Source organism: Triticum aestivum, chromosome 7B, assembly GCF_018294505.1.
Source record: "Triticum aestivum cultivar Chinese Spring chromosome 7B, IWGSC CS RefSeq v2.1, whole genome shotgun sequence".
Lineage (NCBI taxonomy): Eukaryota > Viridiplantae > Streptophyta > Magnoliopsida > Poales > Poaceae > Triticum > Triticum aestivum.
Genome location: NC_057813.1, coordinates 155,166,224 through 155,238,312, shown reverse-complemented (window position 1 = coordinate 155,238,312; position 72,089 = coordinate 155,166,224).

Below are 72,089 nucleotides of genomic sequence, written 5' to 3'. Positions count from 1 at the left end.
TCTAAACGAACCCCAAAAAATCCCAAAAATTGACACAACACTCCTGTTGTTCTATGTTGATATGAGAAATTTTCGGAAAGCAATAAGAGGCAATGGATATCGTTTCGTCCCCAAAGGTGGGACGTTCCCTACCGAAACCATCAGGCTTCTTGTGAGAAGCTCTGGTTTGTGAGAAGCATATCCCCAAACCTGCCCCAAATGGGATAAAATTTTTACCATGGCATATTGATGCCACTCCATGATAGCATGCCAAGTTTCATGAATTTCACACGAGCTTTGGATTTACTAGAATTTAAAAACCAGGTATCTCAATGTTTGCGGCCGAGTAACCGTGGCAGTGTGTTTGACATTCATTCCCATTTCTTGCATGGGACCTAAGCATGCAACCAAGGACACAGATTTGAATTTTCAACCAATTTATATGCATTAGATCATCTGCATGTAGTTCAAATTTGAATTATGCACATAAATGCATTGAAAACTCAGTTAATGCATAAAAATGTCCAAAAGAACCCCCAAAAATCCCAAAAATTGACACAACACTGCCGTTGTTCTATGTTGACACGAGAATTTTTTTGAAGCAATAAGAGGCAATGGATATCGTTTCGTCCCCAAAGGTGGGACGTTCCCTACCGAAACCATCGGGCTTCTTGTGAGAAGCTCTGGTTTGTGCGAAGCATATCCCCAAACCTGCCCCAAATGGGACAAAAAATTTACCACGGCATGTTGATGCCGCTCCATGATAGCATGCCAAGTTTCCTGAGTTTCAGATGAGCTTTGGATTGACTAGAATTTAAAAACCAGGTATCTCAATGTTTGCGGCCGAGTAATCATGGCAGGGTGTTTGACATTCATTCCCATTTCTTGCATGGGAGCTAAGCATGCAACCAAGGACACAGATTTGACTTTTCAACCAATTTATATGCATTAGAGCATGTGCATGTAGTTCAAATTTTAATTATGCACATAAATGCATTGGAAACTCAGTTAATGCATAAAATGTCCAAAAGAACACTGAAAAAACCCAATAATTTACACAACACTCCTGGTGTTCTATGTTGACACGAGAATTTTTTTGAAAGCAATAAGAGGTAATGGATATCGTTTCGTCCGCAAAGGTGGGACGTTTCCTACCGAAACCATCAGGCTTGTTGTGAGGAGCTCTGGTTTGTGAGAAGCATATCCCCAAAGCTGCCCCAAATGGGACAAAAAAATTACCACGGCATGTTGATGCCACTCCATGTTAGCATGCCAGGTTTCATGAATTTTCGACGAGCTTTGGATTTACTAGAAAAACCAGGTATCTCAATGTTTGCGGCCGAGTAACCGTGGCAGGGTGTTTGACATTCATTCCCATTTCTTGCATGGACCTAAGCATGCAACCAATGACACAAATTTGAATTTTCAACCAATTTATATGCATTAGAGAATGTGCATGTAGTTCAAATTTGAATTATGCACATAAATGCATTAAAAACTCAGCTAATGCATAAAAATGTCCAAACGAACCCCAAAAAATCCCCAAAATTAACACAACACTCCTGTTGTTCTATGTTGACACGAGAATTTTTTTGAAATCGATAAGAGGTAAAGGATATCGTTTCGTCCCCAAAGGTAGGACGTTCCCTACCGAAACCATCAGGCTTGTTGTGAGAAGCTCTGGTTTGTGAGAAGCATATCCCCAAATCTGCCCTAAATGGGACAAAAAATTTACCACTACATGTTGATGCCACTCCATGATAGCATGCCAGGTTTCATGAATTTCAGACGAGCTTTGGATTTACTAGATTTTGAAAACCATGTATCTTGATGTTTGGGGCCGAGTAACCATGGCAGGGTGTTTGACATTCATTCCCATTTCTTGCATGGGACTGAAGCATGCAATCAAGGACATGGATTTGAATTTTCAACAAATTTATATGCACTAGAGCATGTGCATGTAGTTCAAATTTGAATTATGCACATGAATGCATAGAAAACTCAGTTAATTCCAATTCTTTTATGACACACATATAGTTGCATGTTCATTGCAGATAAACACCATCCTTTGCCACTGTGACCCCATTATGTAATTCAAATCAAGATGAAAAATCAAGTAGATCGCACACAGTTTATTATCACCAACCGTGTGAGATGCAACACAAAATATCCTGGAGCACCGTCGGTGTATAGTATGCCTATGGCTTACACAAGAAGGTGCGTCGGCTACAGTCCACAGCCGGCGTCTCAAGCACACTAGCTCGCTCCCCTAATATCATTTCACTGTTCGATCGTCGCCGATAAAAGATGGGCACGTGGACCCGCGTCATGAGGGCAACTTCGGTGGCCCACTTCGGCGAGAGCACGGCCGCAGCCACCATGCGCGTGATAACAAGATGCATGAGTGCGGCCGCAATCTGCGACCGGGCGGCCATGGCAGCCCAAACGGCCGCTGTTGCTTCTCAGGTGGTGACATCAACATCTGGCTCGGGGATAAAAACTAGCGAGAGCGGCACAACAGCTGTCCGTTCCGCAGTAGCGGCCTTTGCCCTGACGGAGGCTGCCCATGACCATGTCGAGGCTGCCCACGCCCAGCTCCTGGCGGTCACCGCACAAATCGAACGAAGCTTCTCCGACAATAGTCGGCAACCCATGGCCGAAGAGTTGGCAATCGCCGAGAGCGTTCGAGCAGCCGTCCGTTCCTCCGCCGCATACCTTGCAACGACGGAGCCCGTCCAAGCCCAGATTGCGGCCGCCCACGCCCAGCTCGTGGCGGCCTTTTCCAAAGAGATGGCGGATGCGGATGGCGAGATGCTTGCCGAGTATGGTGCGATGGATGCCATGGAGCCCGTCGGTGTCAAAACCGGTGGATCTCGGGTAGGGGGTCCCGAACTATGCGTCTAGGCGGATGGTAACAGGAGACAAGGGACACGATGTTTTCACCCAGGTTCGGGCCCTCTCGATGGAGGTAAAACCCTACTCCTGGTTGATTGATATTGATGATATGGGTAGTACAAGAGTGGATCTACCACGAGATCATGGAGGCTAAACCCTAGAAGCTAGCCTATGGTATGATTGTTGTTATGTCCTATGGACTAAAACCCTCCAGTTTATATAGACATCGGAGAGGGCTAGGGTTACACAGAGTCGGTTACAATGGTAGGAGATCTACATATCCGTATCACCAAGCTTGCCTTCCACGCCAAGGAAAGTCCCCTCCGGACACGGGACGAAGTCTTCAATCTTGTATCTTCATAGTCTTGGAGTCCGGCCGATGATGATAATTCGGCTATCCAGACACCCCCTAGTCCAGGACTCCCTCAGTAGCCCCTGAACCAAGCTTCAATGACGACGAGTCCGGTGCGCATATTGTCTTCGGCATTGCAAGGCGGGTTCCTCCTCCGAATAATTTATAGAAGATTGTGAACACCAGGATAGTGTCTGGCTCTGCAAAATAAATTCCACATACCACCGTAGAGAGAATAATATTTACACAAGTTCAATCTGCTGACGTATTTTGTGGCGTGATGTCACACCACGACCAAGCTTTTACTCGAATCGTTTTTATTATACCACCTCAACGCGTTTAGCGAAGCGGTTTCCTTGGCACGTCTTATCGAAGCAGAGATCGTGTTCCCCTTATTCCGGGATTCTCATCAATACGGACATGGGTAACCCAACCGCGCCCGTTGCCATGCCCCCTCCATCGAAGGCGAGTTCCAAACGGTCACGGGGACGGCTCTTGGTATTCTCCCTCTTTATAATGAGACCAAGGCCCGTTCCTTTTCTTCAATCCTCAATCAAATCCGCCCCTCGCCCCGAGTTCCAACACCCAGGGCTCCAGATTCGGGCACTTCGGACCTTCGACAATGTCCGGCTCCGACCTACAGGGCCGGTGGATGACCTCCTCCGTCACGAAAGAGGACCTGCGAAAGCTGAGAGACGCCAGGTACTTAACCTACGAGATTTCGCATAGGTTGCCTGCCCAAGGGCAAGTCATTCCTACTCCTGAGCCTGGCGAGAGTGTCGTGTTCATGTCTCACCTCCGTCGGGGTTTAGGCTTCACGATGGATCCCTTCATGAGGGGGCTCATGTTTTACTATGGGCTGGAATTCCATGACTTGGCTCCGGAGTCCATCCTCCACATCTCGTCATTTATTATCGTCTGCGAAGCCTTCCTCCGCACTACCCCTCACTTCGGTTTGTGGCTCAAAACCTTCAACGTGGAGCCGAAGATGATTGAGGGGCGTCAGGCAGAGTGCGGCGGGGCGGTTATAAGCAAGAGGGCCGATGCTCCATGGCCCGAGGGTTCTTTTCAGGAGGAGCTCGGCTTGTGGCAACAGGAGTGGTTCTATATCACCGCTCCCAGGGGCAGCAGGCAGACGCCGCCGCTTGCCTTTCGCTCGGGCCCTCCACAACGGCTGACGTCATGGGTCAACAAAGGGCTTGGCTGGGGGCCGTCACAGGACGTACCCCTATTGTAGGGCCGGATTCGAGACCTCCAAGAGAGGGAGATCAATCTGGTCGTAGTGATGCAGGTTATGCTGATTCAGCATCTTCTGCCCTGCAAACGTCGCCCCCTCCGCCTGTGGGAATTCAATCCAGAGGGACCACGAGCTCTCCAACACTTCATGGGTGCGACACCCGTGGAGATGTACAAACTGTTCTTCGGATGACAAGAGATGTGTCCGGACTTGACCGAGGGCGCTGGCTTAAGCTGCAATCGCCCGGATACTCAAGTAAGTAGCCCTGTGTCCAGACATATCGTCCATTTATTTATCATGGATTTGACTTTTAACCAGCTATCCCTTGGATAGGAGTGGATAGCGCAAGCAAAACTGATACGGTGTCCGGCCCCCCTCCCCGAGACCACGCTGGATCCCGTGTTAATCAAAATGTTGGAGGTAGCGCCTTCGGAGGAGGGCGAAAGGGGGAACAGGGAAACTACCACCTCTACTAAGGAGGCTCTCATCAAGGGGGGAATCAAGAATCCCTCCCTCCAGGGGGAGAAGAGGACCGCTTCCGAAGACCCGAAGGCCAAGGCCTCAAAGCGGGGAAAGAAATCTGCACCGGAAGGTCCTGTGCCGGGAGGAGTCCCGGCCGCATAGTCTCCCCAAAGGAATCAGCCCTCCAGCGAGCCGTAAGTAGAAAAAGGGGAGTTTTGTAATAAGGGACATCCTATTTTATTTCTAAGGATAACCGAAGTTTTTACCTTATAGTTCGGATTTCAGCCCTTCTCAGCAGAGCTCATCCTCGGGGGACCTTCGTCCGGAGATGATGAAGAGCGAAACGCCTCCATCTGCCGCCCCGTCAGGCGGGGCGGACGACCCTGAGGTGTCGTCACGGAGGGTCTCCTCGAGTCCGGCGGGGCCGGGGGGTTCGGCACCAACCGGAGTACGGCCGGTGGAGCTGCAGGATCTGCTTGAGAGGGCGTCTATCTTAGAAGATCACCGCACATTAATGAGTATGGTGATTGAAAGGATCTCATCCGCCAAGAGAGGGTTGCATGAGGCCGTCGGAAGTTTACTGACGGGGTTTGAGGTATGCAAAAAATGACATACCTTTTGACAGTTTTGCACATAGAGTGCACCCTGTATAGATAGTAGCCCCTGAGACTCGGTATGTAGTCGAAAGCGACAGCGTGCCGAGGATCATAATCTCAGTTATAAAATGCCGCCTTTCCTATGCAGGTGGCGGAATGTTCGGTAGCCAGCCGGACTGATAGAGTTTCCGAGCTGAAGCGGCAACTCGACGTTGCGGATGCGGACATCGCGCTGGTCAATAAACGACTTGATGAGTCACAAGGTAGGTGGCTTCTCCGTGGTCACCTGGTAAGGGAGCTGATGCCCACTCCTTACAACATGTATGCTTGATGCAGATGGTGCCGCTGCTGTGGAAGACCTTCGGGCAGAGCTTGCTCGAGCGAAGGAGCAAGCCAGAAAAAGTGATGCGGCTGCCTCAAAGCCAGCGGAGGAGCTAAAAGCCGAAAAGGTTGCTCACTGCTGAAGCAGGGAGGAGATGGCCGGAATGGCCATGAAACTAAAAGATGCTACCGACCGCTATGAGGTTCTTGAAAGAGAACGCCAAGTGGAGCAAGAGGACCTGAAGAAGGCCACCGCCGAAGCCAAGGATGCCCGTTCTGCAATGCGGGCTATGAGGGAGGAACTGTGTCAGGCCGGAGACATTGCGGCTGGAAAGCCCTTTCTGCTGCGGAGGAAGTTCACGGATCCGAAGTATGCTCAGTTGGGCCAGTTGTGGGGTGCCGAGGATACTTATCTGGATTTGGCGGCGAGTGCGGCGGACGCAGTCGTGCACTTCTGAAGCCAGAAGGATCACGAAATGGAAGAGCTTTTTTGGTCTCAATTCCATAGTCCGGGGCGTCCACTTCCATTGACCGATCAGTTGGCTGAGTGGGCTGAGCTGAATAGATTGTCCGGACTTGCCATGACAGATGTGGTGGCTCATCTGTGGCCGGAAAGGCCCAAGCCGAAGAGTTATTTTGGCTTATTGCAACAATTCCTTGGGGCGGTGCCGCATATCAAGGCGATGAAGCGGTCGGCGTGCATAGAGGGTGCACGGATGGCTCTCGCTCGTGTTAAGACATGCTGGGCGGAGATGGATGCCACCGATGTTGCATCCAGGGGTTCGGACAAAAGCCTATTACCCGCCGAGCACTATTTTGAGGAAGTCCTGCAGGGCACTCATTTAATAGAGTCGCAGTGCTCGAAAAATGTTATGTTCAAATGACATGTATGATTTTGTGAAACCATATTTATAATGTAACGGTTTTTATACTTGTGCGTTCAAGTATTGAAATATCTCCTGTGCGGCTGTTAATGTATATGTATGTATAACCTGAAAGATGGCAGTCTTTGGCTTCAGCCCCCACGCACATGGTGCGGGGGTGTTTGCAAAAAGGCGCATTTTCACACTTAATCTAACGTCTTGGTCCTTTGAAGGAGGTGATAGCATAGCAAACTAGGCAACCAGACTATAATGCTTTATCACTTTCACTTAGCCATAGGAGCTCGATGGTGGGGCTACTATATAGCCCCTAGAGGCACCACGCTCTCCGAACTCGGGGCACGTGTGTGCCTGACCAGGAAGCGGTCCTTCGTAAAAGAGGAGGAATTCTAAACATTCCGGTAGTCAATCGAGTGGTTGACCAGTCTCTCGCTATATCATGACAGTCAGTTTTCGGCTTTCTCTACTGAGGTGCTCGCCCAGCTGAACCGGGGCACAATCGCAGTAGTTCTCCTGGTGCCGCGTTAGCCGATGGAGCGGAATGTAAGACAGAAAAACACAGGAGCCGGGCAAACCCAACATTTGACCAAAGACATGATTCGGAGCTGATGCATATAAGTCCTAACTCGAGACGCCGAACACTCCCTGAGGTATTCGGTCTTTATGATAACGGGCAGAACAATGCCCTAAGCCCCTAGTGTCCAGGTACGGGCAAGAACTTCTGACGCGGCCGATGCCAAAACGCCAGCCTCCTCCTCGGTTGTGGTAGGAAACCGGGGGATGTGTATCAACAAGAGACAGTAAGAAAGGTTTACGCAGGGTCTTAATCTGAAAAGAATCCTTGCAACGGGTCCCTGCTGCACGTCTACACCTGTGTCTCCGTTGTGCTGTATCCTGGACAGGTGTAGCATGTGGTTCATCTGTAAAAGAGAAGAACTTAGTTTGGAAAAAATATCATGCAAAAAATGTATTTAAAACAGAGTATGATTTGGAAGATGAATAAAGTTGAGCTTTATTGGCTCTCATTGTTCATACGTGCAGCCCCTTGTAAAGAGGTATGCGGCTGGGAAGCCCCTTGTTTATTTATACCGGACTAGCCTAACCGTGTCCGAGGTCTAAATGACCTGTTTTTAGGGGCTTTGATCAGCAAGGCCGGATTAGTGTGTGGCTGTCAAGGCAGTCTCACGTTTTTCGTGGTCGAGGAACACTCGGAGTTACCCTTTAATGAGATTATGTTGCGTGGACCGGGCATTTTAAGTGTAAGAGACGCGTAATGCGGTATTGCGTTAAAGCGGGCGAAAGCTTCCCGTCCCAGTAGTGCTTGATGGCTACTTTTGAATGGGGCGATATGGAAAATTAGTTTTTCGCGACGGAAGTTGTCGGATGAACCGAACACAACCTCTAGTAGTACAGAGCCTGTACAATTGGCATAAAGGCCTGGCGTCACTCCTTTGAAGGAAGTGCTGCTATGGCGAATTTTGGTAGGGTCTATCCCCATTCTGCGGATGGTGTCCTGGTATAGCAGGTTTATATCACTGCCGCCATCCATTAGGACTTGTGTGAATTGTAGTCCGTCGATTATGGGATCCAATATCAAAGCAGTCCCTCCTGCGTTTCAAATACTTCTGGAGTAATCCTGATGGTCGAAAGTAATTGGTTTTGACATCCAATTTCGGGACTCCGCTGGGGTGGACCATGCGGCGCGTGCTTTAGCAGGTGCCGCACTATTTTTCCTTGTTATCACATGAAGTGAGTTCACTGTTTTGACTTCTAGTGGGAAAGTCTTCTGTTTTCCGGCGTGCTGCTTGTGTGGTTCATCATCGTCTTCGCTTGGTGTGTCGAGCCCCTTGTGTTCGGCGTTAAGTCGGTCGGACTGCTTGAAGACCCAACAATCTCTGTGGGTATGGTTTGCAGGTTCCCGGGGGTACTGTGGATTTGGCATATCCTATCCAAGATTTTGTTTAGGTTGGATAGCTCGTCACTGTTGTCCTTAAGAGGCAGTGTTTTGTTATTCGGCCGAGAGCTTTTGAACTCGACGTTGACCGCCATGCTATTTGGGCCATTTTCCTTATTCCGGCGCTGATCTTTTCTGTGTCGTGATTTCCCATTTCCATCCCTAACCTCGGATGTACTCGGGTCACTGGTGCTGCATCTTGCCAGCCAGCTATCTTCCCCCGCGCAAAAGCGGGTCATGAGGCTTGTTAGCGCGGCCATTGTTCTTGGTTTTTCCTGGCTGAGGTGTCTGGCGAGCCATTCATCTCAGACATTATGTATAAAGGCTGCTAAGGCTTCAGCATCCGGACAGTCAACTATTTGGTTCTTTTTGGTGAGGAACCTATTCCAGAATTTGCGTGCTGACTCTCCGGGCTGTTGAGTTATGTGACTTAAATCGTCTGCATCCGGAGGGCGGACATAAGTCCCCTGAAAATTTGCTCAAAACACATCCTCGAGCTCTTCCCAACTTCCAATGGTATTTTCTGGGAGGCTTTTGAGCCAATGCCGAGCTGGCCCTTTGAGCTTGAGGGGTAGGTATTTTATGGCATGGAGATCGTCTCCTCTAGCCATATGTATGTGTAGGATATAATCCTCAATCCAGACTCCGGGGTCTGTTGTTCCGTCATATGCCTCTATGTTTACGGGTTTGAATCCCGCTGGAAATTCATGACCCAGTACTTCATCGGTGAAACATAGTGGGTGTGCGGCGCCCCTGTATTTAGGTGTGTCGTTATCTTCGAACACTCGGCGGGTTGTGTTGCTTCCTGGAGTCTTCTTTTTTGGCCCATAGATGGACCTGACCGAGCCATCCTTTTTGCGAGGATCCTTATGTGGATCGTGTGCCGGCTTGTGTGCGGCGCCGCTTGCCGCTCTTAGCCTGTCATCTGGTCATCTATCCGGCCAGGCGGCCTCTTTATTTTTTGACAGTGGGGTCTCTATGGCCTCCTCGTCAAATTCGGGCAACAGCTTGCGTTTCGGATAGCTCTTTGCTTGGTGACTATCGCCGTATTTGTCTGCGGTCTTGAGTACTTTGCTCCATCTCATTCTGAGTACGTCTTCCGCTGTTTTGAGCTTCCGCTTCTGCTTCTTCAAACTTCTTGCAGTGGCAACGAGCCTTTTGTGAAGGTTCTTATGCTCCGGTGATGTGTCCGGCGTAAGATCGTCTGGACTGTTGCTTTCGCCGGGGATGGGTTGCTCGTCCAATTCATCCTGTTCGGATGGTTGCTTGGTGGCATGTTCGTCGTCCACTGGTTCGCCCTGCTCTATGGCTGGTTCAGTATGGGTGCTGTTGTTATCGAGGCGGGACTTCGGGCGGCGCTTGCATCGCCGTTTTGGTTGTTTTTCGGGGGAATTATCCTTCGCCGCGTCCCGTTGTCCCTCGTTATCGCTTCCTTTTGCTGTATCCACCATGTATATGTCATATGACGAGGTGGCTTTCCAGTGCCCAGTAGGCGCTGGTTCTTGGTCGTCTCCAGCATCATCGTCCATACCGTCGATGTCTTCAGAGTCGAAGTCTAGCGTGTCGGTTAGATCGTCGACCGTGGCTACTAAGTGGGTGGTGGGTGGGCTTTGAATTTCTTCATCGTCCGCATCCCAACCGTCCTGACCGCAGTCCGGCTAGGGCTCTCCTGATAACGAGAGATACTTTAGCGAATTCAAGATGTCGTTGAAAGGTGAGTGTTGAAAGATGTCCGCAGTGGCGAACTCCATGATCGGCGCCCAATCGGATTCGATTGGTCGGGGCGCGGGAGGTTCGGAGTCCGGCGAGGAGTCCGGCACCTCGGAGTCACGAGCTTCACAAGGGACGAGGTCAGTATTCGGCTCCATCACCGTAGAGGTTGCAGCCCCCGAGGCGGTGTCTAGCCACCCGTCCTAGATCTGCGCAGCCGTCTCCGAATTGAGGGTCGGAGCGGACTCATGTGCGGCCTCCAGGGCACTGTCCGGCAGCAGAGCTAGATCATGCCCATCGTGACAGTGCGGCGCGCTCGGCTGTGGCTCAAATCCATCGAAGATCAAGTCTCCGCGGATGTCAGCCGTGAAGTTTAGACTTCCAAATCTGACCTGACGGCCAGGGGCGTAGCTTTCGATCTGCTCTAGATGGCCAAGCGAATTGGCACGCAGTGCAAAGCCGCCGAATACGAAGATCTGTCCGGGGAGAAAAGTCTCACCCTGGACTGCGTCGTTGTTGTTGATGATCGAAGGAGCCATCGAGCCTATCGGTGACGACACAAAGGAACTCTCAATGAAAGCACCAATGTCGGTGTCAAAACCGGCGGATCTCGGGTAGGGGGTCCCGAACTGTGCGTCTAGGCGCATGGTAACAGGAGACAAGGGACACAATGTTTTTACCCAGGTTCGGGCCCTCTCGATGGAGCTAAAACCCTACTCCTGCTTGATTGATATTGATGATATGGGTAGTACAAGAGTGGATCTACCACGAGATCAAGGAGGCTAAACCCTAGAAGCTAGCCTATGGTATGATTGTTGTTATGTCCTATGGACTAAAACCCTCCGGTTTATATAGACACCGGAGAGGGCTAGGGTTACACAGAGTTGGTTACAATGGTAGGAGATCTACATATCCGTATCGCCAAGCTTGCCTTCCACGCCAAGGAAAGTCCCCTCCGGACACGGGACGAAGTCTTCAATCTTGTATCTTCATAGTCTTGGAGTCCGGCCGATGATGATAGTTCGGCTATCCGGACACCCCCTAGTCCAGGACTCCCTCAGAGCCCCTTCCCCAGGAGATCGTCGGGTGCAAGCCGGACATGGAGGCGGCGGCGGAGATCGACGAGCACCAGCCGTAGTAGTACTCTTTGTTTTGTTTAATTAAGAGCGCCGGTCTTTAATTTGTTAGAGTAATGTTTAGGTCACCTAGCTCTGTTTAATTGCTGAACTTCCTCGATTAAGAAGTGTGGTGTGCTGTAGTCTCCTTTGTGTACCCAAATTATGCAATGATGTGGATGACCACTGTTCCCATGGAAATTCGAACCAAAATTTTTGACGTTCAAACTCATCACACACGGGTTAAGCTATCTGAATCGTTTGTGATGTTCACATATCGTGTTTGTAATCCACACCCGACCCCATCCTCCTCCTCCTTCCACATCCCACATGCCCCGACCGCCAACGCGAGCACGACACCTTCCACCCAAATCAATGACCCCTCCACCAAATAAGCGCCGCCTGATGTCTATACACAGCCTTCTTCTTGTAGACATTGTTGGTCCTCCAAGTGCAGAGGTTTGTAGGACAGTAGCAAATTTCCCTCAAGTGAATGACCTAAGGTTTATCAATCCGTGGGAGGCGTAGGATGAAGATGGTCTCTCTCAAACAACCCTGCAACCAAATAACAAAGAGTCTCTTGTGTCCCCAACACACCCAATACAATGGTAAATTGTATAGGTGCACTAGTTCGGCGAAGAGATGGTGATACAAGTGCAATATGGATGATAGATATAGGTTTTTGTAATCTGAGAATATAAAAACAGCAAGGTAACAAACAATAAAAGTGAGCGTAAATGGTATTGCAATGGTAGGAAACAAGGCATAAGGTTCATACTCTCACTAGTGCAAGTTCTCTCAACAATAATAACATAATTGGATCATATAACTATCCCTCAACATGCAACAAAGAGTCACTCCAAATCCACTAATAGCGGAGAACAAACAAAGAGATTATGGTAGGGTACGAAACCACCTCAAAGTTATCCTTCCTGTTCTATCTATTCAAGAGTCCGTAGTAAAATAACATGAAGCTATTCTTTCCGTTCAATCTATCATAGAGTTCATACTAGAATAACACCTTAAGACACAAATCAACCAAAACCCTAATGTCACCTAGATACTCCATTGTCACCTCAAGTATCAGTGGGCATGATTATACAATATGCATCACACAATCTCAGATTCATCTATTCAACCAACACAAAGTACTTCAAAGAGTGCCCCAAAGTTTCTACCGGAGAGTCAAGACGAAAACGTGTGCCAACCCCTATGCATAGGTTCATGGGCAGAACCCGCAAGTTGATCACCAAAACATATATCAAGTGGATCACGTGAATATCCCATTGTCACCACAGATAAGCACGGCAAGACATACATCAAGTGTTCTCAAATCCTTGAAGACTCAATCCGACAAGATAACTTCAAAGGGAAAACTCAATTCATCACAAGAGAGTAGAGGGGGAGAAACATCATAAGATCCAACTATAATAGCAAACTCTTTAGCATGTCATACTTAATGAGTGATCACAATTATAAAATATGTCCATGATAGTATATTTATATGTGAAATCTCTCTTCCTTCAATATTCTTTCATGAATTGTTCAAATGACCAATACAATGTTTGCTAATCTTCAATAAACTTACAACCTCTACTTCTTAGATGTGAAGTCATTACTCCCCATGGGATAAGCAAATGAAACATATATGATTTCATATTTATGATATTCAACTCATTCAACCATTTACTCATAGGATATAAGTGAAGCACACGAGTAAATGACGAACTAATCCAAAAAGATATAAGTGAAGATCAATGAGTAGCTAAATAATTATGTAACTATGTTAAGACTCTCTCTCATTAAAGAATTTCAGATCTTAAGTACTTTATTCAAGCAGCAAGCAAAGCAAAATAAAATGACATTGCAAGGATAGCACAACTCATGTGAACAAGCAAAAACTTAGGTTCAACTGATACTAACCGATAATTGTTGAAGAAGAAAGGTGGGATGCCTAACAGGGCATCCCCAAGCTTATATGCTTGAGACTTCTTGAAATATTATCTTGGGGTGCCTTGGGCATCCCCAAGCTTGAGCTTTTGTGTCTCCTTAATTCCTCTCACATCATGGTTTCTCTATTTCTCAAAAACTTCATCCACATAAAACTCAACAAGAACTCGTGAGATAAGTTAGTATAAACCAATGCAAAACCTTATCATTTTCTACTGTAACAAATCACTAGAATTATTATTCAACATTGCATACTAAATGCCTCTGCATATTTAATACTCCTATCCTCAAATAGAATCATTAAACAAGCAAAGATATGCAAACAATGCAAACATAACAGCAATCTGCCAAAACAGTATAGTCTGTAAAGAATGCAAGATTCATCATACTTCCCTAACTCCAACAATTATGAGAGAAAATTCACACTGTAGTAAATTTATCAGATCTTATTATGCAAAAGGTTTCAACATTATACCACTCTTTGAATTTTCTAGGGAATTTTTGCAACAGTGGTAAACTTTCTGTTTTCAAACAGCAACATGTATACTAGCAAAATAAGCATGGCAAAGGCTATCCTTGAGATTTTTATTGAAAATAACGATGAAAAACATTAATATAAATAACAGCAAGCAAATACTAACAAAAGGAAATGACGCTCCAAGCAAAACACATATCACGTGGTGAATAAAAATATAGCTCCAAGTAAAGTTACTGATGAACGAAGACGAAAGAGGGGATGCCTTCCGGGGCATCCCCAAGCCTAGGCACTTGGTTGGCCTTGAATATTACCTTGGGGTGCCTTGGGAATCCCCAAGCTTGGGATCTTGCCACTCCTTATTCCATAGTCCATCGAATCTTTACCCAAAACTTGAAAACTCCACAACACAAAACTCAACAGAAAACTCGTAAGCTCCGTTAGTATAAGAAAATAAAACCACCACTTAGGTACTGTAATGAACTCATTCTAAATTCATAATGGTGTAATTTCTACTGTATTCCCACTTATCTATAGTTCATACCACTTAATACTATCCATAGATGCATCAAAATAAGCAAACAACACACGAAAAACAGAATCTGTCAAAAACAGAACAGTCTGTAGTAATCTGTATCAAACGTATACTCATGGAACTCCAGAAATCCTACAAAATTAGGACGTCCTAAGAAATTTGTGTACCAATCCATATCAAAAATAATCAGATCAAAAGAACTTTTCTGTGAATTATCAAAACTAATTTACTGGGTGCAAAAGTTTCTGATTTTCAGCAGGATCAACACAACTATCACCGTAAGCTATCCTAGAGGTCTTAGTTGGCACTTTATTGAAACAAAACCTATAAAACATGATTACTACAGTAGCATAATAATGTGAACACACAAAAACAGTAAGGGTAAATATTGGGTTGTCTCACAACAAGCGCTTTTCTTTAATGCCTTTCTACCTAGGCATGATGATGACAATGATGCTCACATAAAAGATAAGAATTGAAACATAACAGGAGCATCATGAAGCATATGACTAGCACATTTAAGTCTAACCCACTTCCTATGCATGGGGATTTTGTGAGAAAACAACTTATGGGAACATTAATCAACTAGCATAGGAAGGCAAAACAAGCATAGCTTCAAGATTTTCAACACATAGGGAGGAAACTTAATATTTTTGCAATTCCTACAAGCATATGTTCCTCCTTCATAATAATTTTCAGTAGCATCATGAATGAATTCAACAATATAACCAGCACCTAAAGCATTCTTTTCACGATCTATAAGCATACTACTCTCCACATAAGCAAATTTCTTCTCATGAATAGTAGTGGGAGCAAACTCAACAAAATTATTATCATGTGAGGCATAATCCAATTGAAAACTAAAATCATGATGACAAGTTTCATGGTTATCATTATTCTTAATAGCATACAAGTCATCACAATAATCATCATATATAGGAACTTTATTCTCATAATCAATTGGAACCTCTTCCGAAATAGTAGATTCATCATTAAATAAAGTCATGACCTCTCCAAATCCACTTTCATCAATATAATCATCATAAGTTGGAGGCATGCTTTCATCATAATAAATATTCTCATCAAAACTTGGGGGACGAAAAATATCATCTTCATCAAACATAGTTTCCCCAAGCTTGTGGCTTTGCATATCATTAGCATCATGGATATTCAAGGAATTCATACTAACAACATTGCAATCATGCTCATCATACAAAGATTTCGTACCAAACATTTTATAGACTTCTTCTTCTAGCACTTGAGCACTATTTTCCTTTTCATCATAGTGACGAAATATATTAAAAAGATGAAGCGTATGAGACACACTCAATTACATTTTTTGTAGTTTTCTTTTATAGACTAAACTAGTGATAAAACAAGAAAAAAAAAGATTCGATTGCAAGATCTAAAGATATAGCTTCAAGCACTCACCTCCCCAGCAACGACGCCAGAAAAGAGCTTAGTTGACGGGGTGTGAGTGCCGCTTACCTAGCCTCCCCGACAATGGCGCCAGAAAAGAGCTTGATGTCTACTACACAACCTTCTTCTTGTAGACGTTGTTGGGCCTCCAAGTGCAGAGGTTTGTAGGACAGTAGCAAATTTCCCTCAAGTGGATGACCTAAGGTTTATCAATCCGTGGGAGGCGTAGGATGAAGATGGTCTCTCTCAAACAATCCTTCAACCAAATAACAAAGAGTCTCTTGTGTCCCCAACACACCCAATACAATGGTAAATTGTATAGGTGCACTAGTTCGGTGAAGAGATGGTGATACAAGTGCAATATGGATGATAGATATAGGTTTTTGTAATCTGAAAATATTAAAACAGCAAGGTAACAAACGATAACAGTGAGCGTAAACGGTATTGCAATGGTAGGAAACAAGGCATAAGGTTCATACTTTCACTAGTGCAAGTTCTCTCAACAATAATAACATAATTGGATCATATAACTATCCCTCAACATGCAACAAAGAGTCACTCCAAAGCCACAAATAGCGGAGAACAAACGAAGAGATTATGGTAGGGCACGAAACCACCTCAAAGTTATCCTTTCTATTCTATCTATTCAAGAGTCCGTAGTAAAATAACACGAAGCTATTCTTTCCGTTCAATCTATCAAAGAGTTCATACTAGAATAACACCTTAAGACACAAATCAACCAAAACCCTAATGTCACCTAGATACTCCATTGTCACCTCAAGTATCCGTGGGCATGATTATACGATATGCATCACACAATCTCAGATTCATCTATTCAACCAACACAAAGTACTTCAAAGAGTGCCCCAAAGTTTCTACCGGAGAGTCAAGATGAAAACGTGTGCCAACCCCTATGCATAGGTTCATGGGCGGAACCCGCAAGTTGATCACCAAAACATACATCAAGTGGATCACGTGAATATCCCATTGTCACCACACATAAGCACGGCAAGACATACATCAAGTGTTCTCAAATCCTTAAAGACTCAATTCGACAAGATAACTTCAAAGGGAAAACTCAATTCATCACAAGAGAGTAGAGGGGGAGAAACATCATAAGATCCAACTATAATAGCAAAGCTCGCGATACATCAAGATCGTGCCATAGAGAGAACATGAGAGAGAGATCAAACACATAGCTACTGGTACATACCCTCAGCCCCGAGGGTGAACTACTCCCTCCTCATCATGGAGAACGCCGGGATGATGAAGATGGCCACCGGTGAGGGATTCCCCCTCCGGCAGGGTGCCGGAACAGGCTCCCGAGAGGTTTTTGGTGGCTACAGAGGCTTGCGGCGGCGGAACTCCCAATCTATCTTGTGCTTCGATGTTTTTAGGGTATATGGGAATATATAGGTGAAAGAAGTCGGTCGGGGGACGCTCGAGGGGCCCACGAGACAGGGGGGTGCACCCAGTAGGGGGGCGCCCCTACCCTCGTGGCCACCTCGAGGCTTCCTTGACTTCAACTCCAAGTCTCCTGGATCACGTTCGTTCCAAAAATCACACTCCCGAAGGTTTCATTCTGTTTGGACTCGTTTGATATTCCTTTTCTTTGAAACACTGAAATAGGCAAGAAAACAACAATATGGGTTGGGCCTCCGGTTAATAGGTTAGTCCCAAAAATAATATAAAAGTGTATAATAAAGCCCGTAAACATCCAAAACAGATACTATAATAGCATGAATGCTTCATAAATTATAGATAGGTTGGAGACATATCAGCATCCCCAAGCTTAATTCCTGCTCGTCCTCGAGTAGGTAAATGATAAAAGAAAGAATTTATGAAGTGTGAATGCTAGCAGGTGCACAAGTTTGATCAATGGTAATTTCAATCACCTTTTCTAGCATGATTATATGTCGTAACAGTAGTTCATCTCATAAAACTTCTCAAGATCAAGTAACAAGCTATTCACATGTTTAAGCATAGACTTTAAACTTTCTTGAAAACTAGCAAACTTTATTCTCAGTCATCAAACAATTACAATTCATCTTATTTTCAGGAAGGGTCTATGTCAGAGCTTTGATTTAGCAAACTTCACATACTCAACTATCATATAGTCTTCTACAATTGCTAACACTCACGCAATACTTATGGTTATAGAGTTTTAGTCGGACACTGAGAAAGATAGGGGCTTATAGTGTTGCCTCCCAACGTATTCACCTTTGGGTGATGTCAACAATAATAGTTCATGCTAACTTACATCCAATTGGATATATATATATATATATATATATATATATATATATATATATATCATGATCTTTCCAACACGAGGTGCTTGCCAAAGGATAAAATGAAAAAAGGGAAAGGTGAAGATCACCTTGACTCTTGCATAAGGTAAAAGACATAAAGTAAAAGATAGGCCCTTCGTAGATGGAAGCAGAGGTTGTCATGTGCTTTTAGGGTTGGATGCACAAAATCTTAATACAAAAGAACGTCACTTTATATTGCCACTTGTGATATGAACCTTTATTATGCAGTCCGTCGCTTTTATTACTTCCATATTGCTACAGAGGCTTGCGGTGGCGGAACTCCTGATCTATCTTGTGATTCGATGTTTTTAGGGTATATGGGAATATATAGGGGAAAGAAGGCGGTCGGGGGACGCTCGAGGGGCCCACGAGATAGGGGGCGCACCCAATAGGGGTGGGGCTCCCCCCACCCTTGTGGCCACCGCGAGGCTTCCTTGACTTCAACTCCAAGTCTCCTAGATCATGTTCGTTCCAAAAATCACATTCCTGAAGGTTTCACTCCGTTTGGACTCCGTTTGATATTCCTTTTCTTCGAAACACTAAAATAGGCAAGAAAACAACAATATGGGTTGGGCCTCCGGTTAATAGGTTAGTCCCAAAAATAATATAAAAATGTATAATAAAGCCCGTAAACATCCGAAACAGATAATATAATAGCATGAGTGCTTCATAAATTATAGATACGTTGGAGACGTCTCACCATGCAAGGAGCATTTGGCGGCAAGGAAGCAAATCACAGCCGCATGCGCGGATGAGGTCGCGATGGCTGCCATTCGTGCCGACCCCCAGATCTTGGAGGAGCACCTAGCCGTCGAGGCCACCGTCGACGCCTTGCGCGCCGATGCCGTGACGCGGTTGGCTGCTTTAAATGATAGCTCGTGGCATTTTCTCGAGGCCACCGTCGGTGCCTTCGACGAAGACTATGAGGCGTTTTCTCAGCGTGCACGTGCTTACCTCATCTCGAGAGCCAGCAGGTTTGTGCCTGGAGCGGCTCAGGCAACTCACCACTACGACAAGGGCACCCACGAAGCGGAGGCCTTGCCCTCTTCCATGTCCAAGGAGCCAATCATCATCGAAATCTCCGACAACGAGGAGTAGCTTGTCTTATTAGCTCACTATAAGGACCCATGTTAAGTTTGCTAGCTACTGCCTTTCCTTAACAAATTCTAGTGAATTGTGTTATCTACTTTTACCATGCAATCTTCTGCTCTAGAGTATATGTTCTATATGTCATGCAATGTGGTGTTCAGTTAACTGTTTGGTTCAATTCTGCAAATGTGATGTTCAATTCTTTAGGCTGCAATTTTGTATTGTCTTCCATGTGACAAATAAATCGAATTTATCTTTACAAAATACATGAGAAACAAATACAATTGCTATATTTCCAAGTTGTCAAGCATGCTTGGTTTGGTTATACATTGTGCAATGTGGTGCTCAATTAACGTTTGGTTCATTTGTGTTGTGGTGTTTAGTTAACTGTTTGGTTCAATTCTGCAATGTGATGCCCAATTGTTGTGGCTGCATTCTGTTATTGTATACCATGTGAGAAAAAAGTCGAATCTGGTTGTACTAAATACATGAGAAACAAATACAATTGCTATATTTCCAAGCTGTTAAGCATGCTTGGTTTGGTTAACTGTCTGATCTTCTATTAGGAGTATGTTATATTGTGCAATGTGGTGCTTAGTTAATATTTGGTTCATTTGTTGTGGTGTTTACTTAACTGGATGGTTCAATTCTGCAATGCGATGTCCAATTGTTGTGGCTGCATTCTGTTATTGTATACCATGTGAGAAATAAATTGAATTTGGCTGCACTTAATACATGAGAAACATATACAAGTGCTATATTTCCTAGTTCTTAATCATGCTTGGTTTGGATAAATGGGTTTTCCATGTGGCTTGAATTAATCTGATGAATCTGCAATGTGCTTATTTTTCATCAACATATTTTACTGATAGCATGCGAACCCTTACTTAACCTGATGACTAACTACCTTATATGTGTGGCGGGAAACAATGGGAAGCACTGAGGTTTACAATCGAGGTTAGCACGTGCATGGTCCATTGTCTAATAGCACATTATTGTGCAATTGCAGGAACCATTCTAATATTTGAGTTTTTAACAATTTGGTCTTGCACATGTAGGTCCTGTTATTAGAGGTTTTGACCCACTGTTCGACCCTTTTTGCATATGGGGAAATGAGTTGTCCATGAATATCAGTCAAGTCAAGAAACTCTGAAAGATTGTTAGGATAAAGAAATTAGTGACAAAAAACAACAAGATCTTTGTCTGCACAATGACGAAGACATCAGCTCACTACAAGATGGTACTAACTATTATACCTTGCCTTTTTTATTCCTTTTCCCCATTTCCAATATAGAGAAGATATTTATGGACATCCTTGTTTTCAGGCCTTTCCAAAGCAGTTCACTGATGATTACCTCTCAAACCACCTCTATGGTCAGGAGGTGAGGAAGGTTTTCATACAACACCCACGGTTCAATATTGAAGTGTTTCTGAAGAGGACGAAGGACGGACGGTCAATCATCCATAGGCACTGGCCTAAAGTTGCAAAGACCTTCAACATGAATGAAGGATCAATATTTGCCTTCCGCTTCAGCAGTTTTCCAGATGAGATGCATCTGTTTGTATACCATCTATGATGCTAATTTCGAAAGGCTCTACATGTTGCATGTGAAACTTGGTGTTGGTGCAGTTGTGTAATGGGGAAGCTGAGTGCTGAAGCTATATCATGTTGTACTCTGATGTATTTCAATTATGAAATTCTTCTTCCTTAATATGGAAATGAAATATATTATGTGCTTAATATGAATGTCAATTAGATTAATAAATGGATTATTAATAATAGGGCAATTAGCCTGCTAATTGGGTTTTGCTATTGCAAACGGTTATTGAAAAATACCGTAGGCGATGACCTCAGGCAACGCACACAGTTTCTAGGAATAAACCATGTTGGATCAATGAACAGTCACACACGACTTTCTCTTGAAAATTGTTTGCGTTAGGCCACCTTGTGCAAACGTTTACCACATAGAAACTATGTGTGATGGACAGCCTTTGCCACACAGTTTCTTCTAAGGACCGTGTGTGATGCATTCAATAACACAAACAATAAAATTGTTAATATAGTCTGCAATGGCAACGCTATCACAAACGATTTAATGGGAAAAATTGTGTGTGATGGACCTGCAAACGGAAACGTTTTCCTTGGAGCGATTGTGTGGGATGTACATGCGAACGGAAATGTTTAGTGGGGACTAACTGTGTGGGATGTACTTGCAACCGAAAACAATTTCGCCTGTATAATTGTATTTTTAGCTCTATTGTACGTATTTCCACATTTGAGCGCTTGCCGGTCGCACACGACCTCATTTTGCCGAGCGTGTGTGCCAGGAGGGCCTATCCCCGACGGTTTCTGGGTCGTGTGGGAAGGACCCCCCTATCGCCCACACTCACTAGGCGACGGTTCCAAATGTCATCGCGGAAAGGGGTTAAAACTGTTTGTATAGCACTGACGCGCACCAGTGAATTCTCAGTCGTTTTCGTTGAAGGGAAAAGTATGCCTCTCAAAATATTTTTATCTCTCAATTCAAACTTTGAGCTTTGGAACCTCTACAAATCTCTGCTTCCCTCTGCGAAGGGCCTATCTATTTACTTTATGCAATTTTTATTTTTATTGAGTCTCTATCTTCTCTTATAAAGCACCTACTAGGGAGAACTATTATCATACTTGTGCATTGGGCATAGCCAATATTCGATTGTGTTTCATGAATGGATCAATGATTGAGCATAATGGGCTAGGGATAGCTTTCTTTAGTGTTGGTATTTTGAAGGACATGGTTGCGTGTTGATATGCTTGAGTATTGACTAGCACATATGCCCGTGCGTTACAACGGGAGAGATAATCGATGTGTCCACAAAAAAAGGGTCTCCACAACGGTAGGCGACAAAGCAACGAATTACAGTCTTCTCATTGTACATGTTTGGACCGTGAAATCTTGATAGTGGTGAGGTTGGTAGGCGTGGTGGCGAGCACCCAGCTCATGCCCTTTTCTTTTGCGTCCGCCTCCATCTTAGGGTTGTGCATGCCTCCTCATTTGGTGGATGTGTGAAGACCTTCGGGACACGGTTGTTTGGATCACTATCCTACGAAGGCATAACCTGATGGATTACTAATTTCAGCGCATAAATCATGTTTCATAAGCTTAATCAGGCATGAATATCCCTTCATTATGACGGTTTATTCTCTTGGATTATTTTAGCGCTCACATATCCACATTTTTTTAATTAGAGCCAAACAATATATTCTCTTTTATTGGCACATGCCCACAAATATTTTAATTTATATCCAACCAGGATTAACAAACGCGTGCTGCTAACTACTGTCCAGCGCGAATATTTACGAAATACGACAGATTGATATTTTTTATTTTTTGGAACATTCAAAGAAAGATGAACTGCCAAATATTCTTTGAAACATTAACTTTTTTTGAAACCCCGGACAGTTTTAAAAAATGTGAAGATTTTCTTTGAAACGGGAACATTCAAAACAATTTTAAAAATGTATTCTTGCAAGGAAACATTATTCTGTTTTTTTTTAATTTGCACAAAAATAGGAATATTTTTTTAATATGGAGCATTTTTAAAAATAATAATTTTATAAAAAAGTCACCAACAATTCTGATTTTTTAAATGGCAACATTTTTAAATGTTGACGAAATTCCAAAACCAGATATTTTTAAATTTCTAATATTTTTCAAAACAGGAATAAAAATTTTTAATGCTAATTTTGTTTGAATATTTGAACAAAAAATGAAATTCTGAATATATTTTGTATATTTTTAGTTCACGGAAAAATAAAGAGAAAGAAGGGGAAATGAAAACAAAACAGAAACAGAACATTGAACAAACAAAAATGGGCCGGCCCATTCTTGGGTGACCTGTGAGTACCTTCAATGATTTGTCGTGACGTGCGACAAATAAGGTCCTCCCAACGCATGGGCAGGATAATTACTGGGTGGGCTTTGTTGGGCTGGAGTGCGCCTGGCCCAATAGCGGAATTCTGGACAATTTTTTTGTCTTTTCTAGTGGAGAGACACACAAAAATTTAGTACCACCTCGGATAGGGAAAAAATATTTTCGGCGGTGAACGGATGAAAATATTGGAGAAACACACCTTGCTTTATTAGTAGGTATAAATGTCCTCATGTCAAATTAGAATATTGCTTTGGATCATTCAAGTCCAACTGTCCATGCTACAAAAGAAAAGACTATATGATGAATATGATAGGTAGCATTCCGTATAAAAAATTCCGTTTTCAATTGCTACTTTATCATGATGTGTATTATGAGAACGAGTTGTTATGATGCTAGGATAAGTGATTGAAATTATCATTGATCAAACTTATGCACTATGCAAGCATTTACACTTCATAAATTATTTCTTTTATCATTTACCTACTCGAGGACGAGTAGGAATTAAGCTTGGGGATGTTGATACGTCTCCAACATATCTATAATGTATGAATTATTCATCCCATGTTTACAAATTTTTTGTATGGTTTTGGTATGACTTGCATTGAACTAACCTGGACTGACGCTGTTTTTAGCAGAACTACCATGGTGTTTTTTTTTGTGCAGAAATAAAAGTTTTCTAAATGCAACGAAACTTTTTGACGATGTCTTTGGAACAAAAGAGGCACTAGAAGCTTCATGGCAGGGGTAGAAGAGCCACGAGGTGGCCACAACCCACCAGGGTGCGCCAACCCCCTCTAGCGTGCCTTGGTGTCTTGTGGGCCCGTCGTGGCCCATCTTCGCGTGAAATTGGCACCCAAAAATCCTATATATTCTGAAACCCCCAGAAATAACCCTAGATCAGAAGTTCTGCCACCGCAAGCCTGTGTAGCCATGAAAAACAAATCTAGACCCCGTTCCGGCAGGGGGAAATCATCACCGAAGGCTATCTTCATCATCCCGGCGGCCACCATGATGAGGAGGGAGTATTCCACCCTCGGGGATGAGGGTTTGTACTAGTAGCTATGTGTTTGATCTCTCTCTCTCTCTCTCTCTCTCTCTCTCTCTCTCTTGTTTTCTTGATTTGGCACGATCTTGATGTATCGTGAGCTTTGTTAATATAGTTGTATCATATGGTGTTTTCCCCTCTATCTCATTGTGATGAATTGAGTTTTACCTTTGATATTTCGTTATTATCGGATTGAATACTTTTATGGATTTGGGAACACTTGATGTATGTCTTGCTATGAATACCTGTGGTGACAATCGGTATCATATTGATTCACTTGATATGTGTTTTGGCACTCAACTCTTTCCCGAGGTGACATTGGGGTAATGTATGCATAGGGGTTGATGCACGTTCTCGTCTTGGTTTCTCTGGTAGAAATATTGGGGCACTCTTTGAGGTTGTTTGTATTGGATTGAGTATTATGAATCTGAAATTGTTTGATGCATATCGTATAATCAACTCACGGATACTCGCGGTGACATTGGAGTATCTAGGTGACATTAGAGTTGGTTCATGTGTATCATATGGTGTTATTTTAGTACGAACTCTCAGATAGATTAACCGGAAAGGATAACTTGGTGTTATTTTAGTACGAACTCTTGGATAGATCAATCAGAAAGAATAACTTTGAGGTGGTTCCGTACCCTACAAACAATTTCTTCTTATGTTCTCTGCTAGATAAGAACTTTGGAGTGATTCTTCATCGCACGTTGAGGGATGGTTATATGATCCAATTATATTAGCATTGTTGAGAGATTGCACTAGCGAAAGTACGGACCATAGGCCTCATTTTCAAGAATTGCAATAACATTTGTGCTCCATTTTATCAATTGCTACCTTGTTGTTTTTTATTGTTACTATTACGATCCATATTACACTTGTATCGCCATCTCTTCGCCAAACTACTGCACCTATACAATTTACCATTGTATTTGGTGTGCTAGGGACACAAGAGACTCTTTGTTATTTGGTAGCAGGGTTGTTTGAGAGAGACCATCTTGATCCTACACCTCCCACGGATTGATAAACCTAAGGTCATCCAGTTGAGGGAAAATTGCTACTTTCCCACAAAACTCTGCGCTTGGAGGCCCAACACGAGTCTACAAGAATAAAGTTGCGTAGTAGACATTAATATACTAGGTGGGTTCAACATGGTGAAGCTATGAACGTTAATGTTACTAACTATGTGGAAGCAGCAGATCACCATCTTGATCTGCCTGATGCTCGGGAGGAAGAGGAGGGGGAAGAGGTGGCGACAGAGCAGTGATTTTGACCAACATTGAAACAATGCTACGAAATGCTCGCATATTTCGCGAACTTACACCTACACGAGTAAAATGGTGGGCCCACATGTTGGAACAATGCGACATGACAGTCATCCCAGGGAATAAGCTATGAGTATTCTCAGCCATGGGAACCTTTCTTCAGGTGAAGACATCTGAGCGGATGACCAATAAATCATTTGATGTGTTGTTGACTGCTTTCCGCAAATCTCACCCAGATGCGTTTGAGCTGCCACACACCTAAAGTAAAATGAAGAATTTCCTTCGTGTAGTTGGAATTGGATATGATATGATCCATGTTTGTGAGAATAATTGTGTTCTATTTCCAGAAGGATTATGCCAACTTAAGCGAATGCCCAAAATGCAAATCATCAAGATGTAAAGATGATGATGCTATGAAGAAGATTCCTCATAAGGTTCTGAGACAATTTCCAATTATACCAAGATTGCATAGGTTGTTTCATGATGCTCAAACAAGAGAGGATGTACTGTGGCATTCTAGGAACTAGGAGTACAAAGATCGGAATGTAATGAGCCATCCATCTCATGGTAGTGATTGTACAAGCTTCAATCTGAAACACAAAAAGTTTGCTGCTGAGCCGAGAAACATTAGATTTGGCTTAGCTACAGATGGATTCAACCCATTTGTCCACCAGAGCGCCACATATAGCATGTGGCTAGTGCTTGTTATCCCTTACAGCATGCCACCAAATGTCTGCACCAAAGAATCAAACTAAATGATGGCCTTGCTCATCCTAGGCCCAAAAAGTCCTAGAAAGGATTTTGATTTATTCATGGAGCCTCTTGTGGAGGAACTTCAAAAGCTATGGAGGGGTGTTCTCACTCGAGACCTATATAGTAGCCCACGAGCAGATTTCTTTGTGCGTGCTATTATAATTTGGTGCATCCATGATTACCCGGCTTTGGGCACTATGTCAGGGCGAACAACACATGGTTACAATGCATGTGTTCGCTGTGACAAGAATCTGTTGTCTGGTACGTCTCCAACATATCTATAATTTTTGATCGTTCCATGCTATTATATTATCTGTTTTGAATGTTTTATATGCATTAATATGCTATTTTATATTATTTTTTGGGACTAACTAATTAACCTAGAGCCTAGTGTCAGTTTATGTTTTTCCTTGTTTTTGACTTTTTCAGAAAAGCAATATCAAACGGAGTCCAAACGGAATAAAACTTTACGATGATTTTTTTGGACCAGAAGAAACCCACGAGACTTGGAGAGGAGGCCAGAAGACCCACGAGGCGTCCACAAGCCATGGGGACGTTCCCTAGGGGGGCGCCCCTGGCTTGTGGGCCCCTCGTAGACCGTCTTGACCTAATATCTGCACTATAAATCCTCAAATATTCCCCCTATATCAGAGGGCACACCAAAAATACTTTTCCACCGCTGCAAGCTTCTGTTCCTGTGGGATCCCATCTTGGGGCCATTTCCGGCACTCCGCTGAAGGGGGGTTCGATCATGGAGGGCCTCTACATCAACCTTGCTGCCCTTTCGATGAAGTGTGAGTAGTTAAACATGAACCTAAGGATCCATAGCTAGTAGCTAGATGGCTTCTTCTCTATCTTTGATCTTCAATACAATGTTCTCCTCGATGTTCTTGGAGTTCTATTCGATGTAATCTTCTTTTGCGGTGCGTTTCTTGAGATCTGATGAATTGTGGATTTATGATCAGATTATCTATGAATATTATTTGAGTCTTCTCTAGACTCTTTTATGCATGATTAAGATATCTTTGTATTTCTCTTCGAACTATCGGTTTGGTTTGTCCAACTAGATTGGTTTTTCTTGCAATGGGAGAGGTTCTTAGTTTTGGGTTCAATCTTGCGGTGTCCTCACCTAGTGACAAAAGGGGTACCGAGGCACGTATTGCATTGTTGCCATCAAGGATAAAAAGATGGGGTTTATATCATATTGCTTGAGTTTATCCCTCTACATCATGTCATCTTTCTTAAGGTGTTACTCCGTTCTTATGAACTTAATACTCTAGATGCATGCTGCATAGCGGTCGATGTGTGGAGTAATAGTAGTAGATGCAGGTAGGAGTCGGTCTACTTGTCTCGGACGTGATACTTATATTCATGATCATTGCCATAGATATCTTCATAATTATGTGCTTTTCTATCAATTGCTCAACAGTAATTTGTTTACCCATCATATGATTTATTCAAGAGAGAAGCCTCTAGTGAAACCTATGCCCCCCGGCTCTATTTTCCATTATATATTTTCAGATCTATAAACCAAAAAACCCAAAATACCTTGCTGCAATTTATTTATATTTACTTTAGTTTGCTATTTTATTTATCTTTTATACCTATTTCTATTAGATCTCACTCTTGTTCGTGACCGTGAAGGGATTGACAACCCCTTTTGCATGTTGTGTGGAAGTGTTTGTTAGTTTGTGCAGGTGAATATATTGGAGACTTGCTTGTGCCTCCTACTGGATTGATACCTTGGTTCTTAACTGAGGGAAATACTTATCTCTACTTTGCTGCGTCACCCTTTCCTCTTCAAGGGAAAAATCAATGCACGCTCAAGAAGTAGCAAGAAGAATTTCTGGCGCCATTGCTAGGGAGGTTCTACATCAAGGCTACCAAGTACCTATCATAAACTCTCATCTCTTGCACTTACATTATTTCCCATTTGCCTCTGATTTTCCTCTCCCCCACTTCTAAAACATTTTCAGAAAAACACAAAAATATTTTCCTTTTTATTCACCCTTCTTTCATTCGTCTTTTCGTTTTCTTTTTGTTTTCTTGTGTGCTAAATTGTTTGCTTTGTCATGATGTCTCAATAAAATACCAAGTTGTGTGACTTTTCCAACACTAATAATAATGATTTTATTAGTACTCTGATTTCTCCTGCCGCTAGTGCGGAATTTTATGAAGTTAATGCTGCTTTGTTGAATCGTGTTATGAAAGAACAATTTTCTGGTAGTCCTAATGAAGATGCCGCATCCCATCTAAACACTTTAGTTGAGTTGTGTGATATGCAAAAGAAAAAAGATGTGGATAATGATATTGTTAAATTGAAGCTCTTTTCGTTTTCACTACGAGATCGTGCTAAAACTTGGTTTTCGTCTTTGCCTAAAAATAGTATCGATTCATGGAATAAGTGTAAAGATGCTTTTATTTCCAAGTATTTTCCTCCCGCTAAAATCATCTCCCTTAGGAACTATATAATGAATTTTAAGCAACTTGATAATGAACATGTTGCACAATCTTGGGAGAGTATGAAATTGATGATAAGAAATTGCCCTACTCATGGTTTAAGTTTATGGATGATCATACAAAAAATTTATGCCGGATTGAATTTTGCATCTAGAAATCTTTTAGTCCGCCGCGGGAGGTACTTTTATGGAAATTACATTAGGAGAAGCTACTAAACTCCTAGATAATATTATCGCAAATTACTCTCAATGGCATACCGGAAGATCTTCTACTAGTAAAAAAGTGCATGCAATTGAAGAGATTAATACTTTGAGAGGAAAGTTAGATGAAATTATGAAATTGATTGCTAGTAATAGTGCTCCTATTGATCCTAATGATATTCCTTTGTCCACTTTGATTGAGAATAATAATGAATCTATGGATGTGAATTTTGTTGGTAGGAACAATTTTGGTACTAATGCATATAGAGGTAATTTCAACCCTAGGCAGTTTCCTAGTAATTCCTCTAATAATTATGGAAATTCCTACAACAATTCTTATGGAAATTATAATAAAATACCCTCTGATCTTGAGAAAAATATTGAATATTTCATTAATTCTCAAAAGATTTTCAATGCTATTGTCGAAGGAAAATTGCTTAAGATTGATGATTTGGCCAGGAACGTTGATAGAATTTCTCATGAGTTTGATTCTTTTAAGATTAGATCTATTCCACCCAAGATTGATATTAATGGATCTCTAAAGGCCATCCAAGTTTCCATTAATGGAAGTAGAGAAAGAACCTCTAGGATGTGTGCTAAGAGAGATTGGTTTATAAAAGCATGTTCTTCCAATTTTTGTGAAAATAATGATGAAGATCTTAAAGTGATTGGTGTGACCCCTATTGAATCTTTTTTTGCTAGTATAAATCTTGATAAAGATGGGACTTTACATGGGTCAACTTTATCTAGAAGGCGTCCCTATAATTTGGAGGGTGAAGATCTTAATGAAAAAATTGACAAAAGTGGGATTGGAGAGGTCAAAACCTTAAGTAGTGATGAACCCACTCTTTTGGATTTCAAGGACATTAATTATGATAATTTCTCTTTTATAGATTGTATTTCCTAGTTACAATCAATGCTTAATTCACCTCATGCTTATAATTGAAATAAAGCTTTTACTAAACATATCGTTGATGCTATGATGAAATCGTTTGAAGAAAAACTTGAATTGGAAGTTTCTATCCCAAGAAAGCTTTATGATGAGTGGGAACCTACTATTAAGATTAAAATTAAAGATTATGAGTTCAATTCTTCGTGTGATTTGGGTGCTAGTGTTTCCACTATTTCGAAAACTTTATGTGATGTGCTCGGTTTCCACAAACTTGATGATTGTTCTTTGAATTTTCATCTAGTGGATTCCACTATTTATAAACCTATGGGAAGGATTAATAATGTTCTTATTGTTGATAATATGAATTATGTTCCCGTAGATATTGTTGTGCTTGATATAGATTGCAATCCTACATGTCATATTATTATTGGTAGACCTTTCCTTAGAACGATTGGTGCAATTATTGATATGAAAGAAGGAAACATTAGATTTCAATTTCCATTAAGGAAGGGCATGGAACACTTTCCAAGAGATAAAATTAAGTTGCCATATGAATCTATTATGAGGGCTAATTATGGATTGCATACCAAAGATGATAAAACCTAGATCTATGTTTTATGTCTAGCTAGGGGCGTTAAACAATAGCGATGGTTGGGCAATCCAATTTTATTTTTGTGTTTTTTGTTTTTGCTAATGTTCTTGAATAAATACACATTATTACTTCTATAGTAATTGTGTTTTAGTGTTTTTATTAGTGTCTGAGCCAAGTAAGACCATTGGGATGGTGTATGGTGATAGTTGATTTGATTTTGCTGAAAAACAAAAACTTTTGCGCTCATTCCTGGAATTTATAAAATTCACAGAAGCATGCTTTTGATCTGATTTTTTTACAAAAGATTTATATACAAATTTCCTAGGTTGTCCTAACTTTTAAGAATTTTTAGAGTTACAAAAGTATACAAAATTTCCAGATTTCTATAGACTTTTCTATTTTTGACAGATTATGTTTTTCATGTGTTGTTTGCTTATTTTAATGAATCTATGGGTAGTATCGGGGGGGGGGGGCTATGAACCATGTAGAAGTTGGAATGCAGTAGATTTAATACCAATATAAATTTATAAAGTTCACAACAGTACCTAAAGTGGTGATTTATTTTATTATACTAATGGATCATACGAGTTTTCTATTGAGTTTTGTGTTGTGAAGTTTTCAAGTTTTGGGTAAAGATTTGATGGAATATGGAATAAGGAGTGGCAAGAGCCTAAGGTTGGGGATGCCCAAGGCACCCCAAGGTAATATTCAAGGATAACCAAGCATCTAAGCTTGGGGATGTCCTGGATGGCCTCCCCTCTTTCGTCTTCAATCCATCGGTAAATTTACTTGAGGCTATATTTTTATTCACCACATGATTTGTGTTTTTCTTGGAGCGACTTGTATGATATGAGTCTTTGATTTTTAGTTTGCCACAATCATCCTTGCTGTACACACACTTTGAGAGGGACACACTTTAATCGTGAATTTATTAGAATACTCTCTGTGCTTCATTTATATCTTTTGAGCTAGGCAGTTTGCTCTAGTGCTTCACTTATATCTTTTTAGAGCACGGCGGTGGTTTTATTTTATAGAAATTGTTGAACTCTCATGCTTCACATATATTAATTTGAGAGTCTTAAACAGCATGGTAATTTTCTTAAGTTATGAATTTAGTCCTAATATGATGGGCATCCAAGAGGGATATAATAAAAACTTTCATATAAAGAGCATTGAATATATGAGAAGTTTGATTCCTTGCATTTGTTTTGAGATATAAAGATGGTGATATTAGAGTCATGCTAGTGAGTAATTGTGGATTGGTAGAAATACCTGTGTTAAAGTTTGTGATTCCTGTAGCATGCACGTATGGTGAACTGCTATGTGATGAAGTCGAAGCATGATTTATTTTTTGATTATCTTCCTTATGACTGGCGGCCAGGGACGAGCGATGGTATTTTCCTACCAATCTATCCCCCTAGGAGCATGCGTATTAGTACTATGTTTTGATGGCTAATAAACTTCCGCAATAAGTATGTGAGTTCTTTACGATTAATGTTGAGTCCATGGATTATACGCACTCTCACCCTTCCACCATTGCTAGCCTCTCTAGTACCGTGCAACTTTCGCCGGTGCATTAAACCCACCATATACCCTTCCTCAAAACAGCCACCATACCTACCTATTATGGCATTTCCATAGCCATTCTGAGATATATTTCCATGCAACTTCCACCATTCCGTTTCATTATGACACGTACCATCATTGTCATGTTGTTCTCATATGCATGAGGCATTCCTATAGAATCATATCTTTGTTCTAGTATCGAGTTGTAGTAAATAGAAGTGTGATGACCATCATTATTAAAGCATTGTCCCATGTGAGGAAAGGATGATGGAAGCTATGATTCCCTCACAAGTTGGGATGAGTCTCCGGACTTTAAGAAAATAAAAGAGGCCAAAGAAGCCCAAATAAAAAAAGAGGCCAAAGAAGCCCAAATAAAAAAAGAGGCCAAAGAAGCCCAAGCAAAAAAAGAGATAAAAAGAGAGAAGGGACAATGTTACTATCCTTTTCCACACTTGTGCTTCAAAGTAGCATCATGTTCTTCATGATAGAGAGAGTCTCTTATTTTATCACTTCCATATACTAGTGGGAATATTTTATTATAAAACTTGGCTTGTATATTCCAATGATGAGCTTCCTCAAATTGCCCTAGGTCTTCATGAGCGAGCAAGTTGGATGCACACCCACTTAGTTTTTTTTGAGCTTTCATAAACATATGGCTCTAGTGCATCAGTTGCATGGCAATCCCTACTCACTTGCATCGATATCAATTGATGGGCATCTTCATAACCCATTAGTTTGCCTAGTTGATGTGAGACTTGCACCTTATTTTTGTATTCTCCATAACCACCATATTCTATTCCACATATGGTGCTATATCCATGGCTCACGCTCATGTATTGCGTGAAAGTTGAAAAAGTTTGAGAACACTAAAAGTATGAAACAATTGCTTGGCTTGTCATCGGGGTTGTCCATGATGAAATACTTTGTGTGATGAAGATGGAGCATAGCCGGACTATATGATTTTGTAGGGATAACTTTCTTTGGCCATGTTATTTTAAGAAGACATAATTGCTTTCTTAGTATGCTTGAAGTATTGTTATTTTTATGACAATATTAAACTTTTGTTTTGAATCTTATGGATCTAAACATTCATGCCACAATAAAGAAATTTGCATTGATAAATATGTTAGGTAGCATTTCACATCAAAAAATCTATTTTTATAATTTACCTACTCGAGGACGAGCAGGAATTAAGCTTGGGCATGCTTGATACGTCTCCAACGTATCTATAATTTTTGATTGTTCCATGCAATTATATTATTTGTTTTGAATGTTTTATATGGATTAATATGCAATTTTATATTATTTTGGGGACTAACTTATTAACCTAGAGCCTAGTGCCAGTTTCTATTTTTTCCTTGTTTTGACTTTTTCAGAAAAGGAATATCAAATGGAGTCCAAATGAAATAAAACTTTACGGTGATTTTTCTTGGACCATAACAAACCCACGAGACTTGGAGAGGAGGCCAGAAGACCCACAAGGCGGACAGTCTTGACCTAATCTCTGCACCATTAATCCTCAAATATTCCCCCTATACCAGAGGGTGCACCAAAAATGCTTCTCCACCGCCGCAAGCTTTTGTTCCCGTGAGATCCCATCTTGGGGCCTTTTTCGGCACTCCGCCGGTGGGGATTCGATCATGGAGGGTCTCTACATTAACCTTGCTGCCCTTTCGATGAAGCGTGAGTAGTTTACACGGACCTAAGGGTCCATAGCTAGTAGCCAGATGGCTTCTTCTCTCTCTTTGATCTTCAATACAATGTTTTCCTCGATGTTCTAGGAGTTCTATTTGATGTAATCTTCTTTTGCGGTGCGTTTCTTGAGATCCGATGAATTGTGGATTTATGAGCAGATTATCTATGAATATTATTTGAGTCTTCTCTGAACTATTTTATGCATGATTAAGATATCTTCGTATTTCTCTTCAAACTATCGGTTTGGTTTGGCCAACTAGATTGGTTTTTCTTGCAATGGGAGAGGTGCTTAGTTTTGGGTTCAATCTTGCGGTGTCCTCACCCAGTGACAAAAGGGGTAGTGAGGCATGTATTGTATTGTTGCCATCAAGGATAAAAAGATGGGATTTATATCATATTGCTTGAGTTTATCCCTCTACATCATGTCATCTTGCTTATGGCGTTACTCCGTTCTTATGAACTTAATACTCTAGATGCATGCTGGATAGCGGTAGATGTGTGGAGTAGTAGTAGTAGATGTAGGCAGGAGTCGGTCTACTTGTCACGGATGTGATGCCTATATTCATGATCATTGCTTTAGATATCGTCATAATTATGTGCTTTCTATCAATTGCTCAACAGTAATTTGTTTACCCACCGTATGCTTTATTCAAGAGAGAAGCCTCTAGTGAAACCTATGGCCCCTGGGTCTATTTTCGATCATATATTTCAGATCTATAAACCAAAAAACCCAAAAATACCTTGCTGCAATTTTTTTATATTTACTTTAGTTTGCTATTTTATTTATCTTCTATACCTATCTCTATTAGATCTCACTCTTGTTCGTGACCATGAAGGGGTTGACAACCCTTTTTCGCGTTGTGTGCAAAAGTGTTTGTTAGTTTGTGCAGGTGCATATATTGGATATTTGCTTGTGCCTCCTACTGGATTGATACCTTGGTTCTTAACTGAGGGAACTACTTATCTCTACTTTGATGCATCACCCTTTCCTCTTCAAGGGAAAAATCAACGCAAGCTCAAGAAGTAGCACTGACATACGCAATACTTAGCAAGATCTGTTACATTGGACACCATCGTTTCCTTGCCAAGGACAAGCCGTGTCCTAGAAAATACCAAAGACCTGTGTACAATGCAGTTCATGAAAACCATGATGCACCAAAGAGGCCCACCAACGATGAGTTGCGGGAGGAATTACAGAAGGTCGGGCATATTACATCAGTAAACCATCCTGATAATGGTAGCGGAAAAAGGAGGCGAGGCAGGGTAGAAGAGATATAATTGTCTACCCACAGGTCCACTATGTGGGACTTGGAGTATTGGAAATATTTGGATCTGCGGCATAATCTTGATGTGATGCACATCGAGAAAATATACGCGACACATTATCGACACACTTCTTAATATTGAAGGCAAGACGAAAGATACCTTAAAATCTAGGATTGATTTGACACACATGGGTATTAGATCCGATTTGCAGGTGAAGGTTGATGGTGCATCACGAGATATTGCACCAGCTGTGTACGTCTTGGACAAGGTAAAAAGAAAAGAATTCTGCAAGGTCCTGTCATGTGTGAGATTCCCACATGGATTTGCTTCCAACCCTGAAAGGAGAGTCAGTGCAGATGGAAACAAGGGGCAAGGGTTGAAAACTCATGACTTCCATGTGCTACTTCAAAGGGTTTTACCTGTTATCCTTACAGGTTTGGGCCGCCCTGGCTTATACAGAGCAGTTGTAGAGTTGGGACAATTCTTCAGGGAACTCTGCAATAGAAATATCAGAATAGATAATGTGAAGCATCTTAAAGACAAGATACCAACTATCCTATGTGCCCTTGACAAGATATATCTTCCAACCTTCTTTGACGTGATGGTGCATTTGGCTGTTCATCTACCCTATTTGATGTGATGATAGAGGTCCAGTACAGTATGGCTGGATGTACCCTATTGAAAGGCGGCTAGGCACTTTCAAGGGCTATGTTAGGAACAGAGCTAGACCCAAGGGTTCCATTGCAGAGGCCTACATTGCTACATAAGTGTTGATATTCTGCTCAAAATACATTGAAATAGTTGATCAGCTTAGCAAAAAGGTGGGTCAAGACAATCCTGAGGTCAATGTTTTCTATTGTTCTGTTTGAGTAACAGGGAAGAGTCGACAAGATGACAATCCTAAATACTTGGACAAAATGGTTTGGTATGTGTTGAATAACTATCCTAAGATTCTACCTTATATCAAGTAGGTGCTTAGCTGCAACTTATACATCATAATCTACCAAACTTACCGCACATTCTTATATGTTTAGATGTTTGGCGCGATCACTATGTTCTACAGCATCTACAAAGAGGATTTACTGGCGCAAAATCCAAGAAACATTGACAAACTAGTTATGGCAGGATTTGCGAAATGGTTGAAGAGCCGTGTAATCTTTATAATTGCACTGTCAGTTTTTTAATATATTGAGTACATAAGATGATCACCTTGTCTCTTTTCTAACCATAGGTTAAGAAGATTTGGGAGGAGGGGCAGGTAGTTAATGATGCCCTTTACGCACTAGCAATGGGTCCTGATACTCGGGTAAGACATTATGAATCTTGCGTTGTTGGAGATGTGCGCTACAACACCCTTGCATGCGATAAAGGCAGGAAGACACAAAACAGTGCCGTCATGAGCACAAATACTACAATGAAGTGACATCTGAAATGTATGCTAACATAACAGACATTGTTTAGTTGTAGTATATCTCCAGTTTCGAGGTTCATCGATGTGTGGTTTTGCTTTGCTGTCATTACTGTAGCCAGTTTTCCAGCATTGCAAAATTCAAAGATCATGATTATTTCAAATCCATCAAAGTAAAGGCGGCGTACCACACCGACGAGCCCTTTATTTTGGCAAATCAAGAAACACAGATCTTTTTTCTTGGAAGACACATTTGCACGTAACAAAGACTGGAGAATATTGCAAAAGTTTGAGTAGATGAATTCGTTTAAGGAAGTTGCACAACAAGATGATGGTTACTCTGCTGGTGATGTAGAAGATTCCACAGATGTTCATAGTATCTTTGAGAACCATCACATCAATACGGTTGGCAAAAAGATTCCCTATCGGGCTGTGGACGTAGAAGAGTTGATCAATAAGAAGCCAACGTTCGAGGACAATGAGGACGAAGGAGAAGATGACACTGGGGGGAATTACGATTCAGACTGATACACATGGCGAAGATGTTGATGTTGCTGCTGCAAGTGATGATTAGATTGCTCTTTTCATATTTGCCTGTGAGAAGATGACTTTTATCTACTATGTGAAATTGTGTTTGCTATGACAACTAAAACCTGATGAAGTTGTTGTTTAGTATTTTGCTGTGAGAACATCACGTATTATGTATGTTGATTTGTGTTTGGTGATTGTGTGATGACTATTACATGATGACATTGTTGTTTAGTAGTACTCATATTTGGCTGTGAAACTTGTATTTGATGACATAGTTTGCTATTAGACTTCAATTTGCTCTACGTCTTCCAATGGGAACAAAGCTGACCCGACAGGGCCTGTGCTAATTTATTTATTAATTAGCAAAAGGGAATACCCCCGATTTCTGTTAATAGAAATCATTAGATGTTCACAACACTACCCCCAACCTGCTAAATCGGTTTCATTCATTAGTAGTTTCAGCCAAGTTCTCAGGCCATAGCCACTGAATACATCACGAGTGCTACATACACTTCAAATAAAGAGACAATCATCCTACATAGCACAATGATCTTTCCCATTATCTTCACAAGCTCTTTCATCTCCTCATTGCCGCCAAGGCCGTTCAGCAGTTGTTGCTTGGCCATGATCTAATGAACTGCATCTTTAACCATTTGATCTATATCTTCCTCTTCTGCCGTTCCTTCAGTTACTTGTCCAACACCCCAACCTGCTGGTACTGGGATTTCTCGGCTAACCAAAAAGTCAGCGTAGTTCCATTCCCCCACATCAGCAACTTCCCAAAAATACAAATCACAAGAATCTTCCCTTTTCTGCACGAATCAAATTGGAAGATCATCAACGAAAGTATTAAAAAAAATCAGAAACTGGAAGCAGGCGAACAACTTAACCATATTATTACCCCATGATTTGGGCATTTGTAGAAGACTCGTCTAGGGTTGTGGATTGTAGTTGAGATGCGACATATGACTCTGTGTGATTTGCAGCAGTGGCACCACACCAACGACAGCGGGGTGCGATGAGCAACCGGCTGCGGTGATTGTGCCGGCGGGGGTATGATGAGATCCACAGGTGGTGGTACTGGTGGCGACTTCGCGCACATCTGGATGTTGGCTCAATTGCCTGTTAAAGAACAGGTGGACGTGCCAGCGGACATGGTTGCTGCAGCCAGAGCTTCTGAAGCAAGGCAGAGTAACTAGAGAAGAGAAGAAGCGAATGTTGGATATGTCAGTTTCATTAATTACAGAGTAGTATAGTGTAGGATCAAAGTAGGTCTAGAGGGGGGCTGATTAAACTACTTGACCAAATAAAAATCTATCCTTTTCCCAATTTTAGTTGTGGGCAGATTTTAGCAATTAGCACAAGTCAAGCAATCAACCTACACATGCAATTCTAAGAGTATAGCAGCAGAATGTAACACATTGCATATGAAGGTAAAGGGAAGGGATTGGAGAGTGCAAACACAATGAAGACACGAATATTTTTGGTGTGGTTCCAATAGGTGGTATTATCGTACGTCCATGGAGGGGTCCACCCACGAAGGGTCCACGAACAAGCAACCTTGTCTATCTCACCATGGCCATCGCCCACGAAGGACTTGCCTCACTCGGGTAGATCTTCACGAAGTCGGTGATCTCCTTGCCCTTACAAACTTCTTGGTTCAACTCCACAACATGTCGGAGGCTCCCAAGCGACACCTAACCAATCTAGGAAACACCACTCTCCAAAAGGAAATAGATGGTGTGTTGATGATGAACTCCTTGCTCTTATGCTTCAAATGATAGTCTCCCCAACACTCAACTCTCTCACACAGATTTGGATATGGTGGAAAGATGATTTGAGTGGAAAGCAACTCGGGGAAGGCTACAAATCAAGATTCTTGTGGTAGGATTGGTATATCTTGATCTCAATACATGAGTAGGTGGTTCTATCTCAGAAAATGAGTAGTGGAAGTGTAGGCACGTTCTGATGGCTCTCTCTCAAATGGAGAAGGGGTGGAGGGGTATATATAGTCTCCACATAAAATCCAACTGTTACACACATTTGACCCAACTCGGTCAGACCGAATAGAAGAACTCGGTGAGACCAATTTAGTTCAAAATGTGAACATTAGGAATCTCGGTGGGACCAAGTGGAACAACTCAGTGGGACCGATGTGCTAGGGCTTAGGGCAAACATCAACTCGGTGGCGCCGATTGCATCAAGTCGGTGAGACCAAAGTGAAACAATAAGCAACAAAGCGAATGTCAAGCCAACTCGGTGAGACCGATTGCACTGACTCGGTGGGACTGAAAGAGTGCAACAAGTCACAGCATGCTGGCAAGGCCATCTCGGTGAGACCGAGATCCGTATCGGTGTGACCAAACTATTAGGGTTTCTGGCAGTGGTTATGTCATATGAACTTGGTGGCTCCTGATAGGATGAATCAGTGGGGCCGAGTTTGACTTTGGGTTTTGGACATATTTGGAATGAGAAAGTGGTTGAAGGCTTTGAAGCAATATCACTAAGCACTTTGAGAAAGCAAGCCATTAAACAACACCTCATACCCTTTTAATAGTATTGGCTTTCCTATGGACTCAATGTGATCTTGGATCACTAAAAATGAAATGAAGAGTCTTGAGCTTTTGCCAATATGTATCCTTAGCATTTTGAGGGGTCCCCATCTCTAGTCCATGCCATGCCATTCATTGAACTTTCTGAAATATTAAACTTGAATGATCATTAGTTCAATGAGTTATATGTTGTTATAAACTACCGAAACTGCCCGGGTATTAGTTGTACTTTCAATCTCCCCTTTTTCAGTAATTAATGACAACATATAGATCAAAGCTTAGAAAAATGATAATATGAATGAGATACATTGTCGCTTTGAGAAGTATGTGATAAGCAAGAGCTCCCCCAAAATTTGTGCATTATTTGAAATTTGTGTTTGAATGCAAATGTACAACCGATTAGGATCACGAGTCACTCTTCCATGTCACATACATCTTGGTGGAGCGCACAAAATGATAAGAATTAAATAACATGCACTCATCATCAAAGATACAAGTGATTGATCATACACAAGTAATCATAGAGATAGACATGCAAGCACACATTAAGCATAGTATGATCAAACACATGATCACACAAGTATCTCACGAGCATAACACACAAGTAGCATAGTAGCAACAACCAACCAAAGCAAAGTAGCAAGGCAAATAAGAACCAACAAAGAAGCAAAAGACTCTCTCTCCGGAAGCCGATGATCTATACATACAAATAAGGCGGTTGTCTCGGCTTGCAGGCGGCACTTGCGAATGACTTACCGTGGTCTCCCTAAATGGTGTTCTCCATCGAACGCACTTCGCCAAACCACAACGTTCGAGATATTGTCGACGTCACTGCAATGGGGAAGGAAATCAAATAGTTACTACCTCCAATTTTTGTACACAAGGCCAGTATATCAAAATTACAATTTGCAGAAGGCCACTAACACTAATCGAGGCAAAATTGATGGGTTTTGCCTCGTACTAGCAACCAAAGACATTAATATACCCTTGCATGCATGCGGAAGTGAGATGGTTGGTTTGCATGGCGCTGCATTAATCAAGCGATGGGGAGTGAGATAGTTAGCTCCTTGGGCGATGGAGAAAAAATACACATTAATTGACACGTCAAACGAGGATTTGTATCGATCAAACCCACGAAGGAAAACCCCGCCTTTCTATCGGTGTACAAAAGTAGGGGCTCTCCTCTTGACCCCTTTACTTGTGCACGGGCAGTCGGAGCCACGCGCCATGGCCGCACATAGCAGGGCAAAGGAGGGAAGCCGAAGGCTCGACACAAACAAGGCAACACCAAGGACCAAGGCCAGAGAGAATGGATGGAGGAAGCAGGTTTCCCCGGCAAGACCCTTGCCGGGGCAGCCTCAGCACCCTCGGCAAGCCCCTTGCCGGGGCAGCGCGCCCACACCAGCGGAGTGAGCCACCCTCAAGCCCACGGTCTCCAACGCCAACACCCATGTTGGGCCAGGGCTCGGGACGCACCTCCATGGTGGCATGCAGATCTTTATGAAGACAAAGAATACTCAAGATCAGATGGGGATTGAGAGGCAACAATCCTCACCAAGATTCTCGCCAAAGAAACCCACAAGACCCCCAGCAAGATCCTTGACGGGGACGCCAGTGCGCCACGGCAAGACCCTTGTCGGGCCACCCGACAAGACCCTTGCCAGAGGCGACAGCAGGGCCGCTGCCATGCCCGCACCAACCAAATCCCCACCGCCGTTCACATGCAGCTGCCAGCCCAATCAGTTGGGCAGGCTCCTGCATGGCAACATGCGGCTTCCAGGCCAACTCAGCACACGCCTGTGTGGCGGCATGCAGATCTTCGTGGAGGCTCCACCACCCTGCCACCTAAGCTGCTTGCCTGCCTACATGGCACCGCATGCATCACTGGCCAGGGCGCATGTCGAAGCAAGGAAGAGCGGCGACGGATGAGACGGGCCTCGCCCCCGTCCCCGATAAAGTGGAGGGACACCTAAGCTACGCATTAAATGTGTCTTGTGCTGTAATACGAGCAATAAGCTCGCAGCACTGTAGGCTTTCCACCTCTTGTGTGCCACTGTGGTAGCCCCTTCCACCTATAAAAGGAGGCCCATGGAGTACGGGAAAAGGATTAGGCTCTTTCGAACCACACAGCTCCCGTAGCTAGTTTGAGAGCTCAAGAACACTCAATGCATCCACCAAGCAGGACTAGGGTTGTACGCATCCTCGCGGCCCGAACCTGGGTAAACGATCCTTGTGCCAATTACTAATCTTGCTCTTTTCACAACCCCGCGCCCCGCAACCATAGTTGGGATTCTTGTGATCCCATAGGTGTCGTTTCCCACCAACATCTTTGGCGCGCCAGGTAGGGGGCGCAATTGTGAGAATCTGATCTAGTAGTTGACCTAGCTGTTCTTCATCGCCATGGCTCCTATGAAGAAGACGACCACTGCGATCGGTTCGTCCGGGACCGGATTGCCGGTATCGGTGTGGACCAGTAGCAGGCCAGTCACGGAGAGAACCCGTGGCGTGGCCCGCGAAAATCCACATCACCCTGGTAGTCTAGGCTTGGTGAGCAGCGTCGTTCGTATGCCAGGCGACGAGCCATGCGTTGCAGGCTCCAGAGACAGAGTAGAACCCCCCGCAGGCGGTGCGGGGCCCTCTAGGGGTGCCGTCATGCCGCCAGACGGCGACGCGGCAGCCTCCAAGATGCCAACACCGGTGCCCACGGCGCGCTCATCTCAGGTCGTGCACGATGAGCAGCGCCGCCCTGGGAAGAGTCCCATGCGCCCTTCACGTGATGAGGAGGGCCAGCATGCACACCGAGGTGCTGACGGAGGTGGCGAACGATTGTGGAGCCGTGATGGGGCTCCTTCTAATGCGGTTAGAAGTCGAGGTGCATCGCGGTCCACACAGCTTTCGCCGCCGCCCACGCCAGCAGAAGCCCTAGCAGGCGCGCAGCTGCTCCTTTATTTTCCTCCCGCTGCGGAGAAGCTTGACGAATGGAGGGCCACCGTCCGAAGCCTCGTCAGCATCACCCACAATGATGAGTTGAGGTCGGCAGGACCCATAGGCCGTCGCTCCGTCGAGCCACCGCATGCCAGCGGAGGCCGGGCCGGAGGCGATGCAGCCACGATGCACTCCCCTCTCCATCCCGGCCACTGCGGGTGAGGGAGTCCCGGACTAGGGGGTGTCCGGATAGCCGAACTATCATCATCGGCCGGACTCCAATACTATGAAGATACAAGATTGAAGACTTCGTCCCGTGTCCGGATGGGACTTTCCTTGGCATGGAAGGCAAGCTTGGCAATACGGATATGTAGATCTCCTACCATTGTAACCGACTCTGTGTAACCCTAGCCCTCTCCAGTGTCTATATAAACCGGATGGTTTTAGTCCATAGGACGAACAACAATCATACCATAGGCTAGCTTCTAGGGTTTAGCCTCCTTGATCTCGTCGTAGATCCACTCTTGTAACATCCACATCATCAATATTAATCAAGCAGGACGTAGGGTTTTACCTCCATCAAGAGGGCCCGAACCTGGGTAAAACATCGTGTCCCTTGTCTCCTGTTACCATCCGCCTAGATGCATAGTTCGGGACCCCCTACCCGAGATCCGCCGGTTTTGACACCGACATTGGTGCTTTCATTGAGAGTTCCTCTGTGTCGTCACCGATAGGCTCGATGGCTCCTTCGATCATCAACAACGACGCAGTCCAGAGTGAGACTTTTCTCCCCGAACAGATCTTCGTATTCGGCGGCTTTGCACCGCGGGCCAATTCGCTTGGCCATCTGGAGCAGATCGAAAGCTACGCCCCTGGCCGTCAGGTCAGATTTGGAAGTCTGAACTTCATGGCTGACATCCACGGAGACTTGATCTTTGATGGATTGAAGCCACAGCCGAGCATGCTGCACTGTCACGATGGGCATGATTTAGCTCTGCAGTCGGACAGTGCCCTGGAGGCCACAGACGAGTCCGCTCCGACCCTCAATTCGGAGCCGGCTGCGCAGATCGAGGACGGGTGGCTAGACACCGCCTCGGGGGCTGCAACCTCTACGGCGATGGAGCCGAATACTGACCTTGTCCCTTGTGAAGCTCGTGACTCCGAGGTGCCGGACACCTCGCCGGACTCCGAACCTCCTGCGCCCCCTTCAATCGAATCCGATTGGGCGCCGATCATGGAGTTCACCGCTGCGAACATCTTTCAAAGCTCACCTTTCGGCGACATCCTGAGTTCGCTAAAGTATCTCTCGTTATCAGGAGAGCCCTGGCCAGACTGCGGTCAGGACGGTTGGGATGCGTACGACAAAGAAATTCAAGGCCTACCCACCACCCACTTAGTAGCCACTGTCGATGATCTAACCGACATGCTAGACTTCGACTCCGAGGACATCGACGTTATGGACGACGATGCTGGAGAAGACCAAGAACCAGCGCCTACTGGGCACTAGAAAGCCACCTCGTCATATGACATATACATGGTGGATATCCCAAAGGATGGGAATGGCGAGGGAACAGCGGAGGATGACCCCTCCAAGAAACAGCCCAAGCGCCGGCGTCAGCGGCGCCGCTCTAAATCCCGCCACAGCAAGAATGGAGATTCCGGCACTGAAGATAATAATACCCCAGACAGTGCCGAAGACAACCCCCTCCAGCAAGATTCAGCACAGGAGGACGGAGAAGCCAGCCCTCATTAGAGAGCGGCAGACGAAGAGGTAGAGGATGATAATTACATGCCTCCCTCCGGAGACGAGGCAAGCCTCGACGACAACGAATTTGTCGTGCCTGAGGATCCCGTCGAACAAGAGTGTTTTAAACGCAGGCTTATGGCCACGGCAAACAACCTCAAGAAAAAGCAGCAACAGCTTAGAGCTGATCAAGATCTGCTAGCCGACAGATGGACTGAAGTCCTTGCGGCCGAAGAGCATGAGCTCGAACGCCCCTCCAAAAGCTACCCCAAACGCAAGCTGCTCCCCCGATTAGAGGAGGAGGCATACAAACCTGCATCACTAGCGCACAATACGGCTGACCGACCACCTCGTGGCCGCGACAGAGAGGCCTCTAGGCCATCCGCTAGAACCGTACCCTGGCATCGCTCGAAAAGCACGAAGCCACAGGGGAACGCTCCGGACTTGTGAGATATATTGGAGGATAAGGCAAGACAATCAAGATCAATCTACGGATCGCGTGGGCGCCCCATGATACGTGACGACAACCGTCGCGCCGGACATAGCATGTCCGGCCGGGCCGAACACAGTAGACAAAGCTCGTTTGAGCTTCGTCGTGATATAGCCCAATACAAAGGCGCCGCACACCCACTATGCTTCACAGATGAAGTAATGGATCATCAAATCCCCGAAGGGTTTAAACCCGTGAATATTGAGTCCTATGATGGCACAACAGACCCCGCGGTTTGGATCGAAGACTATCTCCTTCATATCCACATAGCCTGCGGTGACGATCTTCACGCCATCAAATACCTCCCACTCAAGCTTAAAGGACCAGCTCGGCATTGGCTTAACAGCTTGCCAGCAGAATCAATTGGGTGTTGGGAGGACCTGGAAGCCGCATTCCTTGATAACATCTTGGACACGTATGTGCGACCGTCAGACGCTGACGACCTAAGCCATATAATTCAGCAGCCAGACGAATCCGCCAGACAATTCTGGACACGGTTCTTAACAAAGAAAAATCAAATCGTCGACTGTCCGAATGCGGAGGCCCTCACGGCCTTCAAACATAACATCCGCGACGAGTGGCTTGCCCGGCACCTGGGACAGGAAAAGCCGAAATCTATGGCGGCCCTCACATCACTCATGACCCGCTTCTGCGCGGGAGAGGATAGCTGGCTAGCTCGCAGCAACAACCTCAGCAAAAATTCTGACAGTCCGGATACCAAGGACCGCAACGGCAGGTCGCGTCGCAACAAGAACAAACGCCGCATTAACGGCGACAATAATGAGGATACGGCAGTCAATGCCGGATTCAGAGGCTCCAAACCTGGTCAGCGGAAAAAGCCATTCAAAAGAACTACTCCGGGTCCATCCAATTTGGACCGAATACTCGATCGCTCGTGCCAGATACACGGCACCCCCGGAAAGCCAGCTAACCACACCAACAGGGATTGTCGGGTATTCAAGCAGGCAGGCAAGCTAATTGCAGAAAACAACGACAAGGGGCTGCATAGCGATGACGAGGAAGAGACCCGACCGCCGAACAATAGAGGACATAAGGGTTTCCCCCCCCAAGTGCGGATGGTGAACATGATATACGCAACCCACATACCCAAAAGGGAGCGGAAGCGTGCACTCAGGGATGTATACGCGATGGAGCCAGTCGCCCCGAAGTTCAACCCATGGTCCTCCTGCCCGATCACTTTTGATCGAAGGGACCACCCCACCAGCATCCGCCACGGCGGATTCGCCGCATAGGTTTTAGACCCAATCATCGATGGATTTCACCTCACCAGAGTCCTGATGGACGGCGGCAGCAGCCTGAACCTGCTTTATCAGGACACAGTGTGCAAGATGGGCATAGACCCCTCAAGGATTAAACCCACAAAGACAACCTTCAAAGGCGTCATACCAGGTGTAGAGGCCAATTGTACAGGCTCAATTACACCGGAAGTGGTCTTCGGATCCCCGGATAACTTCCGAAACGAGGAGTTAATCTTCAACATAGTTCCGTTCCTCAGCGGCTTTCATGCTCTGCTCGGACGGACCGCGTTTGCAAAGTTCAACGCGGTGCCGCACTACGCATACCTCAAGCTCAAGATGCCAGGCCCTCGAGGAGTCATCACGGTCAACGGAAACACTGAACGCTCTCTCCGAACGGAGGAACATACAGCGGCTCTCGCGGCAGAAGTACAGTGCAGCCTCTTAAGGCAATTCTCGAGTCCGGCCGTTAAGCGACCGGACACGGCTAAACGCGCCCGGAGTAACCTACAACAAGACCACCTGGCACGTTCCAAGCACGCGTAGCAATGCGGCCCCAACCCCAGCCCTTGCAAAATTGCAAGACTGGTCCTTCGCGTACATCATTATGCTCTGAAGATACCATGGGCATAGGGGGAGGGGCACGACCATGACAGGCCCAGAATGCGGCTTAACCACACCAGGGGCTCCCAAGTGTGTCATTCCTTTTTTTTCCTTTTTCTTTTTTTTTCTTACCGACACGACTGCGTTCATTAGAGGCCCTGTCCGGTAGTAGACCTGCCGAAGTAACGATGCAACAGCCAGGGAAGGAGAAAGGCTACGACGAATATCTAGGTGGTCTCCATTACGAGCATTAAATCTGTTTTATACACCGTTCCGCAGCCTACCCCTGGAGGGGGACATGTTTAATAGTCCCATCCCTTGCTTACCGCACTATTTGTATCGTTCTGCATTCATGGCAGTATTTTCTTGAATAAACAATGCAGCACCTTTTTGCTTATAATTGCATTCCTTTCTTATAAATATGTTCATTTATGACATGTTGCATCTGTACACTTTGGTACGGCTAAATACACCAGGGGCTTAAGTTCCCCACATTATGGTGTGATAAGTCCGAACACTTTCACAAGTGCGGCACCCCGAACTTATAGCATTATATGCATTGGCTCTGAATCATGTCTTGGGTCAATAGTTGGGTTTGTCCGGCTCCCATGTTTTGGTACCTTACGTTCTGTTGTATCGGCTAAGGTAGCACTGGGAGAACCACTGCGATTGCGCCCTAATTGAGCTGGGCGAGCACCTCAGTGGAGAAAGCTAAAACTGACCGTCATGATGAGGCGAGAGCCGGTCGCTGTTCGAGAGGTTTTTTTCGAGTCCCTCAAGACTTATGCCGCTTAGAGCGAGGAACCGGCTTTGTCCAGCCCAGGCGTGGATAGCGCCCCGAATTCTGCCTTCCGAACACTAGGGGCTTCGCCGAAATTTAAAATTATAGAATTCTATGGCTAAGTGAGAGTGTTCAAGCATTATAAGTCCAGTTGCCTCGTTCGTTGTGTTGAGCGCCTCCCTAGATGGACCCAAAAATGGGAACAAGAGTGCTCAAATTTATCCCGAACACCCCAGCACTCGTGGCATGGGGCTGAAGCCGACGACTTGCCATCTCTCAGATTTGATAAACGGCCGCACAGAAGGTAATATTTTAAATTAACAAGCGTTGCTTAGGGCATATAAACAAAGTTTTCAGCGCACAGGATAACAAAATGCGAGTCTACTCAAATATTACATCTTTGGAGCACTCACCCGCAATAATGCGGGCACCCTTCAGGACACCCTTATAATACATCTCGGGCGTGCGATACTCCTTGCCCGGCGGTGGCGCGTCCGTCACAAGCTTCTCAGCATCCATCTTGCCCTAGTGCACCTTAGCACGGGCAAGGGCCCGACGGGCACCTTCGATACAGGCGGAGTGCTTGATGACTTCAACCCATGGACAAGCATCCACCAGCCGCCGCACCAGGCCGAAGTAGCTCCTAGGCATGGCCTCCTTGGGCCACAGCCGAACTATGAGGCCCTTCATGGCCTGTTCGGCCACCTTGTGGAGCTCGAGCAGCTGCTTCAGCTGGTCGCTAAGGGGCAGATCTGCGAACGCTCCTAGAGAGCTTCGAATCCGGGTAAGTAATAGGTAATTCACATTCACATGCTTGCTTTGCATGAAAAATGCCTTACCTGCCACAATTTTCTTCAACGCCTCGATTTCCTGGAGGGCCTTGTGGGCTTCGGCCTTAGCGGCTTTGGCACTCTCAAGAGCCGATGCAATCTCGGACTCTCGAGTCTTTGAGTCGCGCTCCAAACTCTCATGTTTTTCCACGAGAGCCTGGAGCTCTTGCTGCACCTCCGCCACCCGTGCCTCCTGCTTCTCTCGCCCAGCACGCTCTGCAGCCGCATTACGTTCGGCCGCAGACACCGCCTCCCTCAGGATCGCCACCTCGTTCGTGGCCCCTGGAGTACCCACATTATCCTTGTCATTACTCTTATAACCAAATCCTTTTCTGTAAGGTACAACTTTAATAAGGTGTTACTCACCTTCCTTGTCCTCGAGCTGCTTCTTGGCACGGCCGAGCTCGCTCTCGGACCGCTCGAGGCTCTGCTTCAAAGCATCGACCTCCGCAGTCAGTGCGGCAGAGGTCAGCAGCGCAGCCTGCAATCCCATATTGACATATTTTTTAAGACTCCCGCGTATATCTTTTTAGATCCTCAGTCCGGCTTTTCTTTCCGAACACCGAACCGAGCATCAGGGGCTACTGTCTATGCGGTACTATTTTACATATATTAAAATTCTCACCTCAAAGCCTGTTAGAAGGCTGCTGCAGGCTTCGGTCAGCCCGCTTTTGGCGAGCTGAACCTTCTGAATCACCGCACTCATGACAGTGCGGTGTTCTTCTTCGATGGAAGCGCCGTTGAGCGCCTCCAGCAAGTTATCCGGCGCCTCCGGTTGGATGGAGGCCGCCTGTGTCACAGTCTTGCCCTTCTTACCAAGGGGCCGCCCGCCGGACTCCGGAACCACTGCAGGTTCCGGTGCGGAGTCCGATGCACAGTCCGGGAGGTTGCCCTGCGGCACCTCAGAGGCCTCCTCCTCCTGGCGGGTCCCTTCCCGGGATCCCACCTCGGCATCGTCAGCATCATGGGGGGTGGAGGCAGTCGGAAGGGAATCCATATCCGACGTACCCAAGGACCCGCTCGACGAAGCGGGAAGATCGTCCTTGGGCGGACTACAGGGTTGTATGCGGCATTAGAAAGACACCATGCTACAAAAATAAAAATTATAAATCATCTAGGAGTCCGGATACTTACGATCTCGCCATGGGCTTGGCCCTTGAGGGCCACTCCTCGTCGCTATCGCCGACGTTGGCGGAACAGTCCGGGGGAAGGGTCCTTCCCTTCTTGGACCCTTCGGCCTCTCTCGTTGGGGAGGCCTTCCTTTTCTTCCCTCCCCCCGCTGGGGGAGAGGCCTCTTTCTTCTCCTCCTCGTCCTCGTGGGAGGAGTCCGCCTCGGAGTCATCGGACGATGAGTCCGATGACACCTGAAGACGGGAACTCTTTCGAGTGCCCGTGGCCTTCTTCTTGGCCTTCTTCTCCGGCACCACATGGGGTGCCGGAACTAGTAACCCCGTTAAGCGGGCGTCCACTGGGTCTTCTGGCAAAGGGGCCGGACAATTGGTCCGCTCAGCCTTCTTTAGCCAGTCCTGTCAAAGGAGAGGGAGTTTAGATCCCGCATAGAGTCAAACTATGGAAAACAAGTGTCCCGTAAAGGGTAAAATCGCTTACCTCACTAGCCTGACGCTGCGAGCTGAATCCGCGATCTTCGGTAGCGGATGCGGGAGCCTCGACGCCCTTAAACAGCACCCTCCAGGCCTCTTCGTACGTAGTGTCGAAGAGCCTGTTCAAGGTCTGGTGCTGCGCCGGATCGAACTCCCACATATTGAAGTCCCGTTGCTGGCACGGGAGAATCCGGCAGATGAGCATGACCTGGACTACGTTGAGAAGCTTGAGCTTCTTGTTCACTAGCTTTTGGACGCAGGCTTGGAGTCCGGTCAGCTCCTCCGAATCGCCCCATGTCAGGCCACTCTCTTTCCAGGAGGTGATCCGTATGGGGATGCCAGATCTGAATTCGGGGGCCGCTGCCCATTTAGGGTCACGTGGCTCGGTGATGTAGAACCACCCCGATTGCCACCTCTTGATGGTTTCCACGAAGGTGCCCTCGAGCCAAGTAACGTTGGGCATCTTGCCCACCATGGGGCCTCCGCACTCCGCTTGGCTGCCCTTCACAACCTTCGGCTTGACATTGAAGGTCTTGAGCCACAAGCTGAAGTGGGGTTGGATGCAGAGGAAGGCCTCACACACGACGATAAAGGCCGAGATGTTGAGGATGAAATTCGGGGCTAGATCATGGAAATCCAGGCCGTAGTAGAACATGAACCCCGGGACAAAGGGGTGGAGTGGGAAGCCCAGTCCGCGGAGGAAATGGGGAAGGAATACCACCCTCTCATGGGGCCCGGGGGTGGGGATGAGCTGCCCCTCGTCGGGGAGCCGGTGCGCGATGTCGCTGGATAGATATCCGGCGCTGCGCAGCCTCTTGATGTACCCCTCCGTAACGGAGGAGGCCATCCACTTGCCTCCCGCTCCGGACATGGCTGCAGAAGGTCGAGGTGAGATGTGCGGACTTGGGCGCTGGAGCTCGAGTGCGCGGAGATGGATAAGCAAAGGAGGAAGAAGGCGTAGGTAAAAAGGTGGATCCTTATCCCCTTATATATGGGCGGACGAAACTATGCGTCCCCACCGGCCTGGTAAAACTCGCTTATCTCCCAAGCGCCGTAATCAATGGCGCGGTTGGGTTGCCCACGTCTGTATTCATGGGAATCCCGGAATAAGGGGAACACGATCTCTGCTTCGACAAGACGGGCCAAGGAACCGCTTCGCTAAACGCGTTGAGGTGGTATAATAAAAACAATTCGAGTAAAGGCTTGGTGGTGGTGTGATGTCACGCCACAAAATACGTCAGCAGATTGAACTTGTGTAAATATTATTCTCTCTACGGTGGTATGTGGAATTTATTTTGCAGAGCCAGACACTATCCTGGTGTTCACAATCTTCTATGAATTATTCAGAGGAGGAACCCGCCTTGCAATGCCGAAGACAATATGCGCGCCGGACTCATCGTCATTGAAGCCTGGTTCAGGGGCTACTGAGGGAATCCCGGACTAGGGGGTGTCCGGATAGCCGAACTATCATCATCAGCCGGACTCCAAGACTATGAAGATACAAGATTGAAGACTTTGTCCCGTGTCCGGATGGGACTTTCCTTGGCGTGGAAGGCAAGCTTGGCAATACGGATATGTAGATCTCCTACCATTGTAACCGACTCTGTGTAACCCTAGCCCTCTCCGGTGTCTATATAAACCGGATGGTTTTAGTCCATAGGACGAACAACAATCATACCATAGGCTAGCTTCTAGGGTTTAGCCTCCTTGATCTTGTGGTAGATCGACTCTTGTAACATCCACATCATCAATATTAATCAAGCAGGACGTAGGGTTTTACCTCCATCAAGAGGGCCCGAACCTGGGTAAAACATCGTGTCCCTTGTCTCCTGTTACCATCCTCCTAGACGCATAGTTCGGGACCCCCTACCCGAGATCCGCCGGTTTTGACACTGACAGTGGGTGTCGGTCTATCGCGACGACACTCGTGATGATATCACCATAGCATCGTCTAACCCGTGAACCCACCGTGACCAACGCCAGGTTCTTCGGGAGCGAGTTCATGAAGATGCTCGAACCACCATCGAGCGCCGGCGTGACGCGCGCCACCAGTCGGACAGGCGGGCAGGGCCCACCACGGACCACCCAGCACCTGGAGGCTACGGTGGCCTACCTCACGAGGTGGGTTGTCCGGCCTTCACCCATGAGTTACGGCAGTTCTAGTGGCCCTCCCACCGCACGTTTAAGCCCGATGTTGGCGAGAAGTACAACGGCAAGACTCACCCGTCGGAGTTCCTCAGCATCTACACCATCGTGATGCAAGTTGCTGGGGCCCGCGATGATAAGGTGCTTACCAATTACTTCCTGTTGGCACTCAAGCCCAATGTTATGTCTTGGTTAATGCACTTGCCGGTGGACTCCATTTTTTCTTGGGCGGATCTATGTCATGAGTTTGTTGGCGCCTTTATGGGAGGCCAACAAGCTCACGGCCAGGCAAGTGATTTGCATATCATTCCCCAGAAGGAAGGAGAAAAATTGCGCAAGTACATCCAAAGGTTCAGCTGAGTGCAGTACAACATCCCCGACGTTCATCCTGCCGCCGTGATCAGTGCATTCCATCAGAATGTGCGCAATTGTAAGATGCGCGAAGAGCTAGCGATGAACAAGGTCAGGGATGTGGCCGAGCTTTATGTTCTGGCCGATCGGTGCGCTCGTGCTGAAGAGGGAAGGATGTACCCCGGCGAAGACGCCGGCGCGGAAACCGACTCCGCGGATGATACCGCCACCCCGGCGAAGAAGGGTCGGCGCCGTAACAGAAAGCGCAGGGGCAAGACCGTGCTTGCCGTCGAGGGGTCCGATGACACTGGCGCCACCAAGAAACCCAAGGCGAGTGACCCCGGCAAGGAGGCTGCCGGGTGTGCCGCTTGTCGGGCCTTGGCGGCTGCCGATAAGCCAGGGGGCTCCAACAAGCAGTATTGCATGATCCACCGCACCAAAGGCCACGATCTCCAGAACTGCCGGCAAGTGGAGCTACTCGCTGAGAAGTAGAAAGCCCAGTACAAATGGCGGGACAAGGAGAAAGGCCAAGAGGGTGCCGAAGGATCCAGCAAGAAACGTGGCAGCCAAGGGGGCCTCCGCGGCAAGGACAGTCAGTAGGAGAGGCCCACCTAGGGCCGCGGCAAGAAGCAGGAAGACGATGATCATGACGAGGACGATGAGTCCGGCAACCACGTGTTTCAGAAAGCCACAGAAGCCATGTGCGTCGACGGTGGCGCCTCGCTGCATACATCCCACCGCCAGCTCAAACCGTGGGCGCGTGAGATCACAGCGGTCGAGCCATCGGTCGACGCACGGAAGCCGCTGAGGTGGTCTGATACGTCCATTTTGCATCATGCTTTTATGTCAATATTTATTGCATTATGGGATGTTATTTCACGTTATGTCACAATACTTATGGCTATTCTCTCTTATTTTACAAGGTTTACATGAAGAGGGAGAATGTCGGCAGCTGGAATTCTGGGCTGGAAAAGGAGCAAATATTGAATGATTATTCTGTGCATCTCCAAAAGTCCTGAAACTCCACGGAATACCTTAAAATAAATAAAGAAAAATCGTCGCCAAAGATGAAGGCCAGGGGGGCCACACCCTGCTCATGAGGGTGGAGGCGCGCCCCCTACCTCATGGGCCCCCTGGTGGCTCTCCGACGTCCATCTTCTCCCATATGAAGTCTTTCGATGAGAAAAAAATAGAGGAGAACCTTTCGGGACGAGACTCCGCCGCCACGAGGCGGAACCTTGGCGGAACCAATCTAGGGCTCCGGTAGAGTTGTTCTGCCGGGGACACTTCCCTCCGGGAGGGGGAAATCATCACCATCATCATCACCAATGCTCCTCTCATCGGGAGAGGGCAATCTCCATCAACATCTTCACCAGCACCATCTCATCTCCAAACCCTAGTTCATCTCTTGTATCCAATTCTTGTCTCCAAGTCCGGGATTGGTGCTAGTAGGTTGCTAGTAGTGTTGATTACTCCTTGTAGTTGATGCTAGTTGGTTTATTTGGTGGAAGATCATATGTTCAGATCCATTATGCATATTGCTACCCCTCTGATTAGGAGCATAAATATGCTTTGTGAGTAGTTACGTTTCTTCCTGAGGACAAGGGAGAAGTCTTGCTATTAGTAGTCATGTGAATTTGGTATTCGTTCAATATTTTGATAAGATGTATGTTGTCTAACCTCTAGTGGTGTTATGTGAACGTCCACTACATAACACTTCACCATTATTTGGGCCTAGAGGAAGGCATTGGGAAGTAATAAGTAGATGATGGGTTGCTAGAGTGACAGAAGCTTAAACCCTAGTTTATGTGTTGCTTCGTAAGGGGCTGATTTGGATCCATATGTTTCATGCTATGGTTAGGTTTACCTTAATACTTTTGTTGTAGTTGCGGATGCTTGCAATAGAGGTTAATCATAAGTGGGATGCTTGTCCAAGTAAGGGCAGTACCCAAGCACCGGTCCACCCACATATCAAATTATCAAAGTACCGAACGCGAATCATATGAGCGTGATGAAAACTAGCTTGACGATATTCCCATGTGTCCTCGGGAGCGCTTTTCCTATTATAAGAGTTTGTCCAGGCTTGTCCTTTGCTACAAAAAGGATTGGGCCACCTTGCTGCACTTTATTTACTTTGTTTACTTGTTGCTAGTTACCATTTATCTTATCACAAAACTATCTGTTACCACTTATTTCAGTACTTGCAGAGAATACCTTGCTGAAAACCGCTTATCGTTTCCTTCTGCTCCTCGTTGGGTTCGACACTCTTACTTATCGAAAGGACTGCGATAGATCCCCTATACTTGTGGGTCATCATGGTCCAGCATGCCTATCATCTTCGACACCGAGGACCACCCTGACCGCACTACTGCAGTCGGGTGCATGCTGTTGTTGGTCTCACCAACAATCTGCAACCTCAAGGTGATGAAGATGCTGGTTGACGGCGGGGCCGGTCTGAACTTGATCTCGCCCGTTGTGATAAAGAGGCTGCAGATCCCTGATGGAGACCTCGAGGAGATGGGCACGTTCCAAGGGGTCAACCCGGGGAGGAGCCAGCCGAAAGGAAAGGTTACTCTGCCCGTAACGTTCGGAGGTGACCTGAAACACAGGACGGAGAGGATTGTCTTTGATGTAGCCGAGATCCCCTTGCCCTACAACGGGATCCTCGGCCGCTCGGCACTAGCCAAGTTCATGGCGGCTTCACATTACGCCTACAACATGCTGAAGATGCCCGGGCCAATGAACATCATCACCGTCCCCTCCGACAAGAAAGACGCGTTGATTTGCACTGACCAACTCTACCGGGAAGCAGCTGCCGCCAAGGCACCTGCTCCTGCCGACGGAGCCTCGGGAGGAAAGAAGACCGGCGAGACCCCTCGCACCCACTCCGGCAAGCGCACTTATTCGGGGTGTTGTGCTCCCATTGAGGACGTGCTAGAGAGATCCAACGGCAAGAGCAAGAAGTCTAGAGTTGCACCACCAGAGACCAAGAAGGTGCCCGTCAAGCAGGACGACACGGGGGGAGCTTTTACCATAAGCTCCACCCCTGACAGCAAATAGGAAAGCGAGCTCGTCACTTTCCTGCGGGCAAATGTCGATGTGTTTGCATGGCAAGCCTCCGACATCCCCAGCGTTCCCAGGGAAGTGATTGAGCATCATCTTGCAGTCTGTCCTCATGCACGGCCCGTCAAGCAGAAGGTCAGGAAGCAAGCTCTGGAAAGGCAGGAGTTCATCACGGAGGAGATCAGAAAACTAGAGGCAGCAGGTTTGGTAAGGGGAGTGCTCCATCCGACGTGGTTGGCCAACCCGGTAGTGGTGCACAAGGCAAACGGGAAGTGGAGGCTGTGTATTGATTACACAGACATCAATAAGGCTTGTCCAAAGGATCCCTTCCCGTTGCCGCGCATCGACCAGATTGTCGACTCCACAGCTGGGTGTGACCTCTTATCATTCCTTGACGCCTACTCAGGATACCACCAGATCTTCATGACGAAAGAAGACGAGGAGAAGACATCATTCATCACCCCATGTGGTACGTATTGTTTTTTACGGATGCCTTTTGGGTTGAAGAGTGCTGGCTCAACCTTTGCAAGAGCGGTCCAAATTGGTTTTGAGCCCCAGCTACATAGAAATATGGAAGCTTATATGGATGACATAGTGGTCAAAACCAAGGACAAAGCAACATTTGTGCAAGATCTGGAGGAAACATTTGCAAACCTGCGCAAGATCAACCTCAAATTGAACCCTGAGAAGTGTGTCTTCGATGTTCCGTCCGGCAAGCTTCTCGGCTTCTTTGTGTCCCGGCGCGGGATTGAAGCAAACCCAGATAAGATCAAGGCCATCAAGCAGATTGAGGCACCCAAACAGATCAAGGATGTGCGTCGGCTCACTGGCTGCGTTGCCGCATCTCCAAGTCCGTGGAGCGTGCCCTTCCTTTTTTCAAGATCTTGAAGAAAACGGGGCCAGTTGAGTGGACCCCAGAGGCCGAGGCAGCACTGCAAGATTTAAAGAAGTACCTCTCCTCTACCCCAGTGCTGGTTGCGCACAAACCACAAGAACCATTGCTGCTATATCTAGCGGCAACAAATCAGGTGGTTAGCACTGCACTAGTGGCGCAGAGAGAGGTCGACAAAGAAGCAGCGGCAGCGGCAGAGTCAACGGATGGTGAGCCGGAACCCTCCCCAGCAGGGCTTGGTCCCGGCAAGATTGAGTTCCCGGTAGAGGCTGACGCCAGTACGACAAGGCCCGCGCGACCGGGTGAAGTGACGCAGAAGAAGAAAATGGTGCAGCACCCAGTTTACTTCGTCAGCTCCCTCTTACAGGGGGCTAGGTCAAGGTACTCAGGCGTGCAAAAATTGCTCTTAGGCCTCCTTATGGCCTCGAGGAAGCTGTGTCATTACTTCCAAGTGCACGAGATCACTGTGGTCACCCGCCTCCCGTTGTAGCGGATACTGCATAACCCAGATGCAACTGGGAGGATCGTGGAATGGGCCCTGGAACTGTCGAGTTTCGGTTTAAAATTCGAAAGTACCTCAACGATTCAGAGCAGAGTCTTGGCGGAGTTTGTCGCGGAATGGACCTTGACACCCGATGAAGAGGAACAGGAGACCACTCTCCCCGGCAAGGAAACGAGCCGCAACGGGATCATGTACTTTGATGGGACTTTCTCGCTGCAAGGCGCCGGTGTCAGTGTGCTGCTTGTCGCACCCACTGGAGAGCACCTCCAGTATGTCATCCAAATGCACTTTCCCCGGGAGATGTCAACCAACAACACCGCCGAGTACGAGGGTTTGCTTGCCGGTCTCAAGATCGCAGCAGACCTCGAAGTTAAAAAGCTCATCCTGAGGGGCGACTCGCAGCTCGTCGTCGGGCAAATCAACAAAGATTACCAAAGCCCGTTGATGGAAGCTTACGTGGATGAAGTGAGGAAACTAGAAGAGTGTTTTGACAGTATACAAGCGGAGCACGTCCCTCAGACGGAGAACGACATCGCCGACTACTTGTCAAAGTTCGCTGCCCTCAAGCTACCTATGGAACAAGGTACTTTTGTGCTTCAGTTAACTCAACCATCCGTCGAACCATCAACCGGGCAGGGCAAGCGAAGGAAGCTAGGCCCCGGAAAGTACTTCCCCACCGAGCTCCCTGGAGCTGCTGGCAGAGATGTTGCCGTGGATGCCAATCCTGCCGTGGGGCAACCAACTCCGGCAGGGCCTCAGGCCGCAGCAGTAGAGACGGCCGCTCCCATGGCAGAAGAGATGCCTTTGGTCCTTGTCGTCGAGCCATAGGCTCCGGCATGGGCGCAGCACACCGTCTGATTCCTTCAAAAAGGAGAGCTTCCTGAGGACCAGGAAGAGGTAGAAAGAGTGGCCCGCCGGTCTGCTCTGTACCAATTCGTTGACAACACGTTGTACAGAAGAAGACCGAATGGGGTGAAATTGAAGTGCATCTCCCGGGAGGAAGGACTAGAGCTGTTGGCAGAGATACATGGGGTCGAGGGCCCTTGCCGGCAAGGCTTTCTGGCAAGGCTACTTCTGGCCCACCGCCCTCCAGGATGCGACGGCACTAGTAACCAAGTGTGAAGCGTGCCAGTTCCATTCAAAGAAGCTTCATCAACCAGCTCAAGCCCTTCAAACCATCCCTCTCTCCCGGCCCTTCTCGGTCTGGGGGCTCGACATATTGGGCCCTTTCCCTCGTGCCGTCGGGGGCTTTGAGTACTTGTACGTTGCAATCGACAAGTTCACAAAGTGGCCAGAAGTGGAAGCAGTGAGGAAGGTGACAGCGCAGTCAGCCATCAAGTTCTTCAAGGGACTAGTTTGCCGTTTTGGGGTACCCAACAGGATCATCACCGACAACGGCACACAGTTCAGAAGCCATGCCTTCATGCAATATATTGAGGACCTCGGCAGCAAGGTCTATTTTGCTTCCGTGGCACATCCACGGAGCAACGGCCAAGCGGAGAGAGCAAATGTTGAAGTTCTGTGAGGCTTGAGAACAAAGACTTTTGACAGGCTGCGCAAGAGCGGAAGGCGCTGGATTGACGAGTTGCCGGTGGTTCTTTGGTCGATCAGAATGATACCAAATCGAGCCACCGGCCAGACACCCTTTGCCCTGGTCTACGGGGCAGAAGCTGTTCTCCCCATGGAACTCATATACGGGTCACCTCGAGTGCTCGCTTATGATGAGCTTGAGCAAGAGCGACTGCGGCAAGACAACGCAACGCTCCTTGAGGAAGATCATCTCCGAGCGGCTGTGAGAGCAGCACGCTACCAGCAAGCCTTGTGCCGCTACCATAGCCACAAGGTTCATGCCCGGAGCTTTGAGGAAGGCGACCTTGTTCTTCGGCACGTTCAGTCGGCCAAGAATTCCAACAAGTTGACGACGAAGTGGGAAGGCCCTTATCGGGTAACACGAGTCACCAGGCCCAGCGCAGTCCGCCTGGAGACTGAAGATGCCATTCCAGTGAGCAACTCCTGGAACATCGAGCATCTTCGCAAGTTTTACCCATAAGGCGCGGCTGCCGGGCCTCCCGGCAAGCCACCTTTTGTACAAGCCTTGCCGGCAAGGCATGTAACCCTTTGTACAAAGCCAGACGCAGACCCTGAGCATAAATAAATGAAGCGCTGGCGCCCTAAGTTATAGCATGCATGCTAGGTCAAGTCTCCTCCTGGTTAGGGTTGATAGTGCTGAGCGGCGGCTAACCCCTAGCTTAGAGGTCGAGTGCGCGTCACTCTGTTCTTTCCTATCCTCTTTGGTTCGCAGGGCACATAAGCGTTTCTGCCGAGCTGTTTGGAAGAAAGGAACGGACCGCCATCCCGACCCCGGCAAGCCAAAGTTGCCGGGGGCTGCAAGTACAATGATCCAACCACGACAAGCCAATGTCGCCGGGGGCTGTAGATCCAGATAAGTCTTTTGTCCTCTATCATGCGTTTTGATGGACTGGGATATGTGAAACCTCGTTTTATTTCTAGGCTACCGTGCTCCCCTCTTTCCATACCCAAGGATTATCTCCTGGGCCCAAATTTGGTTGTAGTCGCAGAAGCAAGGAAATGGAACAAGGAGCCTAAGCCCACCTCATCCCTGCCTCCGCCAAGGGCGTGAGAAAGGTCGAGCAAAGTGGGGGGACGGCAAGGCCTGTTGCCAGGAGAAAAATGTTTATCTTATAAAAAAGTAACAAGGATTCGTTCCTTGTCGCGGGTTTCACCCGCGAACGAAAAACCCGGTAAACATCCCTTTTTCATTAAAAACATCCCATACATGTACAGTTCATATGGAATTAAAAACATGAGCAAGGGGGTTACAAGTTCTAAATTTAACAAAGGCCCAAGGTCTTACAAGACTAAAAAGAGATAAGATGCCCGTAATCCCTTTCTTGTCCCTCTCCCCATGAGGCAGGTCAAGGAAGCGAAAAAGGGCAAAAGAAGCACCTAGGCGAGCTACGAGCGGCAGAAAGCACCAAGAGGACATCCCGGTGGCCGTCTGGAGGCTGGCTGGTGATGACGGCGCTGGGGGAAGAGCTCGAAGATGAGGCGGCAGGATGTCAATACGCGATGAAGGCGTCGGTGCCCGCGTACTCCGACTTGATGGCCTTGCCGCCCACCCTCTTCCTCTTCCGCAGCCTCCCAACGCTAGCCGCCCAAGGAGACGACCCCGAGAAGTTCAAGGAGCCGGCGACACGGATGATGGGGACGTCGGTGCCGCCCGGAGCGGCGCCCCGCGCTTAGTCGGACCCATCATCCCGCCGCCCGCTACCCTCGTCGTTGCTGCCGCTATCCTCCTTGCCACTCTCGCTCGAGGAGGAATCTCCATCGTCAGAAGAGCTCTCCACGTAGCACCTCACGCGGGTCCCAAAGTGCCCGAAGATCTTGATGGAGAGGAGGCCACTCTCCATTAATTTGAAATGGAGAGTGAGCCCCTCCGTCAAGCTGTGGATGCGGGCAAAAGTTTTCCACCCTCGGCGAAGGTAAATGACGTGAGGGCGGGGAACTCGACGTCGGCCCATGTGCCGTTGTTCCCACAACCCCTCATATGCAGCCGCAACGCCTGCGGCGGATCAAGCTCCATCTCCCGTGCAAATGGAGTCGGAAGGCGAAGGCGATGGCGCGGCGGCTGGCGCAGCCTAATGAAGAACTAGTAAGGGTTGTCCCCGACGTGGCCCTCCATCGGGGGAGGAGCCGCTGGCGGAGGCGAAGCCAATCTACCACCCTGTCCTCCTCTCCCTCGACCATCGTGATGGACTCGGCCTCTCCCCCTCCCCCTCCCTCTAACGGCTGGCTCCGCAGCTATGAGCTCTTGGGGACGAGCAATGCGTTGCCTAGCCGAGACCCTCGCCGCTAGCGATGAAGCATCGCCACGCCCCCTCGCCATGACAGAAGGAGGGAGCAGGAATGGGGAGAAGCAGATCACGAGGGATTGAGGGGCGCCGTTCCTCCCTCTCCCCTCTTTATAAAGGGGCGGGGGCAAGGCTCGGCCGCCCCTCTCAGCCAATTAGGCCTGTTGAAGTGACAACAGGCGGGGCCGTCGACCGCCCTCCCCGCTCAATGGAAGGCGCATGGGAATCGGCCCGCACGCACGCGACCTCCCGTATCCCACACGCCTGTCATTCGCTCTGCATCACGCATGCAACGAATGTGGCGTGAAGGACGGGCACAACGGGACGCGTGGAGCGACGGTTCTCGAGTAAGGGCAGTAAATGAGCAGCAGCCCTACAGTCTCGAAAGGACACGCAAGCCGCCTCTTTACTGTCCATCGCAAGATGACACCAGCGTGCTTCGGTCACACACGCACGCGCGACCTCCACGTCACGCATTCAACACGGGTCATGGGGAAGCGCAGCGGACGAAATAGTTACCACGGTAAAATCCGCCCCGCCTGCCCGCGCATCATTCTGGGCCTGGCCCAACAACGTGTCGCGCTCCTGTCGGTGTACAAAATTAGGGGCTCTCCTTTTGACCCCTTTACTTGTGCACGGGCAGTCGGAGCCACGCGCCATGGCCGCACATAGCAGAGCAAAAGAGGGAAGCCGGAAGGAAGCCGAAGGTTCGAGATAAACAAGGCAACACCAAGGACTAAGGCCATAGAGATCGGATGGACGAAGCAGGTTTCCCCGGCAAGACCCTTGCCAGGGCAGCCTCAGCAGCCCCGTCAAGACCCTTGCCAGGGCAGCCTCAGCAGCCCCGGCAAGACCCTTGTCAGGGCAGCTCACCCACACCAGCGGAGCGAGCCACCCTCAAGCCCACGGTCTCCAACGCCAACACCCACGCTGGCATGTAGATCTTTGTGAAGACAAAGAATACTCAAGAACAGATGGGGATTGAGAGGCAACAATCCTCACCAAGATTCTCGCCAAAGAAACTCACAAGACCCCCAGCAAGATCCTTGCCGGGGACGCCAACGCGCCACGGCAAGACCCTTGCCGGGCCATCCGACAAGACCCTTGCCAGAGGCGCCAGCAGGGCCGCTACCAGGCCCGCACCAACCAAATCCCCACCATCATTCACATGCAGCTGCCAGCCCAACCAGTTGGGCAGGCGCCTGCGTGGCAACATGCAGCTTCCAGGCCAACTCAGCACATGCCTGTGTGGCGGCATGCAGATCTTCGTGGAGGCTCCACCACCACGCCACCTCAGCTGCTTGCCTGCCTACATGGCACCGCATGCATCGCTGGCCAGGGCACATGTCGAAGCAAGGAAGAGCAGCGACGGACGGGACGGGCCTCACCCCCGTCCCCGATAAAGTGGAGGGACACCTAAGCTATGCATTAAATGCGTCTTGTCCTATAATATGAGCGAGCTCGCAGCACTGTAGGCTTTCCACCTCCTGTGTGCCACTGTGACAGCCCCTTCCGCCTATAAAAGGAGGCCCATGGCGTATGGGAAAAGGATTCGGCTCTTTCGAACCACACAGCACCCGTAGCTAGTTCGAGAGCTCAAGAACACTCAATACATCCACCAAGCAGGACTAGGGTTTTATGCATCCTCGCGGCCCGAACTTGGGTAAATGATCCTTGTGCCAATTACTAATCCTGCTCTTTTCACAACCCCGTGCCCCGCAACCGTAGTAGGGATTCTTGTGATCCCATAGGTGTCGTTTCCCACCGACACTTTCCTTTTTAACACAAGTAGTACTCCTACATACGTACTTGTATCCTGTTTGGGTCTAGGCCTTGCATTGCCATACTTTGCCACACATTTTTGCCAAACTTGCCTAAAGTTTTCAAAATGAAAAGGAGGCAAACCCAACCAAGGGAACGCACCCTCACTGACACGTGCTACCGCATGTGATCAAACCAATCTCAGCCATCCTATAGCTGATATATAATTTTTGTTCATACAGTATGTTTATCCAACCACATGTTGGGGAAGATCTGTACGGCCCGTGCGGTGGTCTATTGGGGAAGAAGAAGAGGTGAGGAAGAAGGGTTAGGAGACATAGGATATTCATCCAACCGCTTGAAATGGTTGACTAACCCAATAATGAAAGTCTGGCGACTTGCATAAATATATATTTTTACACAGCAAAAGATACCTAAAAACAACAACATAAAGAAAAACTATCACTGCTCGCGAAACGAGATGGCCTTGTCGTCTTTGGCTGCCGGTGCGAACCAGCCATAGCTGCCGACGTGTGTCTCCGCACCGTGGTTGTCCTCGGCCTCCAGCTACTCATTCATGCGGAGCGTGCGGGAACTTTGCACAGACACGATGTAACGCCCCGGATTAGATGCACCAGGTGTCTGCCAGTTATTCGCCGTCTTTGCCATGTTATTTGCTTCGTGTTGCATTTTGCCATGTCATCATGTGCATCTCATTTTGCATATATGTTCGTCTCATGCATCCGAGCATTTTCCCCATTGTCCGTTTTGCAATCCGGCACTCCTATGTCCTCCGGCATCCCCCTCTTGTCTCCTTTCATGAGTGGGTGTTAAACTTTCTCGGAATGGCCCGAGGTTTGCCAAGCGGCCTTGGTATAGCACCAGTAGACCGCCTGTCAAGTTTCATGCCATTTGGAGGTCGTTTGATACTCCAACGGTTAACCGGGTAACCGCAAAAGCCTCTTTTGTTGCAGCCCAACGCCCCCTCCAAACTGGCCCATAACCCATCCTAACACCCTCCATGCTCTCCGTCGTTCGATCACGATCACGTGGCCGAAAACCGCACCTCATTTGGACTCTCCTAGCTCCCAGAATCTATAAATAGGCCACCTCCCCCGAAATTACCGGATGAAACCCTAGCTTCTTCCTCCTCCCGTCGACAGACACGTCCACCCGCCGCCCAGACATGTCCGTGCCACCGCCTGTAGACAATCCGGCTTCGCCACCTCACTTGGCCCGCACCCTCTCTCTCCCCACCGCGCCGCGGCCCGCGGAGCCCATCCGGGGCCCGCGCGAGCCCGGCCGCGCCGCCGCCCGCGCCCCCGCGTCCCCGTGTCCCAGCCCCACCGCCGCCCGCCTCCGGCGCCGGCAAGCCACCCCGCCGCCCGGTGCCCTTCCGCTGCTGCCGCTTGGGCCCCAAGGGCCCGAGCGCGTCGCCGCCAGCCTCGGCCTCCTCGCCGCCAAGCTCCGTCATCGTCCGCGCCGGTGCGCCGCCACCTCGCGCCGCTAGGCACCGTGCGTCGCCGCCCTCCGCCGTCCTCTGCCTGGCCTCGCCCTCGCCTTCGCCTGGGCCGGATCCGGCGAGGTCCGGTCGTCCCCGACCTCCCCGGCCATCTCCCGCGCCTCCTCCGACCTCCCTCCGGCCGCAGCTTCACGTTTTTCGGCGAACCTCGTAACCCACGCCAGATCCAGATCCAACCCGAAGGTTGACCTTGATTTTTCCCCAAGTCCCTGTTTTTCTTTGACATTATCATGCCATGTTTATCGCATCGTAACTTGCTGCATAGTGCTCTATTTCATGCGTGTAATATGTCAAATTGTTTGTTGTGTGATGCTCTTCATTTCGTTCCATTGCATCATGTTCATTTGAGTCCATCTTGATGCCTGAACCATCATTGCAAGAGTGCTAGTTGATGTTAATCTGCTGAAACTGTTATAACAGGCTCATTTGTCATTTTTGCCATGTTTGATGTGTGCATCCTAGGAGCATGAGCTCTACATGTATTTTGTGCTACATCATGCCATCGTTACAGTGGTGCCATCCATGTATTTTTTTTGAGTCTTGTACTGAGCGCATCGAGCTTGTTAAGTAGGGTACTTGTTGTTTCTGTTTTGCTAGGCTGATTCTGTTATATCATGATGCTATGTAAACCTGCTGCTACTAGTCATTCTATGCATAATCTGGAGATGTTCACTAAGGATGTTTTGTTATACATGTCTTGCTCTATCCATTAAGGCCTCTGGTTGCATTTTTAGCCTGCTGTAACATGATGTTATCTTGCCCTCAAAACTGCTAAATAATGTTGTTGTCTGCCTGTTAACATTAAGTTTAGTTTTGCCATGAGCTTTGCTAGTGATCCATGCACCCTATGAACTTGCTCTTGCCATGCTTAGCTTCATAAACATGTATTCTTACTGTTAGTTGCCTTGCCATGCCATGTATTGCTCTGTGGTGAGTGGTTCAACCTCACCAACATGTCTACTTATTGTTGTTCCTGCTATGTATGAATCTGTCATATCATTTGCCATGTTTACATGGGTGCCATCATATTTTTCTGTGTCATTTTGGCTCATGGTCAGTAAGGGACGTTTGTTATATGCAATTAGTAGATTCATGCCATGCCTTTGTTTGCCATGTTAAGTTCCTGTAACATGTTGTTTGATAGCTCTAAACATTGCAACCTGATGTTATTTCTGCAAAGTCTGAAACTGTTATTATTTGCAATCTTGTCATGTCCTTTTGAGCATGTTCTAGTGATTTCTGGAGATAGCTCAGTGTTCATGTTTTGTTATACTTTACCTGTACATCATGACCGTGCCTTTTGTTTTCATATTATGGTTCTGTAGCATATTGTTTTGATGCTTGCAATATGCCTAGTTGCTGTTTTGGACAGCTTGTCCTTTAAACTTGTATAGAGTATATGTGTTGAACTGTTGCTCCATTTTGAGTGTGATCTATATGAAACTTGCTTGATTTTGCATGTAATTTCATATTATCATGTTGCATCCTTGATTTGAGAGTGTTTGCTTGATGTTTGTATGCATTTTGCATCAATGACATGCTTAACTTGTTTTGCTCATATCTTCTAGGCCGTAGCTCCGAATTAAATGAACTTTATATGTAACTTGACTAGAATTTCGTGTAGATCATCTTGGTGCATCTTAACTTGTTGTTTAACAACTTGAACATAAGGTTTATTCAGTTCTGGACCAATTTCTAAATTTGCATATGAGGACTTACCGGAATTGTTATATGTTGTTTCCGGCCTCATTTAAACTTGCCCTGATGTGTTGTTCTTGTTTGCGTCATCTCTTGCCATGAGTAGCCTCATCTAGCTTTCTCATGCATCATGCTTGGTTGTGTATCATGTCATGTATATGTGTGGTGTGTTTACCATGTTGTGTACTTCTTCTCGATAGTTTCCGTCTCGTTGCGATCGTGAGGATTCGTTCGTCTACGCTCGGTTCGTCTTCGTGGCTTCATATTCTTCATGGACTATCATTGCTATGCTAGTTGCTTCGTTTTATCGCTATGCTGCGCTTCCTATCACTTGTTCTTCAAGCCTCCCCAAATTGCCATGAACCTCTAACCTTTGACACCCTTCCTAGCAAACCGTTGTTTGGCTATGTTACCGCATTGCTCAGCCCCTCTTATAGCGTTGTTAGTTGCAGGTGAAGTTGAAGATTGCTCCACGGTGGACACGATTATGTTGGGATATCACAATACCTCTTATTTAATTAATGCATCTATATATTTGGTAAAGGGTGGAAGGCTTGGCCTTATGCCTGGTGTTTTGTTCCACTCTTGCCGCCCTAGTTTCCATCATACCGGTGTTATGTTCCCGGATTTTGCGTTCCTTACGCGGTCGGGTGATTTATGGGACCCCCTTGACAGTTCGCTTTGAATAAAACTCCTCCAGCAAGGCCCAACCTTGGTTTTACCATTTGCCTCACCACCATCTACTTTTCCCTTGGGAGTAATTAAGCCAAGGGTCATCTGTATTTTAGCCCCCCCCCCCGGGCCAGTGCTTGTCTAAGTGCTGGTCCGAACCGAGTAGACTGCGGGGCCCCCTCCGAGAAACTCGAGGTCTGGTTTTACTCGTAGGATGTCTCATCCGGTGTTGCCCTGAGAACAAGATATGCGCAGCTCCTATCGGGATTGTCGGCGCATCGGGCGGCTTTGCTGGTCTTGTTTTACCATTGTCAAAATGTCTTGTAAACCGGGATTCTGAGACTGATCGGGTCTTCCTGGGAGAAGGAATATCCTTCATTGATCGCGAGAGCTTATCATGGGCTAAGTTGGGACACCCCTGCAGAGTATAAACTTTCGAGAGCCATGCCCACGGTTATGTGGCAGATGGGAATTTGTTAATGTCCGATTGTAGATAACTTGACACCAGATCCAAATTAAAACGCATCAACCGTGTGTGTAGCCGTGATGGTCTCTTCTCGGCGGAGTCCGGGAAGTGAACATGGTTTCTGGGTTATGATTGACGTAAGTAGGAGCTCAGGATCACTTCTTGATCATTACTAGTTGACGATCGTTCCTTTGCTCCTCTTCTCGCTCTCATTTGCGTATGTTAGCCACCATATCATGCTTAGCCGCTGCTGCAACCTCACCACTTTACCCCTTCCTTTCCCATTAAGCTTTGCTAGTCTTGATACCCATGGTAATGGGATTGCTGAATCCTCGTGGCTCACAGATTACTACAACAACAGTTGCAGGTACAGGTTATGCGATGATCATGACGCGAGAGCGATGTTTGCTTGTTTTGGAGTTCTTCTTCTGCTTCTTCTTCGATCAGGGGATAGGCTCCAGGTCGGCAGCCTGGGCTAGCAGGGTGGATGTCGTTTGAGCTTTTGTTTGTGTTTCATCCGTAGTCGGATGTTGATCTTATGTATGTTGTTGTATTCGTGTGGCATTGTATGCCTTTTGTATGTATCCCCATCTATTATGTAATGTTGATGTAATGATATCCACCTTGCAAAAGTGTTTCAATATGCGGGTCTATCCTTGGTGGGACCTTCGAGTTCCTCTTGGATAGGGTCGCATATTAGGCGTGACAAGTTGGTATCAGAGCCTCGACCGACCTTAGGAGCCCCCTTGATTGATCGTGTAGTTTGGCCGTTGTTGAGTCTAGAAGAAAACTATTTTCGGAGTCTAGTTATATTGGAGAGTAGGAATTCTTTTTACTCCTCAGCCCCTTCGTCGCTCTGGTGAGGAATCTTGACGTAGGTGTTTTAAATTACTTCTCTTCCCTTTCAAATTTTCTTTAGGATCCCGCAGTTGGTTTTTCGTTCGTGGGTTCTCAGCTCTTTTCATCCGGTGCATTTCTCGTCAAGTTGACTCGACCCTCTTCATCTTTGCAAGTTCAATCCTCAACTCTTTTCTATAGATATTGTTTCCCTGCCCGAAGTTGTCCTTGTTTTTCCCACCCGCCCTCCCTTCTTCTCGAATCCGGAGTCCGTAATCGAGTATTCATCCTACTCGTGCGAAGCCTTTGCTTTCTCTCAATAATTCAACCGGTGTTTTTCTCTTCAAGTTATTCATCGGTTTCTCCCCTTCCAGTTGCCTTTGTTTTCCTACCCTCCCACCCTCTTCTTCCCGTAGTCTGAGTCTGTTTCGACCATCAATTTTCATTCATACAGAGTCTCTTCAGTCTTCCCTCAATCATTTCAACCGGTGGATTCTCGTCTCGTTCGTCATTCTTCATCCCTTTCTTTTCCGGTGGACTCAATTCAAGTTTTTTTTCGGGTTGATCACATTCTTTTCCTCGGCTCAAGTGTTCTCCCAGCTCGTTCGTCTCTCGCCAGTTCATCCTTCTGGAGTGCTCGAGACATCTCAGGAGATTCGTCAGTGTTTGAATTAATTCGAGGTTGTCACCTCATTCAAATATTTCAATTGTTCCGGTGCATCATCTATCTGTTCAACATCCCTTTCCAACGGTGTTTTAGTGCTCAAGACATCTCACGAGATTCGTCAGTGTTTGAATTAATTCGAGGTTGTCACCTCATTCAAATATTTCAATTGTTCCGGTGCATCATCTATCTGTTCAACATCCCTTTCCAATGGTGTTTTTCTTTTCAGTGGGCCCTAACCCACAGGTCTTTCCCAGGATCTTACCTGACTCTTCTAATTCTCCTGGAGCTATTCTCAAATTCTTTTTGAAGTTTGACGTAAGTATGAATATCATCAGTCAGATGCCATCTCCAAGATCGCTTTCAAATTCTTTTCATCTTTGGTTCTACCTCCTCTTTTTTCATTATTCCGGAGTTTCTCAACAATTTCGGTGGTGTTTCTCGTCGTCATTCTCAGCTTTGAAGATCGAAGAAGAGTTTTTCCTCTAAATCTTGTCTCTTCTCCCGAAGATTCGTGGTTCCAACTTCATGTTATCCTCGCGAATTATTCCATTTGTCAGATATTCTTTTCTTACCATCCGGATGTCACATCCCTGGTCCTGTTATGCACTAGGCTAGACCTCATGTGAGCATCATGTTTTAATTCAAATGAAATTTGAATTGAGGGATTTTCAAAGCCTCAGAAACCTTCTAAAAATGATCAACATTAAAATCTTCTCAAAGAAGTCCAAGAAAATGTTCCTCTTAGTCTCTGAAAATATTGCAAAGAGGTAAAACTCAAAATAATATTTTTGGTATCTCAGAGTTAATTATTTTGGGCCTTTGAATTAAATAAATAGCTATTTGCATTGGATATATATTTCTTAATTAATTAATATATGTCCAATAATTCTGATCTTTGACGAAGGGCTTTGGAATAATCCTACTAGTCCTTACCATAATTATCAGAAGCAATAAAAATGATTTAGTGTCTAAAACTAAATCAAAACAAACTACAGAAAATAGAAAACAGAATTAAATAAAAATAAGAGAGAGAGAGAGAGAAGGACTTACCTGGCGCTCACCTGGTAGCCAAACCGGCCCAGCACTGCAGCTGGCCGGCCCAGCCCGCCACCGCTACCCCCTGTCGTCTTCCTCCCTCGCCAGAAGGACACGGGCACGCGCCCGCCGCGCGCGGCCACGCGCCCCGGCCACCTCCTCCCTGCCTGGTTGCCTCCTCCTCCCCTGGACGTCTCCTGCAACGCCACAACATCTCCTGGACCCTCCTCGCTCGCTCCCTCACCCTCACTTTCCCCCTGGATCCCTCTCTCTTCCCCACCGAGCGGACCTCATCGCCGCCGACGCCGTTACCGCGGCCACAGCCACCCCCTTGCTCCCCTGACCTGTCCAAGAGCTCCGGGACGTCTTCCTCATCCTCTCCACCAAGCCATGGAACTACGGACGCGCCACAACATCGCCGGCATCGCCGTTTCCATCGCCGGCCGCCGAGGATCTTCACCGTCCATTCGCCACCATCGTTGCTTCCCCGAGCTTGCTGACCCTCCCTGCACGATCCCCGTGAGCCCCTGCTTCGTTTCCCCCTAACCCCATGTCCGATTTCGAGCTCTAGCCGCCCCCTCTACCGGAGCCGAGACGCTCCGCCGCACGGGCTCGTCGCCGGCGAAATCCCGGTGACCATTTGGTCACGGGCGTGCACCCGTTGTGCTAGCCGCGACCCATAGAGCCCCTCCAGCGCCTCAGCTCCCTCGTTTGTGAGCAGCAGCGCCGAACCCGACCGCACCCGAACTCCGGCCGCCGCTCACGAGCTCGCTGTCGTCGGTAGCGGCCACCACAGGCACGGCCACCACCACCGTTCGATGCGCACCAGCAAGGGCTCTCCAACGAGCCCAAGCACGGCCTCGCCCGTGCCCTGTAGCGCGTTTCCGGTTCGCGCCGCCGTCTCGGGCCTCGCCGGCGTCATGTCGCCGGTGGGTTTGACCCCACTGACCCGGGATTTGACCCTGTTTGACTTCCCCAGGGTCACTGACAGGCGGGCCCCGCCCGTCTAACCAAGTTAGTTAGGGTTAATTTTAATTAGGTTAGTTAGTCCAGACACTGACACGCAGGGCCCACAGGTCAGTTGACCTGGACGGCGCCCGTTGACCTGCTGACGTCACTATGAGGTCATGATGACGCAATAATTCCTTTCTGGAATTTAAATAAATCTTAAATGATTTATTATTTTCAGAAAATGTCCAAAACTTCTAAAATTCATAGAAATTCAACCGTAACTCCAAATTAAATAATTTATATATGAAAAATTATCAGAAAAATTCAAGGAATCCATCTGTACCATTTTCATGCATGTTAGAACAACTTATAGATGATGTTTAGCACAAATCATATTAATGGCATTTAAATATCCACATATGGAGTTTGAGTTTGAATCTTGGATTCAAACCAACTTCATTTAAACTGGTTCTAGTTGCATTAGCACAAAACACATTCATATTGTCATGTCATAGCATGCATCATACTGTGCATTGCATTGATCGTGTTTCTTCTGTGTTTGCCGGTGTTGTTCCCCCTCGGTAGACGCTGTACCGATGATGTGATTGTTGACACTGATGAAGACTCAATGTTATCTTCAGAAGTGCCAGGCAAGCAAAACCCCCTTGTTCATTCCGATAAAATCCCATTCTCTTGCTCCTGTTCTCTATTACTGCATTAGGACAACAACGATTCAACTGTTACTTGCTGCGGTAGCTGAACCCCTTTATCCTTTGCATGACCTGTCATTCCACAGTAAATAGATGAAACCCACTAGCATGAGTAGGAGTTGTTTGAGCCCTGTTGTGCCTACTCATTCATGTTTGTTTGTCATGCCTGCTATTGCTTAGAGTTGAGTCAGGTCTGATTCATCGGGGATGAATCAGAGGCTTGTGAACATGTCCTACTGTGTGTGAGCTAAGTGTGTGAACACGATTTGGTAAAGGTAGCGGTGAGAGGCCATGTAGGAGTACATGGTGGGTTGTCTCATTGCAGCCGTCCTCAGGAACTGAGTTCTGTGTTTGTGATCCACGATCAGTTACTACCACACATTGGGCTCCGGGCGCTCCAAGCTCTCTCGACTTATTAATCAACTTGATCTCTGTCCAGGAGTTGCAACTAGTTTCTGGTGTTTGTAGGTAGTGTTAGTAGTCTACCAAGTGGCACCCGGTACAGGTGGGCTTGGGACAGACTAGGCACAGTGGCCCGGTGTACCAAGCAGCACCCGGATGGTGGGCTTGGGAACCCTGCTCACATCGTTTGGGGCCGTGAGCGACACCCCGGCCGGATCTCCTTGCGGATGGAACCCGAATAGGCGATAAACCTGGACTAGAGACTTGTTCGGTTAGTCAGGTCGTGGCCGACTCCCTCGCCCGGTTTCCGCTTGAAGGTTGCCGAGGTACATGACGTGTACAGGGCGGTAAGTCGCGAGAGCGTGTGTGAAGAAGTACACCCCTGCAGGGTTAACATCATCTATTCGAATAGCCGGATTCCTCGGATATGGAAACTTAGACCCCTTGTACAGTTCATAGACAAGTGAAAGTGGATACTCTAAAATACGCAAGATAAGCGTGAGTGCTATGGATGGCGTTCTCGTAGGAAGACGGGAGCGGATCCATAGTGGTGTATTGATATGGTGAATATGTGGACTCGTGTGCGCCACCTCAAAAGAGTTGCTTGCAGTCGTAGTTCAGGATAGCCACCGAGTCAAAGCTGGCTTGCTGCAGTTAAACTCCACCACCCCCTTTGTTTATAATGATGCATATGTAGTTAGTTCTGATGTAAGTCTTGCTGGGTACATTTGTACTCACGTTTGCCTATTTTATGTTTTTGCAGAGAGACTTCAGTCTCACTAGTAGTTCCGCTTGGACTTCGACGTTTAGCTTGTTACCTCAGCTACGATCTTGTGCCCCCGGCAGGATCTGGTAGATAGTCAGGCCTTTTAGCCTTTTCATTTATAGTTGTCT